The 72089-nt window shown below is 38.3% G+C and overlaps 1 protein-coding gene across 2 annotated transcripts; it reads right to left on the reverse strand.

Annotated features, from left to right (window-relative positions):
• Positions 1 to 27590: 27590 nt before the first annotated feature.
• Positions 27591 to 41165, reverse strand: LOC110885651 (O-acyltransferase WSD1). 2 transcript variants are annotated; one of them, XM_035978902.1, is made up of 8 exons: positions 41073 to 41165; positions 40373 to 40498; positions 36822 to 37587; positions 29289 to 29361; positions 29132 to 29199; positions 28411 to 28623; positions 28192 to 28329; positions 27591 to 27878 (listed from the first exon to the last, which is right to left on the reverse strand). In XM_035978902.1, the coding sequence occupies exons 2-8, from the start codon at positions 40390 to 40392 to the stop codon at positions 27699 to 27701; spliced, it is 1458 nt and encodes a 485-aa protein (XP_035834795.1). In that variant the 5' UTR covers positions 40393 to 40498; positions 41073 to 41165; the 3' UTR covers positions 27591 to 27698. The 2 variants fall into 2 exon arrangements, with proteins under 2 accessions (XP_035834795.1, XP_021989044.2); XM_022133352.2 differs by lacking the exon at positions 41073 to 41165 and having other exon boundaries at positions 40373 to 40535.
• Positions 41166 to 72089: the final 30924 nt, after the last annotated feature.

Raw genomic sequence — 72089 nt, forward strand, 5'->3', positions numbered from 1 at the left:
GCATTGGAGGAGGAGGGGGTTGATCAGAATCACGAGCGTTCACAGCTCTCCTAGGTGATCACACTTCTTGGAGAATATGGAACCTACGTTAGTGGGAGTGTGAGGAGGTGTAGAGACATGAACAGGAGAAGATGGCGCAACAGACATAGCGTCATCGTCACCATTAGTCGGGTAAACTCTCAGCCCAGCAGCAAAAAAGGCCGAAGATATCACTGAACGAAGGAATCGGCATCAGACTCAAGGTCAGAATCGGAATGAATACCGATAACGAACATAACAGGAGAGGCCACACTATTATCCAGGTTATCAATGAAAGGCCAGCCCTCGTCAGGGATGGCGGCAAAAGGAATAGCATGAATGGGAATAGGCTCAACGAGGTGCTCACCATCGGGATGTCCGATGATAAGCTGGCCATGGAAGGGTAAAGGCGAAGCTAAGACATCGTCGAGATCATCATCATTGGTTTGATCTCAGGGTCGGTCTCGAAGTTAGATGTGAAAATCTCCGGAGTTGATGCTACCTCGTTGTAAGAGACAGTCGTCATCGGGTCACGTTCTTCAGATAGGTCGCTGCTTTCAGACGAAGACATGTGTCCCTGCAATATTTTATTCATGGTATATGTATATATCAATTATTATTACTTAATTAATATACAAATAATTATACACATTGTTGCAAGTAATTCCTAGTCAAAGACAAGTGCTACTTCAGTGCACCCTATGTCTCGTAGTGTCCTTACTTGACTCTTTGAAAACAGTTTCAGGTAGTGGAAGTCGCGGAAAGTTTTATGCAATGAAAACTTTTTGAAAAATTATTTTCGTGGGAAGATCCTAAAGATTGTAGTCTAGACTCGAGAAGGAATCATGGTTCACTACAATCGTAGCTCTGATACCAATCTGTCACACCCCTTTCTAAGGCGGAAGCACGAGGTGTGATCCTGAAAGGTTCTCATTGCATACAAGTGATAAACATACTACATGATCATAAAATAACTCCAAGATGCCATTGACATTATATATTCAAAACGTAAGTTAAGTTTAGTGTTTACATCACAAGATAAAATATTGTCTGAAAAAGTTTACAACTTATTCCAAAGACAACCGTCAAAGTTTTGATCCTTATATCACCACACGGGATGGGATATAACAACCAAATCCCACAAAATAGGCATAGGAGTCTTGACACAACATAGCTAAAAACATAAACGACATTATGGAGCAAGAGTAAGACCGCACGTACATCCACTTTAGTTACCTGAAATACATGTAAGTTTTGTAAAATTGTCAACATAATGTTGGTGTGAATTCATGCAGTTTTGTGTAAACATTTAAGCATTCGTTGTAGAAAACACGGTATGTAATTGTACTGAAATAAGTACTTCTGTAATGTAAGGAAATCGAGATCGCTAGTGGTTTGCAAGGCCATTAACATGTGTAACGACATAGGAAGCATCCAAACCATAGGCTTTTTTACTTGTCGATTCACGACTAGAGACACAAAAGCACTCTCGGTAAAAGTGTGGCCAAGAGTGTGTTTGCCTGAAACCCATTAGATCTAACCTTTTGTTCCGCGATCTAAGTATATAGTTTGATTAATGGTGCTTATGGCACCCTATTCGTGACATGATCTATAGTATCATTCCTTAGTTTTGTATTCAACATACCATAATACATGTATTTTCCCCAAGTTTAGAAAACAAGTAAAAGTTTAAAAGTGGGGACATGAACTCACAATTTTGCGTATCATGCGTCGTAAACTTCACCAGTTGGTTTTGTAGCGTCGTGACCTATACGTGTTCTATTAATGTTAGTCACTAGACTTGTATCACACAAGTACAAGTCACCATCTTTTGTTTATGTATATGTTCTTTGTACGTTCATTCTTTGTGAGGGTCGTGCCCTTGTTCGTCGGGTCTTGCCCGTTTGTCATGTCTTTACACTTTGAGTACCAGTTTATCCTCAACGTCTAATCAAATCAAAATTTTAGAAAAAGGTTTAAACATGAAAATAAAAACTAAAAATGCCGAAAATAAAAATAAAAATAAAAATAAAAACAAAAACAAAAACAGATAGACAAGATGAATCACTTGGATCCGACTCGCCTTTAGTGTAACCTTTGATTATTTCCGCACTTTTGCACTTTTTAAGAGATTATCTTAGTTATAGTAGTAGGCCCCTCTTTTGAAGGTGACGTTACCCTCAACCCAGTAGTTTGAGTCAGCAAGGATACAATCCTAAAGGGTTGGATTACTGAAAGATAATTAATTAAGTTATTAATGCGTAATACGGTAGGCCCCTCTATTGAAGGTGACGTTACCCTCGGCTAAGTAGTTTGAGTCAGCAGGGATACAATCCTACGTAGCCGGGTTAATGTTTTAATAGTAGTTTACATATGAGGGGGTCAAGAAATTCGAACCCCCGCCATCCAATACTAGTGGGTATTGAAGGAGGTCCTACTAAGCTTGACCCAGGTCCTTGCAGGATCTATACACTAAACAAGGCAAGACGCTTACCAAACCATTCCCTTAACCCCCGACCAGGTAGCCAACATATCTCCATATAGACCGTGGAGATATGAATGGTGTAAATCTTTTATTTTATATAGACAGTAAAATAACGCCAAGACACAACGGACAAATGATAAGGAAGTTTCACCTTCAACATAAGAAACTAGCTATTAAAGTCATTAATACATAACCAAATAACAAGTGCAAAAAGATTAAAAACAAAAAGTATTACACTAAATGCTTGTCTTCACCAAGTGATGTAAGAGACTTAGGCAAACATGGCCTTTGATTGTCAAGAACTCTTACTATCAATCTTGGATCCCGACACTACTACACACACTCTATGATGGATGATGGATGATGGTGGTGGATGTGGGTTGTGATGGTGGTGGTGGGTGGGTGAAGTGTGAGAGAGGTGGTTTGCCAAGGGATGCGTTTGAAGTGAACCAAGCACCTTTATTTATAGACTGCACAGAAGCCCGGACACGGCCCCGTGTCCAATGGGCACGGCCCCGTGTCCATCCATCTTCTCTTTCTTCATTCAATGCAGCTTGTCTACATTAGTTAACCACGCCCCCGCGTCTGCTGGGCATGGCCCCGTGTGCAGAAGCGTATCTGTATTATCAAGATTTGCTTGGATTCTGCGAATCTTAGCGTTGACCACGGCCCCGTGTCCGCTGGACACGCCCCCGTGTTGGGTGATAGAAGCTTCTACAACTTTGTCTTTTCTGTAGACACTTAGGCACGCCCCCATGTTCATTGAGCACGAGGCGTGTTCAGCCTTCTGTTCTCTTATTTTTGTTTGGGAAGATGCTGTCGAGGGGTCAGGCATGCCACGTTTATCCCTTTTCTTGTATTATTGTTAGATTTGCCTACATTTTTGCTTTTTTTGTTCATTTAAGCTCTTTTATTCCTGAAAATACAAAAGGAAGACAAAAACACACTTTTTCCAACATTAGTACTAAACAAGGGTTAGTTTTATGCCTCATTTGATGTAATTTATATGTTGCATTTTACACACATCAAATACCCCCACACTTGAATCTTTGCTTGTACTCAAGCAAAACTCCTTATAATGTGGCTTACACACCCAAATGGAATGGGTAGAAGAGAAGGTTTTTGGGCTTGTCTTGAGTGTCGGCATTCCAAGATCTTTATTAGGTTTTATTTTTATTTTATTTACAATCCTATTCGTTATGATTTATTTAGAACATTACATAAGATAAATTACTTATTTGGTTATAACATGCCTCTTTAAAATTCTATTTATATACAAGTTCACATACCTCACGGGATATCACTCAACACTCGGCCGAAGATGTATTTTTGTGAAACACTCGGGACCGGCATGGAACTTACTTCTACCATATGATTGCCAAGTAATCAATCCTCCTCCTTTCTAACTCTATACCTTTGTAAATATCAAGAGGACTTTGGGGAAGGGTTAGGCTTGGGTTAAAGGTAGGTGGTTTTGGGTTAGTGGTTAGTGGAAAAGGGCGAAAAGCGTAAAAATCGTCGGTTTTTGTAAGACTTATTTTTGTGACTTTTTTTTATTTTATGAAGCATTTTTCAATCAAGGTTCTTTTTGATGAACTTGTTTGTTTATTGCTTGACTTCATCATTTTTTTTTTTTTTTTTTGATAAGAAATGTCATATGAAAAAATGAGCTTTTTACTAAAATAAAGGGTTTAAAATGAAAAAGGGTTTTGGTGGGTAAAGGGTGTTTGTTTTGTGGGTTTAGAAATGAAAAGGTTTAGGCTCAAAGGGGTTAACTAGGGGGATTTTGGGTAGGTGGTAAAAAAAAAAAGAAAAATAATGGTGTAGAAAGAAAAAGGGTTAGTCATAATGCCTCCACCATTTACATACTTAGGTTTAAATTGGTAATGACCGGGAATGTATCGTCATGGCAAATTCTAGAGTTGTAAGAAACCAAGCGGCTATTCACACAAGAAACGAAAAATGAGCATTTAGTTTAAAGATGTGTATTTGTATGCTCAATAAAGGCTCAAAACTCACTTTTTATGGGAATGGGTTTTTATGTGATCAAGTATATATAATCAAATTTTAACTAGATTTGTCATGTCGTTTGATAACTTTCCCTTATGTTGGTTCTTTTTATCACGACGCTATCGGTTGTAAATTTGTAAAAATATAACCTTTTTAGAACTTGTTATTACCAAATTAAACCAAGATAAGTAAAAAAAATGAAAAGTTATTTGAAAAAAATTGGGATGTTTAGCGGTTCCAATAGAGTTTTGTGTAAGGCTTGTAATTAGGACTTGCAAAATTCAAGGTTTTAGCATCCCCCCACACTTAAATTACACATTGTCCTCAATGTGTCCAAAAAATAAGTTTTTAGGTTGATTGAATGTGTAAAAGGTGTGTTAAAAACAAAATTTAATGTTACTAGGCATCTGGACACGGGCCCGTGGTGTCCGGGCACAGCCCCGTGTTCAGGTTGCCAGTAACAAAAAGCATCAGAAAGTAACAGAAGTCTGGGCACGGGGGCGTGTTCAGCGAACACGCCCCATGTCCAGTTACCTGAACTGGGCGATTTTCTGCAGACCTTTCAGCACAGGGCCGTGTTGGCTGGGCACGGCCCGTGCTGAACTTGCTGTAATGAAGAAAAATTGTCGGGAGGCTCTGTGTTTGTGCATGGGGTGTTGGTTCAAGTTTCCCTTAGTATCCTTCACCATCCCGAGTGTGTTTTACCCATTACAACATCATCCAAACACCGAACAATTTTTAAAACCATCATTCATTAAATACAGAGAGTTACATAATGTTCCTAAAAAAACTAACACTTTAGATAAATAGGTCAGAAAACACAAGAAGTCTAAACCTAGAAAGAAGTTCTAGCCTATAGTTTATTCTAATAGCAAAATTTCCGAAAAGATACTTTTCTCGGTTGGATGCGGCTTGAAGAACTTCTTCCTCCGGATATGGGTCCCTCACACGTCGGCGAGCCATTCTTCTATCTCCCTAGGGAGAAGAAAGGAGGGCTCATTGGCATCATCATTTTGAGGGGGTGTAACCTCCACCGGGACTTCTTGCAAGTTGTCAAGAGGAGGTTCCGCGGGGATGTCATCCCACCCGGTGGGATTATTGACTCCAAGTACTAGGTTCCAATCCTCTTGGGGGAGGATTGGTTCCATGGGAGGTGTCACAAGAATGTTCAACCTCTGGTGCAAGAGGTTAATTTCTTGAAAACTATTTTCCAACCCACCGTAAGATAATTTATATGGTCTATCAGGACCTCCTCCACCGATGTCATCTCATCGAGAGCTTCACGCAATGCTATCACATAGCGTACGAGAGTTGGAAGGTCTTCGTTCTCTTCGACTGTTTTGGGAATGTGCTGAAGAAGTTCCACTGTTTTGGCTTGACAACTTACAAAAATAAACTGAAAACAGTTCATTTTAATGAAACAGTAATCTCAGACATGGCCCCGTACGCAATGAGCACGGCCCCGTGTTCACCTTTCTGCAGATTTTTAGAACAAGGAATCTTGGAGTTTCAGATTATTTTTCTAACTTTTGAGGTATCTTTAAGCAGAACTAACTTAAAACAATGTTGTAAAACTTATTTTTAGCAAGATTCCATGAATAAAAATCTATCAAACATCTCAATAAGGCTTGAAACCATGGTGATTTCAAGCTTTAATGGAGGTGTTTTGAGGTAAAAATGAAGAAGAAGGTAATAGACAAAAGTGGAAAAGACAAGATGGTTGTTGGGAACCTTCTTTAGAATATACCTAGGATGGTGTGTGTGAAGATCCACCAAATCTCTGTCTTTTGGAGTGGTCCAAATGTGCAGGAATCTTGGCAGCATTTATAGAAAACGACAGCAAGCTGCACACGGCCCCGTATCGGCTGGACACGACCCCATGTGCAGACAAAATCCTGACACATTTTGTCCGTATTCTGACCAAAAGTCATACGGGAATCTTTTGGTGGACACGGGGGCGTGCTGACCTGGACACGGCCCCGTGTCTAGAGGCTGTTTATGAAGTTTTGTCTATTTTTTAGGAATTTTTCCGCATCGGGTGGTTCCTTACTGGACGGAACAACACCGAAGTGCCTGAGATACTGATGTGTGTAAAATGCAACATATAAATTACATCAATTGAGGCATAAAACTAACCCTTTTTAAGTACTAATGTTGGAAAAAGAGTGTTTTTGTCTTCCTTTTGTATTTTCAGGATAAAATGAGCTCAAATTCACAAAAGAAGCAGAAAGACAGCTAAATCTAACATAAATACAAGAAAAGGAACAAAAGTAGATTGCCCGACCCCTCAACGGCATCTTCCCAAGCAGAAAAGAGAAGTCAGAAGACTGAACACGCCCCGTGCTCAGCCAGCACGGGGCCGTGCCCAAGAAGCAGCAGAAAAGATAAACCTATAGAAGCTTCTATTGCCCACCACGGGGCCATGTCCAGTGAGCACGGGGGCGTGGCGAAAGTACAGCAGGCGCATTAATTGTAATTGCGAATTACAATTAATGAAGAGAGATAGTGTCAGATAGGCACGGGGGCGTGTCCAGCGGACACGGGGCCGTGCCCAGCCTTCTGTTCAGCCTATAAATAGGAGTGCTTGGTTTCATTTCAACTTATCCCTTGGCACACCACCTCTCTCACACTTCATCCACCACCCACCACCATCACAACACCATCATCCACCACCATCATCCATTGTCCATCATAGAGTGTGTGAGTCGTCTCGGGATCCAAGATTGATCGTAAGAGTTCTTGACAATCAAGGTCATGTTTGCCTAAGTCTCTTACATCACTTGGTGAAGACAAGTGTTTAGTATAATACTTTTTATTTTTAATCTTTTGCACTTTTTATTTGGTTTTGTATTAATGACTTTAATAATTAGTTGCTTATGTTGAAGGTGATCTTTCCTTATCGTTTGTCCGTGGTGTCTTGGCATTATTTTACTGTCTATATAAAATAAAAGATTTTCACCATTCATATCTCCACGGTCTATATGGAGGTATGTTGGCTACCTGGTCGGGGGTTAAGGGAACGGTTTGGTAAGGGTCTTGCCCTTGATCAGCGTTTAGAGGTCCTGCAAGGGACCTGGGTCAAATTTAGTAGGATCTCCTTCAATGCCCATAGGTATTGGATTGCGGGGATCCAAACTCTTTGACCCCCCTCATAAGTTAACTACTATTAATACTATAACCCGGTTATTTAGGACTGTATCCCTGCTGACTCAGACTACTTAGCCGAGGGTAACGTCACCGCCAAAAGCGGGGCCTACCATAATTTGCATTAATAACTTAATTCATTATCTTTCAATAATCCAACCCTTTAGGATTGTATCCTTGCTGACTCAAACTACTGGGTTGAGGGTAACGTCGCCTTCAAAAGAGGGGCCTACTACAATAACTAAGATAATCTCTTAAACAAGTGCAAAAGTGCGAAAATAATCAAAGGTTATACTAATACACGAGTCGGATCCAAGTGATTCATCTTGTCTATCTTTTTTTTATTTTATTTTAATTTTCAGCATTTAGTTAGTTTTTATTTTCTTAGTTTAAAAATCTTTTATAACCTCTTTTTGATTTGATTAGACGTTGAGGATAAACCGGTACTAAAAGCTCTTGTGTCCTTGGACGACCTCGGTATCTTACCAACACTATACTCCGTCCACGATGGGTGCACTTGCCCATATGTGTGTTTAGTGTTAGTAAATATCGTGTTTTATAAATTTAAAACTTGGCTAAAAGTGTAAAAAGGGCTTAAAATATACATCAAAAATATATTACACTACACGCACATCAAGTTTTTGGCGCCACTGCCGGGGACACAAGGATTTTAAGAAAGTTAGGAATCAACGGCCTAATAATATTTTTATCTTTCTTTTTATTTTTTTTAGTATCTTTCTTAGTTTTTCAGCTTCTGCAGAGCTCAGCACGGGTCGTGCCCGCTGAACACGCCCCCGTGCTCAATCATTGGAACTGGCAATCCTGTTTTAAGTCAGATAGTAAGCTGAACACGGGGCCGTGCTCACTCAACAAGCCCCCGTGCCCAAGATTCACTTATTGAAAACAGAACCGTTAGATCCTGGCGGTTGGTAATTTCTGACATAAACATGAGTGATAGTAATTCTTTTTACTTTCGGCACTTTTATGGAACGTGGTGTCAATTATGTGGAGGCGAACATAAAGAATTAAAATGTTACTTTCTAAATTATAGGCCCCACTACATAGACCCACCAATTCCTTATAACCTTAAGAGGGGCGAAAGTAAAAATAAGCACTATCTCTCCCTCGAATGCGCCCAGCCAGATATTCTAGGGGAAATGCTACTTGACGAGTTATTTCAACTAGAAGAGCTAATTCTAAATTGGTCAAAAGAACTTAGGAAGGATTTTATCGATCCGTCCCAAGAAGATGACCATGAAGAAATGTTGGAACCGCATTCCGACAACCTCGTTGCTCCCAAAAATACCTTCATACCTAGCGAAGACTTGGACGATAGTCGTCCCTGTGCCGATTGTGCCGTGAAGGACTCTCCATCGACTTCGTTCGGTGCATACATAGACCTGAGCGATTCGGCATACACCTTCTTTAACGAGAGCCCGGGAAAGGGTTGGACTTGTCCACCTAGAATGAAAATAGGAATTACCCTCACCGACAACCTCTTGCGTTCTCACCTTAGTCTAGGACAATTAAGGTATCTTAGGCACTTTGGGGTTGTTCCAACCAGTAAGGAACCACCCGATATCAACGAGATCCTTAGAAGCAACAAAACTCCATAAGACAGCCTCCAGACACGGGGCCGTGTCCAGGTCAACACGCCCCCGTGCTCACCTAAAAGATTCTCTGCTGATTTTGTCAGAATACGGACAAAATGTGTCAGGATTTCCTCTGCACACGAGGCCGTGTCCAGCGAACACGGGGCCGTGTCCAGTGCGCTGTCGTTTTCTTTAAATGTAGCCTGATTCCTGCTCATTTTTTGACCACTTCAATAGACAGAGATTCCTGGGATCTTCACTCATACCATCCTAGGTAAGTGCTAAAAGAAGGTTCCCAAGGACCATCTTGTCCCTTCCACTTTTATTCATTTCCTCTTCTTTCAAAATTTTTCAACATTTCCTCCATGGAAGCTTGGAAACTCCATGATTCCAACCCTCTATGTGAAGTTTGTAAGATTATTTGCTAAGGATTCTTGTTTAAAGTTAGTTGTATAACTTTGTTTTAAATTATCTAAGCTTAAAACACAGTTAAAAATCATGAAAATAATTTAAAACTCTAAGACTCCTTAGCCTAAAATCCTGCAGACAAATGGACACGGGGCCGTGCTCAACGAGCACGGGGCCGTGTCCGAGGCACTGTTTTGTGAAAATTTAGCTTTCTTCGGTTTCTTTCACAGAAAATGGCAAGCAGATCATCTTCAAGAAGTAACCGACAAGGGAGGAGATCATCAACAGCAGAAGACTCTCTTGTAAACTATGTTTACGCCCTAAGGGAGGCTATTGATGAAATGACGGGAGTGGAGGAAGCGTTGGTGGACCGTATCAACCATCTGACGGTGGGACTGGAGGGTTGTCTCCGAGAGGTGAACCTCTTGCACCAGAGGTTAAACCTTCTCGCCTCCCCGCCCTTGGTGCCTGTGATAACCCAAAGGGCGTGGAACGTGGTGCCCGAAGTCATCATTCTGGCCGAATGGTACGCCATGCACCCTGAGCCTCCGCAAAGGGTGGTGCAAGGAGTCCCAGTGAATGTTCCCCCTCAGCCACAAGTTGCTGAGGAAAATGAAGCCGCCTTCTTCCTTCCAAGGGAGATAGAAGAATGGCTTTAAACGACATCTAGGGAACCATCAGCCAAGGTCCTACTATATCGGGAGACTATTCTCGAAATTTTCTTAAAAAGTGGAACCCTTTATGATAACCTCGTGTACCTTTTGACCTAGTTAGTTAAGTTTTAATTTTATTTTATTTAGGAATTATATGTATTTCTCTATTGATTAAATGGAACGATGGTTTTAAGGATTGGATGGTTCATAATAAATAAAACACACTCATGGTGGTAAAGGATGAAAAGGGGAACGAGAAAAATGGCCCCATGCACAAGAACAAGGCAACCCGACACAAATTTCTCCATTACAGAAGGTTCAACACGGGCCGTGTCGAACCAACACGGCCCCGTGCTGAACCCCTGCAGAAAAATGCCCAGTTCAGGTAACTGGACACGGGTCGTGTTCACCAGACACGCCCCCGTGTCCAGGCTTCTGTCTCTTTTCTTTAATTTTTGTTACTGGCACCTGAACACGGGGCCGTGTCCGGTCCCCACGGGCCCGTGTCCAGATTGCAAGTAACATAAATCTTTGCTTTTTAACACCACATTACACATCCAATCAACCTAAAAATTTATTTTTGGGACACATTGAGGACAATGTGTAATTTAAGTGTGGGGGGAAGCTAAAACTTTGAAATTTTGCAAGTCCTATTAACAAGCCTTACACAAAACTCGTGATAAAAAGAACCAACATAAGAAAATTACAACCGATAGCGTCGTGATAAAAAGAACCAACATAAGAAAATTATGAAACGGCATGACAAGCTTGGTTAAAATTCGATTATATATACTTGATCACATAAAAACCCATTCCCACAAAAGTGAGTTTTGAGCCTTTATTGAGCATACAAATTTACATCTTTAGACTAAATGCTTATTTTTCGTTTCTTGTGTGAATAACCGCTTGGTTCTTACGACTCTAGAACTTGCCACGACGATTCATTCCCGGTCCTTACCAACTTAAACCCAAGTAAGTAAATGATGGAGGCATTAGGACTAACCATTTTTATTTCTACACCATTATTTTTCAAATTTTTTTACCACCTACCCAAAATCCCCCTAGTTAACCCCTTTGAGCCTAAACCTTTCATTTCTTTACCATAAAACCTTTTCACCCACAAAAAACCCTTTTTATTTTCACTCTTTATTTTAGTAACAAGCTCGGTTTTTCGTGTGACTAAAAAAAAATAAAAAAAATATAAAAAAATGATGAAGTTAGAAATAAACAAACAAAGCTATTAAAACAAAAGCTTGTTTGGAGAAATACTTCGAAATAAAAAGTCACTAAAACAAAGTGTTTTACGAAAACCGACGCTTTTTACGCTTTTCGCCATTTTCTACTAACCCATTCACCCACCTTTAGCCCAAGCCTATACCCAAAAAGTCCTCTGGATATTTACAAAGGTAACAAGTTAAAAAGGAGGAGGATTGATTGCTTGGCAAGCTTATGATAGGAATAAGTTCCACGCCGCTCTCGAGTAATTCACTAAAAATACACCTTCGGCCGAGTGTGAGTGATTTCTCCCGTGAGATATGTGAACTTGTATATAAATGGAATTTTAAAAAAAGGCATGTTATGCCTAAATTAGTAATTTCTCCTATGAAACTTTCTAAACAAATCATAACGAATAGGATTGTAAATAAATAAAAATAAAAACCAAAAAGATCTTGGATTCCCGACACTCTATGACAAGCCAAAAACCTTCTCTTCTACCCATTCCATTTGGGAGTGTGAGCCACATATTAAAGAGTTTTGCTTGAGGACAAGCAAAAGTTCAAGTGTGGGGGTATTTGATGTGTGTAAAATGCAACATATAAATTACATCAATTGAGGCATAAAACTAACCCTTTTTAAGTACTAATGTTGGAAAAAGAGTGTTTTTGTCTTCCTTTTGTATTTTCAGGATAAAATGAGCTCAAATTCACAAAAGAAGCAGAAAGACAGCTAAATCTAACATAAATACAAGAAAAGGAACAAAAGTAGATTGCCCGACCCCTCAACGGCATCTTCCCAAGCAGAAAAGAGAAGTCAGAAGACTGAACACGCCCCGTGCTCAGCCAGCACGGGGCCGTGCCCAAGAAGCAGCAGAAAAGACAAACCTACAGAAGCTTCTATTGCCCACCACGGGGCCGTGTCCAGTGAGCACGGGGGCGTGGCGAAAGTACAGCAGGCGCATTAATTGTAATTGCGAATTACAATTAATGAAGAGAGATAGTGTCAGACAGGCACGGGGGCGTGTCCAGCGGACACGGGGCCGTGCCCAGCCTTCTGTTCAGCCTATAAATAGGAGTGCTTGGTTTCATTTCAACTCATCCCTTGGCACACCACCTCTCTCACACTTCATCCACCACCCACCACCATCACAACACCATCATCCACCACCATCATCCATTGTCCATCATAGAGTGTGTGAGTCGTCTCGGGATCCGAGATTGATTGTAAGAGTTCTTGACAATCAAGGCCATGTTTGCCTAAGTCTCTTACATCACTTGGTGAAGACAAGTGTTTAGTATAATACTTTTTATTTTTAATCTTTTGCACTTTTTATTTGGTTTTGTATTAATGACTTTAATAATTAGTTACTTATGTTGAAGGTGATCTTTCCTTATCGTTGTCCATGGTGTCTTGGCATTATTTTACTGTCTATATAAAATAAAAGATTTTCACCATTCATATCTCCACGGTCTATATGGAGGTATGTTGGCTACCTGGTCGGGGGTTAAGGGAACGGTTTGGTAAGGGTCTTGCCCTTGTTCAGCGTTTAGAGGTCCTGCAAGGGACCTGAGTCAAATTTAGTAGGATCTCCTTCAATGCCCATAGGTATTGGATGGCGGGGATCCAAACTCTTTGACCCCCTCATAAGTTAACTACTATTAATACTATAACCCGGTTATTTAGGACTGTATCCCTGCTGACTCAGACTACTTAGCCGAGGGTAACGTCACCGCCAAAAGCGGGGCCTACCATAATTTGCATTAATAACTTAATTCATTATCTTCCAATAATCCAACCCTTTAGGATTGTATCCTTGCTGACTCAAACTACTGGGTTGAGGGTAACGTCGCCTTCAAAAGAGGGGCCTACTACAATAACTAAGATAATCTCTTAAACAAGTGCAAAAGTGCGAAAATAATCAAAGGTTATACTAATACACGAGTCGGATCCAAGTGATTCATCTTGTCTATCTTTTTTTTATTTTAATTTAATTTTCAGCATTTAGTTAGTTTTTATTTTCTTAGTTTAAAAATCTTTTATAACTTCTTTTTGATTTGATTAGACGTTGAGGATAAACCGGTACTAAAAGCTCTTGTGTCTTTGGACGACCTCGGTATCTTACCAACACTATACTACGTCCACGATGGGTGCACTTGCCCATATGTGTGTTTAGTGTTAGTAAATATCGCGTTTTATAAATTTAAAACTTGGCTAAAAGTGTAAAAAGGGCTTAAAATATACATCAAAAATATATTACACTACACGCACATCAGATACCTTAATTGCTCTAGATTTAGACGAGAACGCAAGAGGTTACCGGTGAGGGTGAATCCTTTGCTAAATGTAGGTGGACAAGTCCAACCCTTTCCCGGGCTCTTGTTAAAGAAGGTGTATGTCGAATTGCTCAGGTCTATGTATGCATCGGCGGAAGTCGATGGGGAGTCCTTCACGGCACAATCGACACAGGGACGACTATCGCTGAAGTCTTCGCCAGAGTTAGAGGTGATATTGGGAACAACGAAGTTGTTTTTATCCGAATGCGATCTCAATAATTCTACTTGGGTATCGTCTTGAGATGAATTAATGATATCCATCTCAAGTCCTTTTACCCAGTTAAGAATTAGATCTTCCATTTAAAATAATTCATCAAGAAGTATTTCTCCTAGAAGGGATGATTGAGAGCATTCGAGGGAGAGATAGGGATTATTTTTACTTTCGCCCCTCTTAAGGCTACAGGAAAACAATGGGTCTATATAGTGGGGCTTATAATTTAAAAAAATAACATTTTAAATCTTCATGATTTCCGCCACATATTTGACACCACGTATCATAAGAGGGCCGGAAGTAAAAAATATCAGTATCACTCATGGTTGTGTCAGAAATTACCAACCGCCGAGATCTTACGGTTCTGTTTTCAGTATCTGATACTTGGGCACGGGGCGTGTTGATTGGGCACGGCCCCGTGTTCAGCTACTGTCTAACTTAAAACAGGATTGCCAGTACCAAAGATTGGGCACGGGGGCGTGTTCAGCGGGCACGGCCCGTGCTGAGCTCTGCAGAAGCTGAAAATTTACGAAAAAATCCTAAAAAACAGAAAAATAAGAAAAAAATGATTAGGCCGTTGATTCCTAACTTTATTAAAATCCTTGTGTCCCCAGCAATGGCGCCAAAAACTTGATGCGTGTGTTGTACCGTTGTTTTGACCCGAAAAGTCAGCCGAGACAGTTCATCTTCACGTATAAAGGCGGAATCAGTATATGCGAAGTTACAACAGCTATTCCTTTCTAATTTCTTCTCTTTTATTGCTTTCTGATTACAATTTGACAGAGTTCCGTTCCACAAGCAATGGTCTAGATCCGCTCAAATGACCAACAACATCAGGTATATATAGGGGTGAGTGGTTCGCTCATATGGACTGCCATATGAGCGGACCTACTACAATGCCACATAAGCGAACCATCCTGATGCACGCATAAGCGAACCTACCTTAGACCCTATGAGCGGACCTTCAACTATCATGTACATAAAAGCGAACCTATCAACATACTACCTAGATTTGACATTCTAAACCCTATGTTGACCTATATTGACCTAAGACTTGATGTAGACGAAGTCAACAGACATTCCGTGCACTAACAGACTCCCCCTTGGATGTTGACGTAGTCTTCAGCAGTTTTCAGCTCCTGAGTCTTCGGTCTTAGTCTTTTCTTCAACTCTCTGTCTTCACATCATTCAATCTTTCTTCATAGGTTTTAGGATCATTACCTGACTCTGACTTCCATCTTCCCTTTGACTGTTGATCCAGACTCCCCCTTTCATTTACTCCCCTCTCAATATGCTAGAATCTGAGATATCTGGTTCAAGCATTGACAGTTAGCTTCCGTTGGGACTAATGAAGTTCAAACCTGTTTAACCTGCACATTCTCTACCTCAACATAAGTTTCACAAATTTATGACAATTGAATTTAGTAAACTCACTGGTAGACATCATTTTCAACAAACACATTAGTTACATCAAGTTCAAATAAATGACCTTGATTAACTAGTCACACAATCTTTCAAACCATTTATATATGTCATTCAAAGAATTTTCAACAAAATTTCCCAATCCTGTTCATCATGTTTAGCACTCGAATTTTGAATATCAGCTCTTCAACATCAGTTGGTCGAAAATCTTTTTGGATTTTTGTTTATGAATGAAATGCAGTAAACAAATATATACAGATAATATTTTTGTGAGTTCGTGCAAGAGGATCATATCAGCTATCGACTAGACACTAGCACCGTAAAGCTGTTATTTCATTTTAAGATTTTAAACAGTTCATTTTGATTGTCGATATATTGATCCACTTAAATTCTCACAAAATGTTTAACCTGTTCGGGATACAGATTTAGTGTTTTAGAACTTAAACATCTACATGTGTCCCACCTCAGTATATACTCCCGTATCCAGACCCCAGTATTCAGTCTTACAGGTGAGTATACCACAGCTGATATCTGTTAAGGGGTTATGTGCGAGGGCCGTGAGAGCTCAGGTCGATACTTCTGTATACGCAGAGAGATGACGGCTTCGACTTTAAGTGGGTCCCCTTTAGAGGATCTTTTGTTACAACAGCAAAGATTATCAATTTTATTGTTTAATCAAATTGCTGAGGGCGAGCTTGTATTTCAAAGCTTTTTGCAGAAAGTATTATCCGGGGACTAGGTCAGTACTTCCATACAGCAGAAGTCCCGGGATAATACCCTAGATATCACTGAGCATAAAGACCTAGTATCTCAGAATACGGGACCCTTCAAACAGGATTTCAGGGGTTACCTATATATCCTGGAGGTGTTCCCCACGTAGACGCAAGTGAAATTTATGTTTATATCCCAAACTGATCTACTAATTCTGTGAAAACCTATCGACACATCTTTAGCGAGACTGCTTAATTGCATTTATACATTACAACTCTTTAGCGTACTATGCCAGTCTAGCTGATGTACTATCATTTCCTCTTTTATCAACAAAACTTATTTTTAATTTTTTTCAATGTTTTTTACGAATGTTTTTTACGTTTTCAAATTTTCTATTTTTTAAAATTTTTCTCCCCATAAAATCAAAATATGTTTCAATTTTGATTTTCAAGGAAAATTTGAAAACTGTACAAATAAAATGACAAACTGATATCGAATCACTTCAATTCGCCATTCATTGGGCATAAACAATCAGAACTCCCCCTGACAACAAACTATTTTCCCATTATGATTTCAAAACACTTAAGTTTGTTTTAATCAAAATGGTTTTTCCAGAAAATTAGTTTTGTGTGTCATTTCACAAATTCGGGGTTCTTTCATCACATTGTTTTTCTTTAATCACTATTCGAATTTAACAATTTCAATTTTAAATCTCAAACATTACTTGTAGAAAATCAAGTACAACTTAATGTCCCTGATTTACCACATGTAAGACGAAAAATCACCAAAGTGAAATTTCTCAAGAAATATGCCGATTCATGTTCCACACTTACCAACCTGGGAACTCCGGCAAGTCAGGGTTTTTCATTTAAAAAGATCCACCCAAGCCTGACCAGCCTTGGGTTTGACGGTTTTTACCTCAACAAAAGGCTCTTCTGGTTTTGACACACCAGAATCATTGCCTGAGTGTGGCTTGTCTGACTTTGACCTGTCAGATTCATCGCCGACACTTTTCTTTTTCTCCTTTTTCTCTTTTGTCCTCAAATTTGTATCTGATGAAACCGTCTTGCTTGACTTTGCAATCGAGTGAATCGTTTCATCAGAACTTTTATTTGAACCAACTAGTGAACCTGAGGACAAAATCCTTTCCAGATATTCTCTGGCCTTCTTCCTCTTCTTTCGCAGTCTGTCTTTGCCCCTGAGAAAGTTTTACTTTTGTTTCCTGAACTTTAGGTTCTTGAACCTTCCGTTCTTTGGGCTTGACGTTGACTGATTTCTTTGCTGTTCTTTGAGATTCAACCCTCGATCTTCCCATCGATCTCCTTGGGCAATCTCTAGCAATATGTCCTTTGATTTGACAGTTAAAGCATCTTCTCGTTTCATAATTCCATCTTTGGCAGTTAACAGCGATGTGTCCTTGATAACCACAGTTGTAACACACTCTGTTATCATACAATTCACTTCTATCAGTCCAAACCTTCAGATCATAACATTGTTTGGCTTGGTTATACTCATTTCTCCTCTTCAATGCTGGATTTATCTTTTGAGCACTGTGGTCAAACCTGCACCACTTATTACCAACACTTTGTGAGTTTTCATTTTTAAATTTTTGTGTTTTTTCATAACGATTGGATGACTTATCTGATGAGCTTTTATTTTCATTTTTAGATTTTTTCAAATTTTTATCTTTTTGTTTCTGTTCTGCACTCTTCTTAACAGGTTTTTGCTTCAAGCATTCACCTACTTCAGTAGATTGCAAAACAGTCTTTTGAAATTTTTCTTGTAAATCTAAAAATATTTTTCTTTTCTTCTCTTTTTCATCATCAGATATTTCATCACAATCTTCAATTTTGACTTTGTCAAAATTTGTGACCTTGTCACTTATTGGAACAGAGTTGATTGGTTTTGGACAGGGAAAATTCAACCTATCTGATGAAGTCACAAAACCTTTCAACTTCTTTTCAAGTTCATCAATCTTGATTCTTGAATTCTCAGCTTCATTTTCAAGCTGAGATATTCTTTCAAGATGAGACTTGATTGATTTTTCATTTTCAATTTTAAGATTTTCAAGAACAGATTTTTCATTTTCCAAGACTTTTAACTGTTCTTGAAATCTTGTTTCATTCTCTTTTAGATTTTTGTTTTCCAGTTTAATCCAGAAATCTTCATCTTCTGAAGATTTTCTTTTACTTTCAAAATCTTTTTCATTTTCTTTCAAAATTTTGTTTTCTGATGATAAACTTTCAACAATCTTTAAAAGTTTGTCATTATCAGATCTCAATTTTTCGCAGTTCAGGCGCAAACTCAAATCTGTTCATCATCAGCTTTTTTCTCGATCTTCAGAGTATCGTTTTCCAATGTCAAACTCTCCACCTCCTTCAAGAGTTTCACACTAGCTTCTTCAGATTTTTCGCATTCCGAGCATTTTCCTTTCATCTTTTCACCTTCAGCTTCTTTCTTTGTTTCCATTTTGTATGTACCTGCACAAAAAATTTTAACAAAATCAAGAGGATTCGAACTTTCATCAATATAACAACCCCTCTTAATATCGTATCTCATATTATTTTTTGCTGCAAGACACACATCAATTCGTTTTCTCATTTCAATGATTACATTCAAATCTATCTTTCCTGATTCTTCTTTTATCTCATCCAATAATTTCCTTTTATTTGAATTATCATGAAGCCTATGAATTGTTATTGTATTGATGAAACTTCTTAAATCATAGCGTGATAAACTAGAATCCCTTTTCAGTCCATTCACGAATTTATCCCATTCCAAAGGTAAAGCATCAACAAATTTTAAAATTCGTTCATCATTTGAATGCCAAACCTTATGTTTTTCTAATTTGATGATTAACTCATAAAACTTTTCTTTCAACATCTCCATCGATTCATTCTTCATACACAAGAAATTTTCGTATCTTTTTACATAAACATCCTTACCATATTTCATCTCATACCAAGCTTCCTTAGTCCAGTTATTCAAATTTTCAAGATTTTTGTTTTCTTGTTCGTCAAACATTTTTGCCAAGTTTTGTACAATCAAACAAGATCACTTAAAAGAACAATCACAATGAACACTCGAGCGAAATCAAAACTATCAGCAATTGTGACAAATAAGCGGACCAGATTATGTCCAAATAGGCGGACCTGGTATCAGTTCGAGCGAACCTACACTTGTTCAAATGAGCGAATCAGGTTATGTTCGAATGAGTGGACTTATCAATTTGTCCGGATGAGCGAAGCTGACTTTGTCCGGATGAGCGAACCTGTATATAATCAAATAAGCGGACCTACAATGTCCGTTCGAGCGGATCTACAATGTTCGTTCGAGCGGACCTAGGTATTATGAGCGAACCTAATGAGTAATTTCGAGCGAACCTAGCGATGTCCGTAAAAGCGGACCTAAGTTTTTACCCAATTTTTACCATTTTTAAGCCGAGTTTTAATCTGAAACTTTCTAGGGTTTGTTATTACAATGTTTCGCATGATATACTCAAAAATCAGACAATTTCAACCGTAGGAACCACTTCAAATTGAAAAAGTATGAGAGAAAGTGAGTAGAAAAGTGAGATTTCTGCAGATTCAAGCTGTAGTAGTATGAACTCCTCGTCCTGAGCTCTGATACCACTTGTTGGACCGTTGTTTTGACCCGAAAAGTCAGCCGAGACAGTTCATCTTCACGTATAAAGGCGGAATCTGTATATGTGAAGTTACAACAGCTATTCCTTTCTAATTTCTTCTCTTTTATTGCTTTCTGATTACAATTTGACAGAGTTCCGTTCCACAAGCAATGGTCTAGATCCGCTCAAATGGCCAACAACATCAGGTATATATAGGGGTGAGTGGTTCGCTCATATGGACTGCCATATGAGCGGACCTACTACAATGCCACATAAGCGAACCATCCTGATGCACGCATAAGCGAACCTACCTTAGACCCTATGAGCGGACCTTCAACTATCATGTACATAAAAGCGAACCTATCAACATAATACCTAGATTTGGCATTCTAAACCCTATGTTGACCTATATTGACCTAAGACTTGATGTAGACGAAGTCAACAGACATTCCGTGCACTAACAGCGTGTGTAGTGTTATAGATTTTTTTATGTATATTTTTAGCCTTTTTTACACTTTAGTCAAGTTTTAAATTTATAAAACACGATATTTTGCTAACACTAAACACACATATGGGCAAGTGCACCCATCGTGAGCGTAGTATAGCGCTGGTAAGATACCGAGGTCATCCAAGGACACAAGAGCTTTTAGTACCGGTTTATCCTCAACGTCTAATCAAATCAAAATTTTAGAAAAAGGTTTAAACATGAAAATAAAAACTAAAAATGTTGAAAATAAAAATAAAAACAAAAACAGATAGACAAGATGAATCACTTGGATCCGACTCGCCTTTAGTGTAACCTTTGATTATTTCCGCACTTTTGCACTTTTTAAGAGATTATCTTAGTTATAGTAGTAGGCCCCTCTTTTGAAGGTGACGTTACCCTCAACCCAGTAGTTTGAGTCAGCAAGGATACAATCCTAAAGGGTTGGATTATTGAAAGATAATTAATTAACTTATTAATGCGTAATGCGGTAGGCCCCTCTTTTGAAGGTGACGTTACCCTCGGCTAAGTAGTTTGAGTCAGCAGGGATACAATCCTAAGTAGCCGGGTAAATGTTTTAATAGTAGTTTACATATGAGGGGGTCAAGAAATTCGAACCCCCGCCATCCAATACCAGTGGGTATTGAAGGAGGTCCTACTAAGCTTGACCCAGGTCCTTGCAGGATCTATACACTGAACAAGGCAAGACGCTTACCAAACCATTCCTTAACCCTCGAGCAGGTAGCCAACATATCTCCATATAGACCGTGGAGATATGAATGGTGTAAATCTTTTATTTTATATAGACAGTAAAATAACGCCAAGACACCACGGACAAATGATAAGGAAGTTTCACCTTCAACATAAGAAACCAGTTATTAAAGTCATTAATACATAACCAAATAAAAAATGCGAAAAGATTAAAAACAAAAAGTATTACACTAAATGTTTGTCTTCACCAAGTGATTAAGAGACTTAGTCAAACATAGCCTTTGATTATCAAGAACTCTTACTATCAATCTTGGATCCCGAGACTACTACACACACTCTATGATGGATGATGGATGATGGTGGTGGATGTGGGTTGTGATGGTGGTGGTGGGTGGGTGAAGTGTGAGAGAGGTGGTTTGCCAAGGGATGCCTTTGAAGTGAACCAAGCACCTCTATTTATAGCTTGCACAGAAGCCCGGACACGGCCTGGTGTCCATTGGGCACGGCCCCGTGTCCATCCATCTTCTCTTTCTTCATTAAATGCAGTTTGTCTGCATTAGTTGACCACACCCCCGTGTCTGCTGGGCACGACCCCGTGTGTAGAAGCGTATCTGTACTATCAAGATTTGCTTGGATTATGCGAATCTTAGTGTTGACCACAGCCCCGTGTCCGCTGGACACGCCCCCGTGTTGGGTGATAGAAGCTTCTACAACTTTGTCTTTTCTACAGACACTTAGGCACGCCCCCGTGTTCATTGAGCACGAGGCGTGTTCAGGCTTCTGTTCTCTTGTTTTTGTTTGGGAAGATGCTGTCGAGGGGTCAGGCATGCCACGTTTATCCCTTTTCTTGTATTATTGTTAGATTTGGCTGCATTTTTGCTTCTTTTGTTCATTTAAGCTCTTTTATTCCTGAAAATACAAAAGGAAGACAAAAACACACTTTTTCCAACATTAGTACTAAAAAAGGGTTAGTTTTATGCCTCATTTGATGTAATTTATATGTTGTATTTTACACACATCAGTGTCAAAATTTTATAAAAATTTTGATATAGTTTCCCCTAAAAATGGAGGTTTCCCATGTTTTCAAAACATGTGTTTATTTTCTTTTCAACACCAAAAACAATTTTCAACAATAATCATCAACAATATACACTAACTTCTCCATATGAAACATCATGGTGAACTTGATTCTTGTTAAAAATGTGTAGTCTTTTAGATCTTTACTTAACATATGATGATCTTTCCAAAAATAAGTGTTCTTGAGTATTTTAAACAAACTTTTATGAAACTTTAATTTGCTAACTCAATCATCCATGAGTTTCGTGGTCTCAAACTTTGTAAACCATGTTTCTAAAACCACTTTTATGTTCATTAGAAAGATCACTTTATTCAACATCATGTTTCACCATGGATCTTTCAAGATCCATGCATAATATCTTTAGATCTTTCATAAACAAACTTTATGTTAAACTTTTAACAAACTTTTCATGGATTTTAGTTTCAAAAATTAGTTTTACATACACTTTATTACTTCAAGATTACAAGTTTATGCATAAAAATTTATATTTCAAGTTCACATAATGCTTCATATGTTCATCTTCAAGTTTAAGCATAGATCTTTCAAGATCCATGCTTAGACTTGTTAGATCTAAGCTTCTAACAAGCTTAGCATACTTGATCTAAAAATAAACACAAGATATAACATCAACAACTTCATTACATACACTAAAAATTAATATAATCACTTGTTTTCTTCATGAATATGTTAGATCTTCTCATTTTTAACTTTAAAAGTTTAGTTGTTTAGATGGTGAGACTTGTACAAAACATAAACATGAACTATCATAGTGATCAGGAAGCTTACTACTAGCTCTAATGGCTAGGGAAGTGGCACAAGAATGATGAAGATGAATATGGAAGAAATCAAGTGGTTAAAAGCTCCAAAGTGAGGTCCTTCAAGTTCTAGCACTCCAAACCTCCTTAGATAGCCTCCATACACCTTCTAGTGACCTTGGATTATGAGTTTGAAGCTTGAAAATGGTGGTGTGTCTGTGTGAGAAGTGAGCCGAGAGCAAGAGGAAGAAAGATGAAGGAGATGGTGATTTTTATGAGATGTAGGACAATGTATACTTCTTATGGTTCTTATAAAAGAAACTTCCAACATGGTGATCTTTATTAGGATTTTTGGCACCATATCAAGGGGACAAAGAAAATAAAATAATCCAAAAGGTATGTGGGGTCCATGGGGCCGGTTGCAACATGAGGGGGGCGGGGGGTAAAGTGTAATTTCTTGGAAGTTGAGGGTTTAAAGTGCAGACGAGAAGGTTTAAGTTAGTTTAAGTGTGTTTAGGTGTTTTTTATGATTTTTAAGGTGTTCTAGAACCAATACTAGCTTAATATCACAAAAACATCACTTCTAGTCAAATTTTGATGTTCCGGGTAGTGTCTGGTTGTTCGTTTCGTTACGGTTCGTTAAAGTGTTAAATTGCGCAGTTTCACTAAGTATGAAGCACCTTTTGTGGCAGGTTCAATTCCCGACACTTTGTTAGTTATTCTGGACAATAAAACATAAATTATGCATGATATTTCAGTGTTAAAAAGCTGTTTATAGCTGAATTATAGCTGATTTATGCAGAATTCTGCATTTAAAGTGAGTTTCGGGTGTCTTTTAGTGCATAGTTTAGCTTCCAGAAAGTTTATATGTTAACCCTTGTATCCATACTTGGGTTTTAATGTATTTTAGATGTTGGACCTACTCCTAGGCCCTAATTCTATTGTCTGGCTGCTTTCTGTAGAAATGCTGACACAGTGTGTCTTACCGGTGAGTTTACTACTCTTTCTGACGCAACGCTTAAAGTAATGCACAAAGCAAAATTTGAAGTATAAAACATGCATGAATTCACATGTATAGCATGTAATCAGACAATGTTGACATTTAAGCACATAATTGCAGATAATAAATAATATTAAAATAGTACGAAAATTACCGGTTTTGTGCCAGTTGTCACAGCTGGTGTTTTTGTTTCACCATCAGCTGCTGGTGTTGGTGAAGAAGAAGAAGAAGAAGAGAGGTTGGGTTTCTTGAAGGAACCATCTTTTATCACCGGTTGAAAGAATCGCTTCAAACCTTAAAATCAGATCTGATGAATCCAAATCCAGAATAATGAAGATCATAAACCTTAAAAAACACATATGTAGGGTTTGGATTTACCTTTATCAGATCGCTCAGAAAACCGATTAGGGTTTTCGACAAACCCACGAGTATCATACGATAACCAATTGAAAGAAGTTGAAAGTTACCTAAAATCGAGTTCGATTGCAAGTTACCTTGAAGCTGTCTTTAATTGATAATAGGATTAGGGTTTTCGAATTCATCAAATCGAATCGGAAGTCGTGTTCAATGTTGTTTCATCATCAATCAGCAGCAAGATTGTTTCATTAGAGGCGTCTCTATTATGGTTTCAAAGAGAATATGGAAATGTGAAGAAAGAATGTGTGAATAAAACAAATAAACAGGTCTGATTTCGGGAAATATTGAATTTGAATTTTGAATGAGAAAAGTTGTTTGAGGAAAGGTGGAATGATAGAGAGAGGTTCTGAGTCTGAATCAGATGAGCTGAATTGAGAAGGGTTTGACTTTAGGTTTTCTAAAAAAATCTGAGAAAATTATACATAGGATAAAAAAAAAAGAAAAAATCTGAGAAAATGACACATAAGAGAGAGATAAGGGGGTGGCTTGTGGTGTTGACACCTCAGATTTGCAAACATTGTTTTATTATATATGAAGATTAGGTTTTTGTCTGTATTCAATTCAATTCAGAGTGTTTTAGAGAGAGAAAATTTATAGAGAGAGAAATTATGGGTTTAGGCTTTTGTAACCAGATTGTCTTGGTGGCAAGATGTGTACTCTTTCAGTTGTAATCTGGGATGAATATAATGATAGAGTTCATTTACATCTTGTTTACTGTTTTCGTCTCAATCAAGTGCAATGTTCATTGTGTTTGTCATTGATCCTGGGGACTTTCAAAATCCATTGCAATGTACTTAACTTACCAAGATACGAGAATGTGTGAAGACTAACAACATGTTTAAATTAATGTTAAGAAGGTACATTTTGTTAAAAAGGTCTTATCTTTTGGTAAGTGGAGAACATGGTAAGATCGAGCACATCTACAATAATAAAATAGATTATGAAGTGTAGTTTGAGAGTGAGCATAACCCAGTCTCACCATGTAAGCTACCGAACCACTCACTCTCATAATTTAGTAAGTTAAAAACATATGATATGAACATCAAGCAAATGATAATCATAAATCATTCATGAGGGTTAAAAGACACAATCCTCCTAATATGACCCCCACAACACTAAATTATGTATGATTTTGTTCTTTGTAACCATGAATGTGCGTCCTAAATGTACCATGTACCCATCTTTATCCAGTTTACTAACAAACAAAGCAATCCGTGAGATAGTTGATACATGAAGAACATCTTTCAAAACTATAGTGTGGTCGTTGAACAACAGAGTTCTTCTAAGCCGACAACAACCATTATCCTATAACCATCAAGAACCAGAGATTTCTCTCAATGGGTTGATAGTTCATTAAATCCAACCAATCACCACAAGCATAAGTATCTGATCCACATATACGAACTAACCAAAAGCAACGGCTAATTTCATTATTTGAAAGACCTAAGATATTGATTTAGAGACCTCCATGTTTTGTTCACTGGTCCCACTAACAAACCTTATGGGCATTACGATCCCTCTCAATGTTGCCTTTATATAGTAAATGCATGTTTTACTAATACACATCTTTATGTTCGAGTATCACATAAATATGTTTGATATCTTAAAGTATCTTATTTTCATTTCATTTCTGACAATGATAGGCACCAAATATGGCTAAGGTTAACTTCGAGATTTACCTATTGTACCCCAAGTATCAAGAAGCGAGTTAAACTCAAAGAGTTGCTAAGGAAACCTCTATATATTTAGGATGGCGGGGACGCCAATGAAGTCAAGGTCCGGGCTCAAGCGGGTGGCCAGGGAACATTGCCATAACCACTAAGGGTTCACCATCCGACTTCACTTCTGGGTTCATAAACCCGTGCGTGATGTGTGGTTGAACTTGGTGGATATGCTTATTAGATGGTGATTTGGCACAATATTATTGGATGGTGGGTTGAAATGGGTAGTAGATTTAACTAGATGGCTGCCCCCTTCGTTTAGGGTTGATTTGGGTTAAATTTGGTTAAAATGAGGTGGCATTATCTTATTGGTTGGGTTAGTTGTTGGAAATTTAGATATTATGAATGGATATTAATTTAGTGAAATTATAATTTAATGAAATTATAATTATTTACTAGACTATTCATATGAAACATAAACTCTTGAGAAGAGTTTTTATGTCAATTTATTAGTGTTTATTAGAGTTCATGTCTCTAATAAATCTCTAATCAAGTACTAGACTTTTCATATGTAACATAAACTCTTAAATAGAGTTTTTATGTCAATTTATTAGTGTTCATATGTAACATAAACTCTTAAGTAGAGTTTTTATGTCAATTTATTAGTGTTTATTAGAGTTTATGTCTCTAATAAATCTCTAATTAAGTACTAGACTTTTCATATGTAACATAAACTCTTAAGTAGAGTTTTTATGTCAACTTATTAGTTTTTATTAGAGTTTATGTCTCTAATAAATCTCTAATTAAGTGTGACTTGTCTCTACCCATGTCTTTTGTATTAATAGTAGGCTATGTGTCTAACTTGATGAGTTTAAAGAGATAAACTACAAGAGTAAGAATACAAGAAGGAGACATAAAGATATGCATGAAGAGTCCTTGAAGAAGAAGTACTTGATGACCCATATGTTGGGAACATATAGAGATAAGTTTCTCTACATGATTCAACTACATTTCTATTCTTAATTTCCAAAAGGTCTAACACTATGTTTTTATCCGGTGTAACCTCGGGCGCGTGGCCTTCTCCGGCAGTACAAACTGCTTTGGCAGTTGTACCCTGGGAGACAGACGCGTCGTCTTTAGTAGAGACGCGAAATCTGTTTTAAGGGAAGCGTGTTGAACACGTGCCTCAGCCACAACCGTCAACATTTGTTTGTTATTTTTGTAGGAAATTATTGTACAAGAAGACGTGGTTCAAGACCTCGTTGAAGCCTACACAATGGACTGAAAACGCAACGAACCATACAAGTAGACGCGGTTAAAGATCAAGTTGAAGACTTTATCTTTTGAAGATATTGGTTTGAATCAATTGTTTTATAAAATATGTTGTAGTTCATATTTATTTTCGTTTGAATTTGTACACGGTTCATGTACTACAATTTCCCAAATGTTTAAAGAGAGTATCTTTATTTTTTTTATTAGTTTTATTAATAAAATTGTGACCCATTTCCTACATTAATGGGTTCCAACTTCCAAGATGGTTCCGTGAAGGGAAGATGGGAAACAACAAGATTACAAGAAGAAGCTCTTGGTTTTTGCTGCGTACAAGATTTAGTAAGAAACATAGATGTACTTTGTGTATCTAATCATTCCGGGCTTTGATACTTCAAATGATATTTTCTTAAAACTATCAATGTTATTAGAAACCAAGATTCGAACATGCACCCTTACACATACGAATTAGGTTATATTTTACATCTTAATTTTACCCAGAATTTTGTGGGCATTTGGCGGGTAGTTTCGCTGCTAATGCTGCTTCTTTCATTTCAAGAAGTGCATCTTCAAAATATTTTGCTAATATTTCTGGGTGAGGTATGATGTCCTTAGCAACAAGAATTTGCATGTCAGCCTTTCCTGCATAACTCACCATATGCATAGTAATTGCCTGCATAAACAACACACATCATCATGCATAATTACAAATTATTTTTTGTAATTTTTTTTAATTCATTTTAAGGTGTTATCGACCATTACAATAAGCTGAATATCTCAACAAAACAATTTACAATGTTGCATCTACTAATATAGACTTCAGGCTACTTTCAACCATTTAGCACCTGTTTGACTCGTTCCACCTTAGTTAAGCTATATTATTTGAATGTGACCAATTAAAGATAAAAACCGAGGACAAATCAATCCTTAAACGAGTTGAAATTGTCACCTTTAGTCATAGGTATGTAAAGTTTATACATTCTTACATGTGCTAAGCTTGAACTCGTTGCTCTTATGTAGGTAACTGGGATCCCTGCAATCATGATCCTCTCTTTCGGGCCAACAAGATTCGAAATTGTGAAAGTAGTGTTACAAATTATCCTGTAATTAAGCAAGCTAGCAAACTGCAAACCCAAACCGTTAGCGCACCTTTAATGTCATTCATATATTATAAGCTATCAAATTATCTAGCGAAGAAAACTCACCCTTGCTCCTAAGCATTTCATAATAAAGTAGCCAATTTTGTAAGAAAGAAAAGCCTCTAAAGAAAGCTTTTTATTATCAATCATAATCTTGGCTCTCTTTACATACTGAAGAGGATCTGACCCCCTTGCATGGTAGTAAACTGGTAAGAGCATCATACCAAATTTGTTTCCCCACCTTGATCCTGAATTTTTATTCATTAGTTCTGTGGTTTCCTGCTCAAATTATCATTCATCTTAGATCTCATAAGTTGGATTATTAGAAATATAATACATGTGCATAATGTGGGGTGTGTTCAAATCAGAACAAATAAATATGTTGGGAACTACGAAAAACAAATAATAAAGTGGATCTTTTAATGTGATACACAAGACAAATACGTACGCCACATTTACACTCTCCCATTACCTAGATTATCTCCAATGCATTATGCCATTATGTACAAGTGAATGATGTGGTCCTTGCAGTTCGTAACATATTGTTGAATATGAAAAGAATGCATCCCTATATGTGTGTGTTTGTGTATATATATACACACACGTATCATTATTTTTACCTTAGTTAAATAATTTATAGACTCTAATAATTTTCTAGATTTCATTATCTCTTTGTATACAGAGATCTATGAGTTATAAACCACAAAAAATATATACATATTCAACATCAATATTGTATTCTGTTGATATGGTGAGTAATTTTAACTGATAGAGAATGGGAAGTAACCTGCAGTCCTGATGATTTTCTGAGATTAACCATGGCTGCACCAGTGATTTGAAGCCCTTCTCGAAGAGCTGAAGAGATAGTAAACTTAAATCTTGTTGGCAATTGCAAATATAAAGTTTTGAAAAAAAAGAGACTAAAATAGAGGGAGTTTATTTACGTTTTGTTGAATGATTTTCCAAATATCTTGATAGCCCAGATGATATTACACCAAAAAGGATGTCGTTGATCGTCTAGTTAATTCGTCAGAAAAAAAAAAAGAAAAAACAATTACAATCGTTAATCAATATTGTAAAAGAAATATGACCCTATAAAAATAAAAATAAGAAGAAAACTAAAATATTGAAAGAATTATGATTTATATTTCTATATTTATCTCAGTAATAAAATGAATTGGTACAATTTGTTTCTAGTGTTTAACTAGAACATGTTAGGTACAATATATTAAAAAGACGAGTGCCACTCAAATGTTTGTAGCAACAATACGCGTATAAAGAGATACATACACGCATATGCATATACAAACAAACATTATGAATTCTATTCATGTTTGTCAATAGATTCTAAAGATGAGTGATATTGAATGTTACTAAAGTATGGTATGGTGGTCAATTCATTTGTCTTGTGAATTATAATAATGGCCAAAAGTGAGTAAATAAAGTTTCACAAAAATGAGGGGAAATGTCGAAATGGGAAATTTGTGTAAAAAGAGGAAAGAGACCAAAATGGCATTTTGATTTACAATGAGGGACCATTGAGTGGATTAAGAAAGCATACAACAAACGTACATGGTGGGTGCATCTGGGGATCAAAGTTTTCAAGTTGAATTACTCTCCTATTGTATAATATACGTAAGGCACAAATCTTCATGTATGAAGTATGAACTCTTTTTACTACAAAGAGGATCAACATGAAAGTTATAATCCCTACACATCCTTAAAGTACAAGGGTTTATTAGTTATTAGTATAAAGTTAGTTATGTGGCGGTTAAAAGGTAGTTATATGGCGGTTACAAAATTCAGGGACCGAAGGTGTAAAACTGAAAGATTATAACCGCTTCACTAAAGGAAAAGACATGTCTCCTTAGAGACATACCTGTTCGATTTTGGCAGCCATACACAAAGGAGGAGATGCGACTTTTGGTTTATGGACACACCTCTTCAAGATTCATTCTCATCCACATATTCTAAAGACGCACCCGTTCGTGAAGAGACACGTCTATTGGATCGCACCCATTAGAAACTATAAATAGGGTTGTAGATTTCAATTGTAATTCCATTCATGTATTCAAATTCTCAGTTTATATATTCAAGTTATTCAATTGTCTAGAGATCAAGATCCATTTTGGGGCCAACAATTGGTATCAGAGCATCAGGCTCTAGGCGTGGGAATCGTAAGGCATCGCAGGGAATTCGCGATCAGGTTTCAATTTTCGTTTTCAGAATTTTTTGATTTCGGTTCTAGGGTAATCGGTTGAACCGAAGGGTTGGTTAGGAATCTAGGGTTTGTTTGATTCCGGGGTTTAGTGCGAATTAGATTATTTGGTTGTTTGATTGTTACACGATTCGGGTAATCGTGGGTTTGTGAGATCTATTGAAACCAAGAAAGTAAAAGTTTAGTAGAAGTGAAGATTGTTCGGCAGGAAGACATATCAGGAACATCCGGACAAAATCCAATAATAATACAGAAAGATGGAAACTCTCTTTCCCAGTTTCAGTGTCCAATTCTGAAACCAACAAACTATACGGTTTGGGCTATTCGTATCAAGACGATCCTTGAAGCGAATGGTTTGTGGGAAACGATCGAACCGGCAGAAAATGCAACGGTAGACACTAAGAAAGATAAGTCTGCAATTGCATATTTGTTTCAAGCAATACCAGAAGATGTTGTATTGCAAGTTGCAAGTTGTAAGACTGCAAAGGAAATTTGGGATAATCTAAAGATTAGACACGTTGGTGTTGATCGGGTACAAAAGGCGCGTATACACACGCTATTATCAGAATTTGAATTGTTGCAAATGAAGGATGACGACACTATTGATTCGTTTACCGCAAAGATTAATAGTATCGTTACCCGGGCAACTGAAGTAGGAACGACATTGAGTCAACCGACTCTAGTACGCAAACTCCTAAATGACGTACCGGATAAGTTTACTCAAATCGTTGCCTCCATGGAACAATACTCCGATCTAGAAACTATGACGCTAGAAGAAGCGGTCGGAAGATTAAAAACGTATGAAGAAAGGTTAAAGTTGAAGGAAAAGGAAAGCCCCGTGAACAATCTAGAAGAACTCCTGTATGCGGGTCATGGACAACATGTTGGAAATCATGGACGAGGGAGATTCCGTCCGTCACGAGGCCGAGGGAGAGGAAATTATCAACATAGGGGTGAAGGGCACACCTCTTACGAGTCGGAAGGAACCGACAAACCACAAAGTGATGATAGCAAGCAAGAGACACCGACTATGAGAGATAAGTCGAAAATCACTTGCTACAGATGTGAGAAACTTGGGCACTATGCCTATGAATGCCCAACCAAGAAAACCAAAGAAAGTGAGACACTATTGGTCGAAATAGAAGAAGATGATGATGAACCGGCACTTCTGATGTGCCTAGACGCTGAAGAGAAATAGAAACGTGAAACTTGGTCGTGTGATACGATCAAGGGGAAGAACCGTGTGATGCGGAGGAAGATAACCTGTGAAAGGTACAACAAAACAATCCAGTGAGTGGATCAGGAAAAAGCGAAGAATCCGTGAGGGAAGCAATCAATAATGAAGAACTCGTTGTGAGAGACAACCGTGAAGAAGATAAATCAAGGAGAAGACGCGCGTATCCTGTGACTGGGTCAGAAGAAGGATTGTTGTGTGATACAACCGCAAGAAAAATCTAAGTGAGTTAGATTATCCAAAATCTATGCGAGATGGATGCAAGTCATGTGATATGATAGTGGGAAAGTTAATCAAGACCGGGTGGAGTTCGTGTTGAGACAACTACACAAGAAAAGGTTCGTGTGATACAAATCAAGTACGGTCAAGACAAGTGTGAAAAAAATATCTGTGTGAAGCAAGTTCGTTTGAAGCGAGTTCAAGTAAAACAAGGTTCGTGAGGAGCAAGGTTGGTGAATAAGAAGATCCGTGTGAAACGTCGGATACCGAGGAGTTTTAAGAAAAATGGAATTGATCAAAGTTCAAGATCTACAACTCAAGGATGTTCGTGATTAGGGGGTGAATGAAAGTTATAATCCCTACACATCCTTAAAGTACAAGGGTTTATTAGTTATTAGTATAAAGTTAGTTATGTGGCGGTTAAAAGGTAGTTATATGGCAGTTACAAAATTCAGGGACTGAAGGTGTAAAACTGAAAGATTATAACCGCTTCACTAAAGGAAAAGACATGTCTCCTTAGAGACATACCTGTTCGATTTTGGCAGCCATACACAAAGGAGGAGATGCGACTTTTGGTTTATGGACACACCTCTTCAAGATTCATTCTCATCCACATATTCTAAAGACGCACCCGTTCGTGAAGAGACACGTCTATTGGATCGCACCCATTAGAAACTATAAATAGGGTTGTAGATTTTAATTGTAATTCCATTCATGTATTCAAATTCTCAGTTTATACATTCAAGTTATTCAATTGTCTAGAGATCAAGATCCATTTTGGGGCCAACACAACAATGGTGGGTGCTAGTGGCGGACCCAGAAATTTTTTGTTGAGGGTGCAGATGAGGTGTTCAACCATATTTTTAAGGGGTGCGGTCGGGTTTTTTGCCTAAAATATACACTAATTTTTTTTCAAGGGGTGCAGCCGCCCACCCTGGCTAAAGGCTAGGTCCGCCCATGGTGGGTGCGTTCACAATTACAAACTGCCAACTCAGCATGTCATATCAGATTTCAAATTAACATCTAAAAATCTTTATTTTTCCTCCAACAACAAACAACTACAAACCACCACCCAAGCATCCTAACAATCTGTAATATATAATCCGGACGAGTCCGCCCACAAGGACCTTGCCTGACCCAACGGTGCACTCCAATGATGGTGATGGTTTGTGGCTTGGGTCCGAAAACTCGGACATGTGCCACATCCTTCAATTAGAGGCGCTTTAATGGTCTCACACACATCTTTAGATGTTAGGAGGCAAAAATAATTTACTATAAATACCTCCCCACTTTTCATTATCTGCTTATGCTTACGTGCGTGCACACACATATGTACATATATTCACACACGTCATATATTATTTGTTTTAAGTTAGAATTAAGTGGCAAAAAATATGGAAATACATTTTGCGGATGTGTATTTTCTACTATATGGAGTGTTTACATTGATCGAAGGGTTAGCAAATTTTATTAGAAAAAAAAAACAGGCTAGTCAAGTACGTAACTTTAGATATATTTAGTTACTAGATCCATAAGGACGGAATCATCCTAATAAATATGAACTTTCAAAAGATGCTTTACCCAACTTGAGGCGTGCAAATAAAATATAAACATTAGTATAGTATGAAGTGTGAATTTTATTTGTGCATCTACTTATCTAAATCAATATTGTGAATAAAAGTTAGTTTTCAAAAAAAAAAAAAAAAAAAACTTACCTAATCAATAATATACATGAGACAATTTATTGTTTTGACAGGTATTTAAATTAAAGCATGCTTATGTTTGGTTATAACATTAATGTCATCGATCGAGCATACATGTCTTTTTTGTAGCTACTTGGTACGTTGGTCCACCTTGAATAAGACGGAAGAGACCATTGACCGGGTAAAAAGTAATGAAATAAATGAATCCTGAATTTGACAACTTTCACCTCTTATTTTTTAACAAAAAATTTGGACCACTTTAGTATCGAATCGAACCCAGAATCTAATGATCCTTAAGACTTATCCCAGCACAAGATGTAACTAGGCTATAATACCATCTCTTATTAATATTCAGATAAGAATTGATATGGACCCTTGTGAAATATGTTTGGTACGTGTAAGGTTGAAATCACAACACATAATAGGTTTCCCCATTTAAGACGTGAATTTTAGACCCCGGGTGTCTCGAATTCATAATTTTACACACATTAGATGACTCTTATGTATGGGTGGTTTTTTCTTATCATAAACGGTGATACAAGCAAATAAAAGGTTTTTAGAATTAAATATCATTTGTTGCAGTTGTTTCACAACATCTATTATGCGAATAGTTTTGTGCAATATTCTGAAGTAAGGAGGTGAGAGCACGGTGTCGCATTGTAGTTACATGTATTTTTGACAAGTAGCGAAAGAGAATGGGGTTAATACTCATTTTATGAGGGTGAGTCTTCTTGTCTTTTAGACCACTCCCACCATAAATTAGGTTGCCACTTGTCAAGTTAATATTAGTTTCATTAAAATAAATAAAATGAAAAAAGAAAATAGAAGTTGCAACCGGGTCGTTCAAACGACCTAGGTCATGACCCAATTTTCCAAATTTTGCTTAATTCTTTTGCCACTTGTCTAACTTTGGTTGGTCCATATTTTTTATTTCTTTTTTCATTTATCATCTAAACTACTTCTTCCCCTAGTTAATAAATTACTCAAATAACTTGTCTTATTTAAACTTAAAAATAAAACTAAATGCACTGTATTTCTTAATTTTTTTTTTTTTTGTGAACATGCCGGTATAAATTTTATTGAAAACAGAGTTCGTTTAAAAAAATGTTTATTTAATATAAATATGATCTAAATACATTTTATAAATATAAATAATTTAAATACACTTTATTTTTATTCTTAAAATAAATACCTTTTAAAATTTTGAAATAAAAATAATTACTGTTAATATTATTATTTTTAATACAATAAAATATCATAATATATACATTTATTTTATTAAAACTTAGGTTTGGTTAGGTTGTGAATGTGTGTTAAAAAATTAAGTTGGGTTGGGTTGTGTAGGTGGAAGAGAGAGAAATTAGTTTTATATTAAAGGTTGGGTTGTGTTGGGTTGTGAATGAGGCTAGTTTTAATGACTTGAAAACTACATTATCTGTATATTGTGACATTATTAACTTAAATGTTACTAGGTAATGACAATTAAATCCATGACACCATTGTAAATGGTTGTTTGTCTAGCCCTTGTGAATGGCTTACCAACTATATCATACGAAGAGAGAAGTGATCATGGGACTAGTGGCCAAATGTTTTCCCCAAATCTTACTTTATCATCACGATGAAAAAACTCCAATCTAAGCATCATATATTTATAATAATTTGTTTATTTTTAATATTATATAACATGTTGATGTTCATGTGTTCTCTCCTTCCAAGTTGAGAATGTCTATACTTGTTTACGCCTTTATATTAGCGACCGATGTTAACAATATAGTATAATATTGGTAGCCTACAACGCTTTTCTCATATAGAAATCTCGATGGAGAAGACCGAAAATGATCATTTAATAGCAGTTATAACTTGTTATATAGGCTAATACAAACACCTAGTAAGTTGCTTACTTCATGTCTTTAACCTTTAAGTCACTTTCTCTCAGGAAAACATGTAAAGTCAGGATGTTTGATGGTAAGCAATTTGTTCAATATCAAATGTTGTCAATTTCTGCTAATAAAGTTTGCCTATGATGGAAAAAGATGCTATGTGATCATATCCCTCGAGATAACGTATTTTTTAGAATTAATTATTGGAGACATGCTATCTTAATTTAACTTAATTTTTTATAATAATTATATTAAATAAATATATGATCACTTTACGTTAAAACTATCTGATGGGTTATTATTATTATCATCATCATCTCAATTCAAATAGACAAATTCATTCATAATTATGTTTTTGTTTCTGGTGTATAATATGTTATGGTTAAAATTAAAGTTTCATACATTGTTTTGATTGATTAACTAGTTATTGCTATTTTAACACAATAACTTATAGAACCATTTAAGATGCAAAACTAAGAGATATAGACAGTAGATAAACATGAAAAGAATATATAACACCAGATATGGACATGCAATTTATAAGATGAAAATAGACATGTGGTTCTTGAGCTAGATATATAACAACAAAAGTAGATAGGTGGTTCTAGAGTCAGATATATAACTACATGGATCTAACTACTAGATAACTTAATGAAACAACGCATAATATGGATAATCATACAACAACCCATAATTATTAATAGGTGACGTATGCTTTATTTGTTCCTACACTTGATCACATCCTTTAAAGCTTCAAATTAAAACCAGATGCAAATAAGCAATGTCTAAAAGACCAAAACTAAACTAATCATATATAAATCTCATTAATAGCAAAGATAAGATAGGATTTAAGAGAGGTAAAATGTAGACAACCTTCCCTCTATCCCATAGGAACAGAGAGGCTGCTTCCGGTAAGACCCCCGGCTCGATAGTAGTTTTGTATCAAGCCTTGAACATGAGGCACATAACACTCAGCAATCGAGACAAAGGCCGATTTGTACATGTACCCCTTGTTTTTTTGGCTATCAACGCCACCACATGATACATTGCATGATTAGTCGTCCGTAGCTTTTAACGTTATTTTCACAAGATTAGTAAAATAACGTTAAAATTAGTGTAATTTCACTTTTACCCCTTGAGAGTTCACACATATACACATATTATACGCGTAAACCGAAACCAAAACCAAAACTAAGTGAAAAACAACAAAAGTTAAAACTGACCGCATTGACGACAGCACTCTTAACCGTTTTCATATCATCAAGGCTAAACTTAGCAGTCGCCAGTTTCCTCGGCCACAGCTCCACCCCTGCTCCGCCTCTCACCACCGTCTCCTTATCCCGAACCCACAAACACGTCATACAAAACTCCACCATATAAACCAACGTCAACCACATCATTTTCAACCATCCACATATTCCAGCACCCTCTCTACTGTTCCTCACAGCCGACGAAGTCGTTTCGACTGTCGGTACCTTCTCACCATCACTAACTCTCCTACACGTCGTCAACAACAACGATAGAAGCGAAACGCCATCACCGAGCGCGTGATGGAACCGTATCACCACACACTTGTGTGCATCTAAAACATGCATCTCCCATAACGGCTTGTCCGTGCTCAACGGACAAGACACGGTTAAATTCGCTAGGTAGTCGTTGACTGCCACTTCATCGTCATCATCGCTGTTGTCGTCGTTGACAGGGTCAGGGACGAAGATGATGTGGCGGTCGAGTTCTATGTCTACTCTTTTCCACCGTTCACGACCGTGTTTGTCCGTGACCAACAGGCTGGTGAACCTAGGATGTTTTACAATGAGAGAATTGGATACTACTGAATGTACGGTTTCTAGACCAACTGATTGGTCGATTCCGAGGACACAGTTGATGACTAGTTCGGTGGCTGGTTGTACGAACAACCGGCCAGCGGGTGTTAAGGGTTCGTTTGACTCCATACCCATTTTTTGGGAGGGTTGCATAGCAGTTGCTGTCCTGTTTTATAAAAAATAATGTTAGGTACACAGTATTTAATGATAGGGGTAAGCAAAACTCAATTCTAAGTGGTGCAACTCATCATAAGTTCCAAGTTATGTTTGTTTAGCTTTCTAGTCGTATTCTTCAATTCTTGTAGAATCTTTTAATATCAATTATTGGCTGGTTTAATTATTTTCTGAAAAGGAAGTTACTGAAAATAGCGTTAAGTTTATCTTTATATCTTTTTAGTCATAACAATTTATTTTTTTAAATGGTCACTTTCATTACTAAACTAGCAAGGCGCTAGAACCGTACAAAACGAAAGACAATTACAGAGTTACAAAGGCGAACACTACCAAGACTTCCAAGCAAGTGAATTACTAGACAAACTGTTTTTAATCCACAAGTAGTTCAGCGCCTTTATGTCTCTAAGCAACTTTGATTTCACCACCTCTGTCGATGAAAAAACAGTGTTCCGCTATCTATAGCACCCAACAAGCCGTAAGAAGAATGCCTTGCAAAACAGTCTTCTTTCGCTGATCAATGTTGCTAAAATCGTAACATATTAACATCCATGAAATTATTTTGGGTTTCACAGTTGTATTATTAGAAATGTTGTTGAAATATACAAGATTGATCAGTACTTCAAAAGAATTAAAAAAAAAAATCAAACAAATTACATCATAAAATTAAACATTGTTTTTATCCTTTTTCAAATTTGACCCCCGTCCATTTGATATAGTATACTTTAGATAGTTGAGGATATAAGACCCCCGTCCATTTGATATAGTTTACTTTAGATAGTTGAGGATATAAGATAATGCTTCTATCAAAGGATATTGAAAGGGTATATTATATAGTTTACTTTAGATAGTTGAGGATATAAGAAAATGCTTCTATCAAGGATATTGAAAGGGTATATTTAATAAGATTACGTATTAATCATATCGGGTCTCGATTATGGTTTAGTGGTGCACAAAAAACCCAAACCCGAAAATAAAACCTGGAATCGGGTATTATAAAATCCGGGCTTTTTATACCCGAACCCGACCCTACCCATAGGGTAGGGGTTGGGTATGCATTTCTGTTATAAAACCCGAACCCGGAACCGGTTTTTTTATACCCGTTTTCAACCCGGGTTTTACGAGTACCCGGTTTCAACCCGGAACCGGGTTTTTTCAATACCCGGTCCGGGTTTCCCAATACCCTGTTCAGGTTTTTTGGTTTTTTTTTTTTTGTGTTTTTTCGAGTTTTGTACCTTGGTAACGGCTATATAGCCGTTAGAAAGTGTATTATGATCATTGTTCGGTTTACATTGTATCTCTATACCCTATAAAAGGGGTTTTTTTATGACGAACAATAAACGAAGACGATCAAGTTATTCGAAGCTATCTATGTTCATCATCTTATTCGATCCGGTTCAATGATTATTTAGGTGTCATGTATTTCTATGTTTTATAAAATAAAAAGGTTTTGTATTTTATATTTCTATGATTTATCCAAAAAAAATTAATACCCGAGGCATACCCAAACCAAACCGAACCCAACCCGATCCATACCCGACCCTACCCGAACCCGAAAATTGGGTATTATAATACCCGGGTATTAGAAAACCCGACCCGAACCCTACCCGAACCCGGGTATATAGGGTATACATTTTTATATAAAACCCGGACCCGGACCCCACCCGAGTATTGTAAATACCCGATTTTGTAGAACCCGATCGTACCCGAACCCGGTTCCATACCCGGAACCGGGTATTCAGAAAACCCGATTTGTGCACCACTATTAGGGTTGTAAACGAATAGTTATCATAAAGGTTTAATGGTGTTTGGGCTTGTAAATGGGATGGGCTAGGCCATGAGCAAGTTCACAATGGGCTTTGCTAGTTCGAAACCCATATAGTATATAAACAATGTGATAGGTTCATTCGTAGGTTAGTAGCCTTACTTAGTCCTTGCACTAGAAGTTTTGCTTTAAAAACTAATAGAACGTGTTCAAGGTTAAAGTGATTCTTGTGTTCATCTTATAATTCCTTAATCACTGCATGTTTGAATTCCGCACAAACACGTATTTCGTTGATATCATTGAAAGATATACAAATTTTGAGACTTAGAATTGTAATTAGAGCATGTAAAGTTGTTCAAGGCTCATTCAATATCAACGATTCAAGACAAAAAGGTATTGTTTACAGTTTTGAGATTTGTTGTTACTAATATATTTGTTTTGGTGAAGAACATATTTGATTGGTGTTTGATAGTTCTTGATAAATTAATATCGACCTGTCGAATATCTTAGACCATACGGTGTGGGAGGGCATGAAAAATGAGCGTCAAACGTCATGTGTTAACCAAATCAGCATTATGGCGTGGAGAAAAAAGCATGGGGTGGAAGGGAAAAAAAATTAAATAACATCAACCAATCAAAACATACTTAAACTACACCCACCAATCAAAAGTCTTTAACTCACACACACATTTGCCCCCACGCCGGTGGAAATCCTCAAGCCCCACCCTCAACGCCGCCGGCCTTCCAGGCCCACACCCAGTGGCGGATCCAGGATTTTTTTCCTATGGGTTCACTTTTTTTCGGAAGTCAAATTTTTCACAACTAAAAGTTAGAGTTTTCGGGTCGGGTCAGGTCGGGGGAACATACTAAACGTCCGTTCCAGTAGCCCTAAAATTCATGTTTTAATAAAACTAAATAACAAATTTTAAATTCATATTCATATAAAACAAGTATTCAAATATGATATTCAAGTATTCACTAAAAAGGGGGAAGGCCGAAGTAATTGAAAAGTTACCTAAAATCGTGATTACACATTTACACTCCTCCGTTCTCTACGATGCTCGCACCGGCGATGAAGTTTTATGGCATTCCGACTTGCAAATGGGGCAGTGAATAGCGTTGTTTCCTCTCACAAAATAATCTGCATCACACTTAACGAATTAGGGGATTATTTTGTGTTTAATGAAGAGACTTATTATACCTCAAATTGCATTCCCTTCCTAAACCATGAACGGTTCCTGTAAGGCTGTAAGTCAATATATGTATAGTCATAATAAACGTGGATGACCACCAATTGCTTTAAGAAGTTGATTGATGCCATCAGGCATGATTTATGTGGATCATTGTTATCCCATGTTGATCAATTTGGCATATGGTGTGCTTAAAACAAGATTCAAAATCAAAATTCTCCATTGCACAATGTCTTTTACATTTCCATAAGTTATATTTCAAAATTCTATATCATCTAATAAAGAATCTCAATTTAATTCACAATTCTAATAGGCATTAGCATTTAGCAAACCATAGAAATTAAAAGTTTACCTAATTCACAAATCACAATCCAATTAGCAAATTAAGAAATTAGAAACTAATTAATAAAAAAATTTCAATGTAATTCACAATTCCATTAAGAAATTAGCATGTATATATAACAAACACAGATGGTTAAGTGATTAACCGAACAAATTAAATGATGAAAATCGTATAAACCTTACCTTAATCGTTGATGTCTGATGATAATACTGAAGGTTGTCGGCGGAGCCGCCGCCGCGGCGGAGGAGGAAAGGACGGCCGACAATCGGCAATCGGCGGAGGTGGGTGGAGGCGCCTATGGTTCACTGTTCTCCATTCACTTCAATACAGGGGCTGTGCTCAGTGCTCATGTTCAATACTTCTTCTCTGAGGCGATCGGCGTTGTTTTGTTAAAACCCTAAATGGGTTATACATTAAAGGAAAAAAAAGAGAAATAAAAAAAAACGGAACAAAAAGCTTCAGGGATGCCTTAAACGGGATTCGAACCTGGGTATGTCAGGGAGATTAAGGCGGACCTAACCAGTGGAGAACCAAGGCTTTTTGTTTATGGGTTCCTTTTATATTTTACTTATGGGTTCCTTTTCAGTTTGTTATATATATTTACACTAAAAATTAAAAATCGAATGGGTTCCTGGGAACCCGTTCTTTGTTAATAGGTCCGCCTCTGTCCCGCCCTCCCTCTCTTGGGCCGTCTCCTGCCAGCGATCATCGAACACAACAACATCCACAACAGCACGTCATCAGCAGCCGCAAACCACCGCCGTCCGACGCCAAAGGGTAACAAAAGTCTTAAATAGGTTTGAAATTTCATGTGTTTTGACGTTGTTTATGGTTGTTTAGATGATTTTTAGGGTGATTATGTTGTTTAGATGATTTTTAGGGTGATTACACACGATTTCTAGGGTTGAAAATTAAAATTGAAACATTATGTTATGGAGCGATAAACTTATGGATCAATTTGTTTGTGATAGGAACCATGAGTAGGGACGTTATGGCGCGATTTCTTTTGTTTTACATGACCCGACCCGAACCGACCCGATACGAACCGATTTTTTTACTTATATACCTAGGGGCCTAAAATTTTTAAAAATGTTCCGCACCCCCATGGAAAAATTCCTGGGTCCGCCACTGATGTCTTGCATCTTCTTTCTCTATATCATTACTCGGACTCGTTTTATTTCTAAACAATGTTTGTGAGCTAAAAGTCCAACAAAGCGTAGTCACTCGTCAAGTCGCCTAAAGAAAAGTAGCATGTATTTAAAAACTAACAAAATTTATCATCTCGGATCTAAGCTAAATCAACAAAGTTTGTTTTTATAACTTGAGATTTAACCTAGACTTCTTAGAAACAACACCTCTCTGCTAATGTGGAAAACATTAAGAATGCTTAAACTAAAATGGGAACTAATTAACAATATACCTTTGATGTATCAAAAGAAGCTAATCCGATTTGACAAGCAATGTCATTTGGCCTTTTTGCTGAAATCTTTATGAGGTCACTTTATTCAAATACAAACTAAATGGGTCAAGACGACCCATAGACATTTTATGTGGTTTTAATAATCAAAATACAACTTAAATCGGTCAAGACGACTCATAGACAATTTATGTGGTTACAATAATCAAAATACAACTTAAATGGGTCAAAACGACCCGTACACTATGAGATTACAATATTGAATACAAATTAAAATTAAATGGGTCTAAACAACCCGTACACATGCGATTTTAATAATCGAATTAAAATTTAAATGAGTCAAAACCACCCCACTCTAATAAGCAGTCAAATTTGGTAACAAAAAATCACATACCAATAGCCAGAACCTTAAATTCAATGAATCAAAACCACAACAATTAAGCAAAATATATGAACAAATTATAGGAACAAAGAAATGATACCATTTGGTTATTAGGGCAGCCCCTTGGACCCAGCCAGGGGCTCTGCCCCTTGGACCCCGCTAGGGGCTGTCGCCCCTTGGACCCCGCTTCTCTCGGGGGCGCTGCCCCCAAACCCCCGCCAAGGGGGCGCTGCCCCCTTGGATCCCCCGTTAGTCCCGATGACATTCAAATAAGTGTCCTATTCTTCCTTTCCGCCACACCATTTTGTTCCGGTGTGTAAGGAGCTGTGGTATGGTGTATTATTCCAGTTGATTGGAAATACACCGGATCAAAATACTCACCACCTCTATCGGTATGTAGAGTTTTGATCAATCCACTTTGATGAAGCTCTACTTCTTGTTTATAGATTTTAAACTTTTCCAGAGCTTCGTCTTTTGCATGTAACAAGTAAACATAACAAAATCTAGTAGCATCATCTATAAAGGTTACAACATACTTCTTGTTACCTAATGATGGTGTACCATGAAAATCACATAAATCACTATGTATCAAATCTAACAGTTTACTTTCTCTAGTAACATGTTGCATAAAGGGTTTTCTAGTTATTTTGTTCAACTTGCAGATATGGCATTTTTCATTTGTTAAATTTACTGCCGGAATTAAGCTCATTTTAGACATTTCCATAATGCGTTTATAGTGTACATGTCCTAATCTAGCATGCCATAATTCAGATTTAGACGAATTTACACTAGATACAGAATCAATCATACAAACAGAATCATCACTAAACGGCACTTCTAGATTTAACATAATCATACCATTACATAAGTAACCAAATCCGATAAAAGAACCATGTTTTGACAAGATATACTTGTCACATTCTAACACTTGTTTGTACCCGCAATTATTTAATACAATACCGGATAACAAGTTTTTCCGAATGCCAGGTACATACAATACATTACTTAAACTTAGAGTTTTTCCAGAAGTAAATACTAGTACTACACTTCCAATTCCGTGGATTGGCTCGGTTGCAACATTTCCCATCTTTAAAACAGATCCATCTTCAATTAATGTAAGGTCCTTGAACCATCTTCGATCCTTACATACGTGACTTGTTGCTCCCGAGTCATACCACCAAGCAACAGAATCATTCTGCACATAAAATGCTTCAGAAATTAGTGAAACATAATTCACATCCGAATTATAATTAAAGTTTAATTTCTGACCTTGTTGCTTTGGATCCTTAGAGGATCCACTAGTACCAGTTTCGTTCTTGGCTTTACCAACACGACAATCTTTCTTGAAGTGTCCTGGTTTACCACACTTCCAACAGCCCTCATCCTTAGTCTGTTTTGAATGTTTCACAGCCTTGTTCTTCTTGTTAGACCCACTTTGAAACTTCCTTTTGTTGTTTCCCTTGTTAGAATTTTTAGAACTAGGACCACTTTCTTCCACCATGTTAACAGAAGACCCACCAACATGTTTATCTTTGTTAACCTTTTCCATGGCCCGACAAGACTCCTCAATTCGAAAACAACTTCCAAGTTCAACCAGATTCATTTCCTCCTTCTTATGTTTTAAAGTATGTTTAAAATCTTTCCAAGAAGGAGGAAGTTTATCAATGATAGATGGAACAGAAATTGCTTCATCCATCTTTAAACCATGTTGTTCGAATTGACCCAGAATTCTTAGACATTCATTATATTGTTCCATGACGGATCTATCATCAACCATTTTATAATTCATAAAATCACTGACTAAGAATTTCTTACTGGATGTGTCTTCAGCCATGTATTTGGCCTCTAGTAATTCCCACAGTTCTTTTGCAGATTCAACATTTTGATATATATCAAAAAGAGAGTCACACATACCATTCAGAATATGCCCACGACAGATGTAATCATCATTCAGCCACTTTCCACGCTTCCTAGTTAGTTCCAGCGGTTCATTCGTCACTTCTTCGGGCATCGGGGTACTCAGAACGTACACCACTTTCAAAGTCGTCAACAGGAAATGCATCTTCTTTTGCCAGCGACGAAAGTCTTGCCCTTCAAACTTGTCCAATTTCGCAAATTTGTTCGTCATAGCCTTCGCAGATTCACCACCGCTTGTCATCTTCACTGAATTGTTTGATCTTTGTTGGAAAATTTCGAAATTGTTTGGATAAATCTGAAGTCGTGTAATCACTTTCAGATCAAACAATTGGAGTGGCTACCAATATTTGATCGGATAAAATCAGATTTGATTCTAGATTTCTGTATGAGAATTTGATTGAGAGAATTTTGAGGGATTTGACGAACTGCTAATTCGTCTAGGGTATGGAAAAACGTTTGAGAGAGCGTATTTACAGTTTTCCATAACTGCCTGCAGCTCGACCCCAGCCAGGGGCTCTGCCCCTTGGACCCCGCTTCTCTCGGGGGCGCTGCCCCCGAACCCCCGCCAAGGGGGCGCTGCCCCCTTGGATCCCCCGTTAGTCCCGATGACATTCAAATAAGCGTGCACTCTTATTTGTATGTCACGCGCAATCTCAAATTACACTAAAATATCCAACATTAGCATGTATGTATAACAAACACAGATGGTTAAAGTGATTAACTGAACAAATGAAATGATGAAAATCGTATAAACCTTACCTTAATCGCTGATGTCTGATGATAACGCTGAAGGTTGTCGGCGGAGGAGGAAAGGACGGCCGACAATCGGCAATCGGCGGAGGTGGGTGGAGGCGCCTATGGTTCACTGTTCTCCATTCACTTCAATACAGGGGCTGTGCTCAATGCTCATGTTCAATACTTCTTCTCTGAGGCGAGGGGCGTTGTTTTGTTAAAACCCTAAATGGGTTATACATTAAAGGAAAAAAAAGAGAAATAAAAAAAAACGAAACAAAAAGCTTCAGGGATGCCTTAAACGGGATTCGAACCTGGGTATGTCGGGGAGATTAAGGCGGACCTAACCAGTGGAGAACCAAGGCTTTTTGTTTATGGGTTCCTTTTATATTTTACTTATGGGTTCCTTTTCAGTTTGTTATATATATTTACACTAAAAATTAAAAATCGAATGGGTTCCTGGAACCCGTTCTTTGTTAATAGGTCCGCCCACACCGTATGGTGTTATAGAATTGAAAACATAGATCAATTGAAGAGAAAGAAGTCAGCGACAATTAAAAAGGAATTTGAGGATTCAGGGATTTTGGTTATTGTTAGCGGAATTTTTTCGTGTTTTGTTGATTTGACATCACCAAGACACAAGCACTTAGGTGAATTAATTGTTAAAGCATCCAAGCAAGCTACACCTCCATTAGTTTAAGGTTGATAGTTCTCGGCAAAATAAATAGGAGAAAAAGAATCAAAACAACCAAGTTAGCACCTCAGGCACATCAACTAGCATGTCACAAAGTCAAATCATATTTCGTGAATTTGTTAAGCATGCACTCAAGCACATGAACTAATTAAACAAGATAACATGTAGGTGAAACTTAACACGTCAAGATTTAGAAGAAGTTTTTGCTGATTTTTGGTGCTTTCGGATCCAGCCTATTCAGAAGGGTTTTTTTCGTGTTCGTGTTAAATATTTGTAGGATTTCAAGTATTATTTGGTGTTTTTGGATGGTCTTTTGAAGAAAAATTAAAGATTTCGAAGATCTTCAAAGTGTTATTTGAGTTTTTGGATTGGTGTTCAACAAGTATCCTGAAAAACGCTATAATTAGCTTCGTGATGTCGTAACAAGGTGTTCAGACATAATCTTTTGATATTTCAAAAGATTTGGATATAAACATAGCAATTGAAAAGATTTGGGAGAATCCCACATTAGGGAAATTGGTTTACTGCTAAGAAGAATTATCCAAACCATTTTATACAAACCAGAATGAATAAGATTCAGATTCAGATTCAGATTCATAGACTAGAGAAGACACAAACGGATGACGGTTAGTCGAAGATTGATGATGACCGATTAGATGATGACCCATTACACCATTCCACAGTCAGATATATATTCATACGCTCCTCACGCTTTTCTTTTTATGAACTGCTCCAATCCGAGCCCACGTCATTAGATATAGCCAAGTCCAATAAGCCTTTATTCCAATTGCTACAAGCCCAACGATACTCCAACAGCCCACAACATAATAAGCAGCCCAACACATGAAAGTGAAACCACAAGCAATAAGAAAACATGTAATACCAAGGAAAAAAGGAGTTAAGGAGTTCTCAAGAGAACTTGTTTATAAGACATCTTGCTTAAGGAGTTTAAGAGATCTCGTTAGAACAAATTTAATTTGTTTTGTTTTATTTTGTTTTGTTTTCGGAGAACAAAATTTACAAGGATAAGTTTTAAAGAGATGTTTTTAAGAGTTTTCTCTGGAACTAGTGGCTTGGTGGTTTGGGTATGCATCCAACTCTGACCGTTATAAAGGATGGGATACATTTGCTCGATTGAGGACATCCCAAGATGCTTGCCTATTTGGTGATTTAGTTGGTCGTTCAAAAAAAAAAAAAAAAAGGAGAGAGAGAACAAATCTTTGAGTAAATAGAACTTTGAGAGAACCACATTTTGAGAACAAGATTTTTTTTTTTTTTAAGATTACAAGTTTTAAGTGAACCATTTTTCTAGAGAACTAGTGTTTGAGAGAACTAGTTTTTGGGAGAAAAAGACTTTTAGAGAATCATTTTCTGGAACAAGGTTATAACAGAACAAAGCTTCTAGGAGAACAGGTGTTTGGGAGAACAAGACTTTAAAAGAACCAAGCTTTTGGAGAACAAGTTTTTTTTTTTTTCTCTAAAAACCACTTTTCAGAAAACTCGAGTTCACAAGTTCAGTTTTTTGTGATCTTAGACTGCGGGTATGGGGCGGGGGTTTGGGCGTGGGTGGGCTGAAAACGCCCAAGCCACCACCCCGGGTGGGCATGGGTTTGGGCGTGGCCCCTTTTTCGTGGGTTTGAAGCCGGGCGTGGGGCGGTCTGGCCAAGCTGACATGGCGGGCTCTAATTGGACAAACCAAAGAAGCCGTTGGGCTAGCCGTTGATTTAACTATCAATGGCTCAGATCTAGCGAAGCCCACCAAACTCACGCCCCCAACCCCGCCCCATCATACCCTGTTTAAATGTGGGTCGCCCCATGTCTGCCACCCCAAGCCACTTGTCAACAAATGCCCCAACCCAAGCCCAACCCCCGCCCCACCATACCCCGCAGTCTTAGTCAGTTCCTGGGATTTGGTGTTCTCGGCCTTTCGTAGTTCACAACTGAAAAAAAACTGAATTCACTTATTTGTCATATATTCTCGAACACGTGAATGTTTTTTAATTAGTCTGTTAAGTTGTACAGGATTGGACAAAGTCATATTAGATAATGATAAGTCATTTTGTGTAGAGACATGCTAAAGATGACTAAACCAATTTTGCGCCTTAATGGGCATATATTGCCACGTATTAGTAGGTTAGTTTAGGTTACACAAAACCACGATACGTTATATCAAGTCATTTTGTGGTTAGTACATGTGTATTATTAACAGTACACATTTGGATCTTAACAAGCGTTGTAATGTGTTAGTGGGTTGGTTTTGGTTGCACATAGTCACATTAGGTCATGACAAGTAATTTTAGAATTAAAGACGTGTGTGATGACTAGACCAATTATGGATCTTCTTGAGCATTGCCATAGTTAGTGGGTTAGTTTAGGTTACACGATGCCATAATACGTGATGACGTATTGGTTACACAAGCCATTTTTGTGTTAAATATATGAGAATGAATAATGATACACTTTTAGACCTTAAGAGGCCAAGTAATGTGTTAATGGGTTGGTTTTGGTTACAATTAGGTCATGATAGGTAATTTTAGTGTTATAGACCGTGTATGATGAATTATTTTCTCTTAGATCTTAACGGGCATTATCTTGTGTTAGTGGGTTAGGTGTTGTACACATTCGGTCATCACAATTCTTAATCTTACTGACAAACCACGTTACCTTGACATGTGCACACAAGGGATTACTAACTACTTAGATCGACAAACCCAACCATTACTATCTGTACTATGATGTATTTTCACCATAGATATACGACATATATTATCTTTATCTACTATAACAAAAATCAAAGGCGGCAACAGTGCTTTCTTTTGGTTGGTTGAGTTGGGCGGCCACCTGCCACCCTAATTTTTTTTTTTTTTTTTTTTTTGCTAAATTACAATTTTTTTCCGTTTATATTTATAGTCATGCATGACACTCTCCTATTGGCCCAACAAATTTATGATTTTATCCCCTATAGTCATGCAGCCAAGTTACGATTTTGCCCTCAACCCCATTGGTCCATTTAATTTATAATTTTATCCCTGAAACAAAATTATGATTTCCCCCTCAGTTTAAAGTTACGTTTTCCCCATCGCTTTAATTTTTCTAGCAAAACTATAAAAGCCTTTTGTTTTAATTGGTTGACTCGATTTAATTTTTTTTTCGTCTAAAGGAGCTGCCTAACTCGCGCTCATTAGTCCTGAAAAATTACAGTTTTGCCCTGAGCTCAAAATTACAGTCTTATCATTGTTTTTGTTTTTTCCTAGCAAAATTATAGCAGCGTTTTTTTAATTGATTGAGAACTATTCGGCCATCGCCTCGTAACGCGGGCGGGGCATCAACTAGTTATCATACATTACAGATCAAGACAAATCGTGTTAAATAAATATATATCTTTACATATGTGCCCATGGAGAACATGCACGTATGAAAACCAACTCTTGGTACAAATATATTCCAAGACTAGTTTAAGAATCCGCGAGTTTCGCGGATGGCTTAACACAAACATATAATATCTATTGCATTGAGATGAACTTTGTAATAAAAAAACTTTTCAATATAAACGTATAAAAATGATACGGAACTAAAAATTATAGATAAATGAGTACATAAAAATCAGAAATCACTAAATACTTCTTTATAAACTACATTTGTCGTTTTATTAGTAGGTTTGTCATCGTTGTCCAAAAGAATACAATGATTATAAGAAATAAAATATAAAAGAGTTAACTGTCATTTTCGTCCCTATGGTTTGGTGGAAAATGTCACTTCAGTACAAAAAAAAATTGCGCCAGTTCCGTCCTCAACATTTTTGAAACGTGTCACTTCAGTCTAAAAAGATAACGCGCCGTTAAAAACGTTCAGGATGGAACTGGCGCAAAACGATATCTTTTTGAACTGAAGTGGCACGTTTTGATAAATATCTACAAATTTAGTTTCTCCTCAGTTATGTAAAATCTTAAATGATATTTGTAAAAGGTTAACAAATAAGTTTAGCTCAGAATTAGGGTTGGCTCTAGTACTTGTTTATGGCCATTACACAGTAACCCAGCTAAGAAATAATTGTCATAGCCACAAATGTTGCCACATTAGGTTAAAAACAACAGAGGTTAACACTAAGAAGAGAGAAAAACCGCAAATGACAAAAGTCACCATCATCCAACCAACATAAACCGACTGCAATAGTCATTCAATGCGATACAAAATCAGCACCTTCAAGAACAACAACCATCATCAAACCATAACGTGGTCACAAAGAGGCAACGACCTGTGGTTTACATTTAAGAACAGCAACGGTCTTCATCGCCGCCGCCAAAGAGGGCCAGAAGGCCTCCGACAACAGCAAGTTTCCGGCCAAACGGCCACGTGTAAGATGAGCCATTTGGCACGCTTCCTATATAAATAAATAGTTTAAGTACCCGTGTGTCACACGGGTTACTTAAAGTAAATTATATAATATTTAATGGTATATTAAACCACAACATATTACCGAATTCAAAATAAAAGTTTAATGTAATAAACAAATAAAAGCAAAATGGGGCCCTTTTTCAACTGAATGGTAATATTGACCAACTTAGTAAAGATGATAATCTTGACCCATGTATAAATATGTACTCATCACCCCACTTACTAAGAATAATGATTTGACTGGGTTACTAAAAATGGTAGTTTTACCCGTTTATAAAATGGTAAATTTAATTTACCCATTTATTAAAAGTGGTAGCGCTGACCCATTTACCGATAAAAATGGCATTGACCCGTTAAATAAAAAATGGCATTGCTTACAATCACATCATCTCAAATTTTTCAGTTTATAACAAGTGGCATCTAATAAAAGATTTATAACTTGATTTACTTATATCATATGGTACAAATGTTGAAGTATGGCAGATGCAATAAGTATATTATGCAAATAATCACTGGCGGAGCTTAGAGTAAAGTGGGGGGTGCACCCGTCCCTCGAATGTTTCAGTTAGAAGTGTAAAATTTCTTATTTTTCTTCCGAAATTTTAAAATTATATAGGATTCCCCCCCCCCCAATTATTTTGACTAAATACTTATACAATATATAAATTGGGTCTCATGACTTTCCGCCCCCTCAGAACTTTTGGTCAAGTTCCGCCACTGCAAATAATCCCTTGTACCTTGCAACAAACATTATGACGCAACTATTTCGTCTTATTTATCACTAATGCAATGGTAAAAAAAAGTGCAGGTAGGATGAACTCAAATTAGCAATTTCTTTAATTCTTATGAAGTATGGTTTTTTGAACATCCATGATCTATTAAATATAGAACCAAACACCAGTAAGGAGTAAGGAGTAAGGAGTAAGGAGTAAGGAGTAAGGAGTTGGGTAAAGTTACAATTTACAACAGACTACATACATTAAATTAAAAACCTATAAATTAGCAACATAACTATGCATAAGGTTGTTGTACTTTTAGCTTTGGGAGTTTTTCAAAAAAAAAATGGAAATTTTCCTTTTTAACCCTAAAGTTTCAATTTTTGACAATTTAAGTTTAAAGTTTTAATCTTTGGTAATTTAACCCCTTTGATTAGTTTGATTTTTCATTTCTAATTCAAAAGTTTCCATCTTATACAATTTAACCCCTTTGATTAATTTGATTTTTCACTTCTAACTCAAAAGTTTCCATCATTTGCGATTTAACCACTTTGATATTTTTTTACTTTTAACCCAAAGCTTTTCATCTTTTGCAACTTTGGTCTCTTATACTTTTCATATATCGCGAAGTGTTGTAATCTTGGCTTTGGGGGTTTTTCAAAGAAAAAATGGTTATGCATATGGTTGTTGTAACCTTGGCTTTGGCGGTTTTTTTAAAAAAAATTGATTTTTTTACTTTTTCACTCAAAACTATTTCATAAATTACTTTTAACCAAAAACTATGTGTTTTACTTTTAACCCAAAACCTTTTATCTTTTGCGATATATTCTCACAACTTTTTTACTTTCAACTTTGTTCCTTTATTGTTTTCATTTTCTGCAAATTTTACGCTTTATGCTTCGTTCTAAATTTTGTGACTTAACACATCGCAACGTGCGTCTCTGGTTTAACGTTTTTACGTTTCGTTCTAAATTTTCCGAGTTAACACGACGCAACGTGCGTGTGTGGGTGAACGTTTTTACATCGTCTATTTTTTTCCCGTTTGACAGGTTCAACATAACGTGCGGGTCCTAAATCGACTTAGTTATAATTAAAGAATCCCCGCCGCATTGCGGCGGGTCGTGATACTAGTTAAAATCAATTTGCATCTTTCAACTCAAGAAACAAACCTAGATCTATTCTTAATCCAAAAGAAAGCATCCCCCTTAATAAACTCGACCATTTTAGGGGCAGCAATATTGTTATATTGTTTAACAGTGTTGACATAAATTTTAATGAAAAAAAAAACGTTCCATTAGTAAATATTAAATTACAATGAATTGAAAAAAATGAATACGAAAAAAACCACAAATCGTTAAAGATTTCTTTATACACCACGTGTGTCTTATCCACATGTCTTGCATGGGCGGACTTACCCCTAGCCCAAGGTGGGCGGGCGCACCCCCGGGAAAAAAGAAATTTTAGTGCTATTTTCCGTTGAAAATCCCGTCCGCACCCCTTGGATTTTTTCGTCCGCACCCCTTGAATCTTTTCATTCGCACCCCTTGGAATTTTTCGTCCACACACCTTAGGTAAAAAATGTTATCGATTTATATTTTAATTTTTTTTAGTAAACTCTAATTAAAAAAACTACCTAAATTATATAAACTTATACTACCCAACTTAACCAAAATACCCAATACCTTAACCCACTATTTCATTAAACATAATTAGCCCATTAATTACTAGCCCATTAACCTAACTCAACCTAAGTTCAATCTATAATAATTAAAATAAGCCTAATAGTCCCTTAGAGTTCCTCCCGCCCCAGTGGCGGATCCAGGATTTTTTTCCTATGGGTTCACTTTTTTTCGGAAGTCAAATTTTTCACAACTAAAAGTTAGAGTTTTCGAGTCGGGTCGGGTCGGGTCGGGGGAACATACTAAACGTCCGTTCCAGTAGCCCTAAAATTCATGTTTTAATAAAACTAAATAACAAATTTTAAATTCATATTCATATAAAACAAGTATTCAAATATGATATTCAAGTATTCACTAAAAAGGGGGAAGGCCGAAGTAATTGAAAAGTTACCTAAAATCGTGATTACACATTTACACTCCTCCGTTCTCTACGATGCTCGCACCGGCGATGAAGTTTTATGGCATTTCGACTTGCAAATGGGGCAGTGAATAGCGTTGTTTCCTCTCACAAAATAATCTACATCACACTTAACGAATTAGGGGATTATTTTGTGTTTAATGAAGAGACTTATTATACCTCAAATTGCATTCCCTTCCTAAACCATGAACGGTTCCTGTAAGGCTGTAAGTCAATATATGTATAGTCATAATAAACGTGGATGACCACCAATTGCTTTAAGAAGTTGATTGATGCCATCAGGCATGATTTATGTGGATCATTGTTATCCCATGTTGATCAATTTGGCATATGGTGTGCTTAAAACAAGATTCAAAATCAAAATTCTCCATTGCACAATGTCTTTTACATTTCCATAAGTTATATTTCAAAATTCTATATCATCTAATAAAGAATCTCAATTTAATTCACAATTCTAATAGGCATTAGCATTTAACAAACCATAGAAATTGAAAGTTTACCTAATTCACAAATCACAATCCAATTAGCAAATTAAGAAATTAGAAACTAATTAATAAAAAAATTTCAATGTAATTCACAATTCCATTAAGAAATTAGCATGTATGTATAACAAACACAGATGGGTAAGTGATTAACCGAACAAATGAAATGATGAAAATCGTATAAACCTTACCTTAATCGCTGATGTCTGATGATAATGCTGAAGGTTGTCGGCGGAGCCGCCGCCGCGGCGGAGGAGGAAAGGACGGCCGACAATCGGCAATCGGCGGAGGTGGGTGGAGGCGCCTATGGTTCACTGTTCTCCATTCACTTCAGTACAGGGGCTGCTCAGTGCTCATGTTCAATACTTCTTCTCTGAGGCGAGGGGCGTTGTTTTGTTAAACCCCTAAATGGGTTATACATTAAAGGAAAAAAAAGAGAAATAAAAAAAAAACGGAACAAAAAGCATCAGGGATGCCTTAACGGGATTCGAACCTAGGTATGTCAGGGAGATTAAGGCGGACCTAACCAGTGGAGAACCAAGGCTTTTTGTTTATGGGTTCCTTTTATATTTTACTTATGGGTTCCTTTTCAGTTTGTTATATATATTTACACTAAAAATTAAAAATCGAATGGGTTCCTGGGAACCCGTTCTTTGTTTATAGGTCCGCCTCTGTCCCGCCCTCCCTCTCTTGGGTCGTCTCCTGCCAGCGATCATCGAACACAACAACAACCACAACAGCACGTCATCAGCAGCCGCAAACCACCGCCGTCCGACGCCAAAGGGTAACAAAAGTCTTAAATAGGTTTGAAATTTCATGTGTTTTGACGTTGTTTATGGTTGTTTAGATGATTTTTAGGGTGATTATGTTGTTTAGATGATTTTTAGGGTGATTACACACGATTTCTAGGGTTGAAAATTAAAATTGAAACATTATGTTATGGAGCGATAAACTTATGGATCAATTTGTTTGTGATAGGAACCATGAGTAGGGACGTTATGGCGCGATTTCTTTTGTTTTACATGACCCGACCCGAACCGAACCGACCCGATACGAACCGATTTTTTTACTTATATACCTAGGGGCCTAAAATTTTTAAAAATGTTCCGCACCCCCATGGAAAAATTCCTGGGTCCGCCACTGATGTCTTGCATCTTCTTTCTCTATATCATTACTCGGACTCGTTTTATTTCTAAACAATGTTTGTGAGCTAAAAGTCCAACAAAGCGTAGTCACTCGTCAAGTCGCCTAAAGAAAAGTAGCATGTATTTAAAAACTAACAAAATTTATCATCTCGGATCTAAGCTAAATCAACAAAGTTTATTTTTATAACTTGAGATTTAACCTAGACTTCTTAGAAACAACACCTCTCTGCTAATGTGGAAAACATTAAGAATGCTTAAACTAAAATGGGAACTAATTAACAATATACCTTTGATGTATCAAAAGAAGCTAATCCGATTTGGCAAGCAATGTCATTTGGCCTTTTTGCTGAAATCTTTATGAGGTCACTTTATTCAAATACAAACTAAATGGGTCAAGACGACCCATAGACATTTTATGTGGTTTTAATAATCAAAATACAACTTAAATCGGTCAAGACGACTCATAGACAATTTATGTGGTTACAATAATCAAAATACAACTTAAATGGGTCAAAACGACCCGTACACTATGAGATTACAATATTGAATACAAATTAAAATTAAATGGGTCAAAACAACCCGTACACATGCGATTTTAATAATCGAATTAAAATTTAAATGAGTCAAAACCACCCAACTCTAATAAGCAGTCAAATTTGGTAACAAAAAATCACATACCAATAGCCAGAACCTTAAATTCAATGAATCAAAACCACAACAATTAAGCAAAATATATGAACAAATTATAGGAACAAAGAAATGATACCATTTGGTTATTAGGGCAGCTTTCAACCCACAGTTGAGCTCAGTGCACTGTGATCATTTGTTGATGTGAGTTTTCCTTTTTGATGCAGGACATAATGCTTTTTGATCAAGTGAAAAATTCTAATTTACAATGCATGATGACATAATTCCCTCAAAAGACAATGTAGACACTCCCAAATGACTTTCGATTAAGCGTGATGACAGTTTTTGTGAGTGATTATTAAATCTGAAAATTACCTTAAAGTCATCAAAACCCGTTTTCCAACATGCATGTATGTCTAAGTTCATGACATGTCATAACTTCCAATGCTTAAAATTTTACTAAATGAACCTTCATATACATAGATAAGCCCAAAAGAACATTATTCTACATCTGAGTTAGCTGGATTATCATTTACATGGTATTTTTACTTGTACCTGCAAGCTAACAGAACATTATTTCAGTCGAAGGACGTGTTACCTGCAAGCTAACAGAAGCAACGCTCTGACCCAAAAAGTCACATGGAAGCTGCCAAAAATTTTAATCAACATGACCTATTAGCGACCCCTTACAAAATGAAAAAATGTTATCAGATGCTAATTGCAATAAAAACGCAATATAAAATATAAACTATTACTATAATTGCCAACAAAATAGAAGCACAAAAAGTTGTAATTTTTCATGTTTCTAATTTTTTTAAAGTTTTCAGACTATCATGCTTGAACTTTAATTGTACAACATATAAGAAGTTGGCATATATGTATAAATTAGTTTGAAATAAAATTATATGAATGATCCAAACATAAATTAGTTTGAAACCAATAACAGGCTATCCTTTTAGTTTTCATTTATTAGAAAGAAAAGCTGTTAAATGGGATAGAACCAAGTTTCGTAGTAAACTTTTTTCGAATGTAAATGAAGCAAAAAAAGAATTATAAAGAAGAAGTAGGTTTGTATTCGTTTACGGTCCGATTTGGGATAATATCGAATCATACTAAGCAGAGCTAGACTGGTCTGGTTCCTGAGTCCAACCTTTTTTTTCAGTTCAGATTTAATCATGGCTTGATCGATTTTGGTCTTGTCAAGATTCACAACTTTATATATCACCACAATTGATTTTTTTTTAAATTACCCTTGGAAGGTGATGTATGAAGAGAGCCGTTTGCTCCATATTCTATTCTGAAATGTGATCTATTAGCGGAGACACCGCTAAGATACTTGGTTTTAAAAAGCACGAAGGGCGCAAAAGCGACAAATTTAATTTTAAGCATACTTCGTTTTTAAGCATAAAGGTTTAATTTTATCTCCCGTACATGGATCGCTCACTTCTCGCTTCACCTTTCTACACTCTCTGGTTAAATTTATGTAATCAATCTAATTGTGCACTCAATAACCAAAAAAAAGTTACTTACGTGGTTAAAAACATAAGAAATGACACGAATACATCTAAAATAGCATATTAACTGGATTCAACTTTAATTGGCTACCATCCTACATAAATCCAAATAAGTTTTACCATTTAACTAACACTAAAACTAACTATTAACATATACTACAAACAGATTAAAAAGAATTAGTAATGAGAACTTAAGTACCTCAACTCAGCTGAAATCTGTAATCCACGCTATCATCGGTAATGTAGAATTCTAACAATTAACTCTACAATTATTATTATTATTAACTGAAGATATAGACCAAAATACTTAAAAGTTCCATATAGACACAAAGCTGATGGTTTCAAAAGATGCTCGATGCTAATCTTCAGATTTGATTTCTCCTTAAAAGCCCATATACCTGGTGTGAACTCAAACAAAACAAAAACTCAAACGTAAACCCTAAAACTCTGACAACAAATCCATCTCTACAACCAATAATTGTAATTAACTTTTATAGTACACTGAAACGATCTTCTAACTTATATCACATTTAGTTATACATCTAAACTTGTTTATAAAAATTTCAATCACAACAGCCCCAAACTTCATTAAAAGTCATGTTTTAGTTTAATAATCATCAATACCTTATAAAATCACTTTTGTAAAACCATTTATCAAAAGAGTATGTGAACAGCCCCAAAACCCATTAAAAATACCATAATGGGGGCGTATAAAACTCACCTTTGATGTTCCCTAGGAATACTTTTCGAACTCACGGTTTGTACATATGATTCAGCCCAGAACCACTTAAGCATGCCGCCTTATTTATGATATGTATTTGCAGCCATGAACCACTCGAGCATGTCGCCTTAACTTAATATATGCTTTTGAAGCCATGGATCAAACCAACGTGACTTAAGCATTCAAACAACCACATAACCACTTTACCGTATGCAATAACATGCTGAATTAGGAAGAGAATCTATACATATACCTCATCGTTACTACTAACCTTCCTCATGTCCTTTAACTCAACAATGAATCTCCCCTATAAACGAATAATGTACAGATGACTAATTAAAACAAAAAAAATGACAATTAATGTATAACTACTCAAAAAGTATTCTTACCTTTCTCTTCTTATACGTTGAAGATGCCGGCCTCTTACTCTTCTTACTAATCCATCAATAATAACACAAAAAAGCAAACCACATACCTTTGGTTATGTAACATCAAGCAAAAAACTAAATGCATTTGAAAGAATGAAAAAAATGAAATAAGTACCTTCTCTTGCCGCTGAACTATATTGAAAAGAACCACAACCTCTTCTTCTTATTGACTAAAGAGAAACACATCCTCTTCTTCTTGTTCATCGGAGATATGCACAACCACTTCTCGTTGTTGTGACTATCCTAAAAATTATGATGCCTAAATCCACAAATCACAAGTAAAACCATAAAATTTAACTAAATTAACACCACAAAAAAAATTCCATCTAGTGGCATGCAAAAAGTGCCACAGAAAAACAAGAAAGTGCCACTAAAGAACCTTGTAAGAATGGGCGGCACACAAAAAAGTGCCACAAAAGAAGCGCTGACGCTAAAGCCTTTTAGTGGCACTTTTTCAATTTGTCGCACAAAGTTTTTAGGCTTTTAGTGGCACTTTTTTATCTGCCAGTACAAAATTTTGAGCTTTTAATGGCACATATTTTTTGCCACAAAATCACATCAAATTAAATGCCATTGACGTATCATATTAATTTAATTAATTACAATTATCATTTATTTACATTAAAAAATAAAAACAAAATCATAAAATGTAGAAATCATAAAATAATCACTTCAATTAAAAGTTCAATCAATCTTCCAAAGATTCCAAATGTCTAATAAGTGTCGATCTAAGTCTAATGATCAAACATATAACCCAAATAAACTAACAAGTGTATGAATAAAAACTCAAAACTTCATTGTGTTCTTGAATCTCTTTCACAATCTTCATGCGAGTTAAATAATCATCGTGTTAACGTTTTCTTAGTAGTGTGCCACTAGATGGCTTTTTTTGTAGTGTAATATCCAAAAAACACACCAATCTAAAACACAATTCATCATTTTTGATTTAAAAGTGACATTAGGAAACATAAAAGTACTAATCTCAAACAAATATCGCAGATCAACAAATAAAATCAAAAGAATATCTAGATCTAACATTACTCATATGAGATTATTCAAAAACATTTGAGTGTTTGGATGTGCTTATCCTGGCAAGCTCCTAAACCCTAACAGTCGTCGGCCAAATTAGGAAGAACATCTGCCGCTGCTACTAATAGAGCAGAACCCTAGCCGCCATCATCTGGCTTCTCGGCCAACACCAATCCAGCCATCACCAACCTTTACCTAAATCAGTCTATAGAAACCACAAAATATATCACTATACTGCAATGCATATAATTAGCTAAATAGCAATTATGCAATATAAAAGGCTTGCCGGAAACTTGCAGAAGTTGATCAGAACCCATCTTAGTTTGCCTAAAATAAAAATGAAATGTTTAAATCATCGTACGTGTACAATCATTTTTATTTATTATAAATTATAAACTAGACTAGATTTAGGAAACCTATAATAATACTTGTAACATTCATACTCCCAATGATTTAACACCATTTCTCCACTCTAATGAGCTTTTTAATCCTTACTTATGATTCTTACACCAACTAGCTTTTCCAATCTTTTTTTCTACCAGCATAGGAATTGTAACTAATCAATAAAATTACATTGTAATTAGTTAGAAAAATAAGAATTATTTGATAAATAAATTATGAAGATGTCTTTATATGTTCCTATTTATATAGCACTAGTCTAAGTACCCGTGTGTTACATAGGTGGCTAAACAGGAAAACTAAGTCCTTTAAAATTGTGAAGTAAAAATTATAATTTTATATACGTTGAGATATTAACGAAAATGTTAGAGTGTACACGAAATAATTGAAATATATGAATAGACCAAAAAAATCACAACTCATTGAAGATCTCTTTATAAATAACGTTAGTTGTTTTATTAGTAGGTTTACCGTCATTGTAAAGTATTAGTAGCTTTACTTCATCCTGTGTTTTAACCCTTGATAAAGAAATAAAGCAAATTTTAACCGACAATAATATCAAAACCATTTTCGTATCGTCTTAAGAAAAGAATACCTTAAATCACTCCGGTGTGTTTAGAATCCACTATATAATATACATATTTTACATATTTATATTCCTAAATCTCAATGAACTTCTGATCTTCTACCTTCTTAATTGCATATTACATTAAAAAGAAATTGCAATATGCGTCAAAGACTTGACCCAAGCAATGTGCACCTAAGATGGCATCTTGATTTTCACCTTTACTGGACTTCTGGTCTTCTACCTTCTATAATATCTCATTTGGCATGATCCTATATGTAGAAAAGAAATAAAAAAAATATACAATGTGTAAAAAAGAACCGGATAGCATATGTTTATTAGTTAACATTGAGAAAATTAATAAACATAATATGTTCGAAATGGATCTAACATACACAAATATAAGCAACAATTACTGTGAAAATGGATCACTGTTCCCATCTTAACCAAAAGCATCAGTTTCCCGTCTTAACCTTTTCAGATTTCATGTTCAGTTGTTTATAAATGGATCTAAGAAATATAAATAACAACAATACTATAGAAAACTATCGTTGATGCTCAAACTACTAAAAAGTGTAAGCATTTGGTGTTTTAGCCAATATTTCTTCAGTTTTGAAGAGCACCTTTCATTCATTTAGAAGGATCTAAATATAACACATGTGGTAATTGACATTAGGTAGAAAAGAACTGCACCTGATCCTTCCACAACGGTACAGGCCTGGATTGATAATTGACTTCCAAATTCATCATCAGTATCCCCAAACAAATTCACTTCATTCCTATCTTCAGAAGTTAAACAAAACAATTGCTTGATGTCTTTGCGACAAAGACGCTTCAATCTCATCTTCAATTCTCAAACTGATCCCTACGTTTGTGAATGGGGTTAGACATGCTAACTCCTACGCTTATAATTATTTTAGCCATGTTAACAGGCTACCATTGCTTGTTAAAAAAAACATGCTAATTAGCACCAGCATGCTCTTGTTAATTAAGCGAGGCACTCATGACTATGTTGTTGCTATCTTAGCCATGATAATTAGCACAATCTTCATAACTCAAGGATAAATGTCATTTTAAAAAAACATGGAATTTAGTATGAAAAAAATGAAACATGTTGAAATTTAAATAAAAATCAACTTCAATAATCTCAATTGCTTGTTCACAAAAGAAACCACCAGTTCCTTTCTGTCACACCCCAACCGATGGCGGAATCATCGGGGCATGGCACTGAGCGAACAGATTGTCCAGAAGTTCCCATAACAATTATCATCACTATTCAGTTTAAATAACACGTCCCATACCGTGTCCCAAATAACAAACAAATTATTACAGATAACAACTAGTCAAATATTCTGTTCCAACAACTCAGATTTAAATAAAACAAATAAATATTGTTCAAATGCTCCTAAAGACCCAGCCTGACAAGATCTACAGACAAATATGCTCTAGTTGCTTTCTCCTGACAGACAACTATTTGTTGGGGGCCTCTAGAGCTTTATTCTAGCATCGCTTTCCTAGCAAGCAAACATCTTAAACACCTGTCACATACGTTAAAATAAAGTCAATACATAAAATGTAAAGGTAACCATACAAGTTTGATAATAGCATATAGAGTTCGAATAGTTTATGCATAACCAGCACGTACACAGAGGAAAACGAAGCATGTTAATTATCGACATGGACCTATCGATACCAGTGACTGCGGGTTGACTGTCCGAGACAGTTCGCAATACATGATTACCACCGTAATCCATGCAAGTAATTGTCCTTAACAACCCCCATGTGAACGGGTGCTGAGTCCAAACTATAGTACTACGTCGTTAAGGCAGGTAGACAGCATTCCACGTGTAAACACAATCAACAAGCATTCATTTAGTCACGTAATACATGCGTATTGGTTAGTGAAGAAACACTGACCTTAACAACTCCGAAAGCTTCAACGATTAATGACTCGAACGTGTGGCTGCAAAACAGAAACACCGTTAGGACTCGTTACAGGAATGGGGTTATTCCTGTAACCACCCTCCGGCGTGAGAATAAGTATTCGTTTTTGGGAGAAGTATGTGAAAAGAAAAGTGTATGGGAAATTAGATGATCATACCTTACGTATTTGTCTATATTTATAGGTTCTCCATTAGGGTTTCCCTTATTTTAGGATGTGCTCCGATAAAGTGGAGATTTACACGATCTTCCCGAAAAGTGGGAGATTTAGTTATGCACCTTCCTTATAGATATGGAAGGTTCTAGAATAATTCTTGGTATTTATGTTAATATAAAAGGTTGTAACCGGGTCGGGTGACCGACGCGGGTCACACCTCGTCATGTCCCCCCAGTCCGAGCTCATGGAGGGAGTCCATTAGGTCGGACTAAGAGAAAAAGAAAAAAGGTGAACTCGTAATGATTTGTGTGACGACCTTTGGAAATGACGGCGAAAATATTGGATGTGACAGTTGGGTCATCTTGTCAATGACAGCTGTCTTTTCCCGTGGTTGACACGTGCGTCGATTCGTACACATTTTTGAATTTGAAAAGTTTTTGTAGCTTATAAAGGACGATGCCTTAAACGGAGTTTCAAGAAATCTCCCCCAAATTACTCCGTCATCATCCTCTCTATTCCATGGCTTCGAAAATGACCGAATCGTCTTCCGCCGCTACCGCCTCCACGGACGTACTACTTTGCAAATGGGGCGTGATGTCTTTCAACAATTTGGTCCATGATTATGGCATTAGGGTTGAATGGAATCCTGTGTTGCCGTCAAAAACCGACACCGCCTTTCCTCTGAAAGCAGGTAAAATCACTTTGTTCAGTGATTTCTTCAAGTTTTGCAACTTCCGATTACCCATCACCAAGTTTTTGAAATTGGTGCTTGACTTCTATCGCATCCACATTTCTCAAATACATCCTCTTGGCCTTGTGAAACTTCGACAATTCGAGTATGCCTGCGTAGCTCTTGGTCACATCCCAGAACTGGTTGTCTTTAGGGCTTTCTTCGTACTTGTGTGGAAATCCCCTTTCTTTACTTTTGATCGGCGGGATACAGATGTATCGTGTCTGAGGGAGATCCCTACTAGTTCTAGAGACAAGGATTGGAAGAAAAAGTTCTTCTATCTGGATGCCAGTGCTATTCCCGGGGAAATGCATTGGCAAGATAAAGGACCGAAGGATAAAGTGAAGGATGATGCTCCCCCTGCAGATTTGTACGCGTCGAACGCGTTATATGTGAAATTGTGTGGCCGTCCCTTTGAGTGCACTATCATTCCAGAAGGGGCCCTAGTGATGGCCGGCATGAGCCTGTTATGGCCGGATATAAAGCGTTATCCCTCGTTCCAACGGGAAGATGGAGGTATGCTTACATCACCACACCTGGTTAACATATTTTTAACTCAGGTATTTATTATTATTTTTAATCACGTATTTTGCGCAGGGGAGTGGGGGATGTTTGACTTTATCGATCCACCACGTCATCTTGCGTTGAAACCCAACGACCGGGTGCTGGATGAAGGGGAACCGGATGTGTTGAAAGTGCATCTGGAACAGTTTCTTCTACCAACTATGCCAGCGGATCCCTTGGCGTATATCGCTCCCTTGTCGGGTATGGCGGCCGCTGTTACAGCATCGTCAGAGAAAAAACCTGTCCGGCTGAAGCTGTCTGGGAAAAAGCAAGCAGCAACTTCTGTCAATGTGCCCGCGATGGAAGAGACGCCCACCGCGAGTCGTGAAGTTTCCTTAGCCTCCGACCTGACCAGTCCTGTCCGTACTTCGAAAAAGAGGAAAATTTTTGTGGCACCTACGCTGAGCGCGTTTCAGGCGGTGCAAGCCGCGTGTGCCATTTCACCAGGTATTTCATTTTAAGTAACCATATGACATATTAGTGTCCCTGCTGATAGCGTCCATCTGGGCTTATGGTGTAGGTACCTTTGTGGGAATGTCATCCGGGGTTATGACATCCACTGTTGTTTCGACTGTGGCGGCTTCATGTACCGGTAATGTCAGCATGCCTGTGGGTCCACAAGTTTCAGCGTCATTTGCTCCCGCTGTGAGCTGCGTCATGCCCATTCCTAGTTCTACGGTATCCATAGCCGTAACTTCCGAGCCGCTGTCATTGCTTCGATCAGGTGGTGGTGACACAGTCCTTCCTGAATCGCCCAAGGACATGTTTGCTGGTTTTGACACAAATGCTGCTGCCACGTCGACCGCGCATGAGGCAACTAGCGCGGGTGGAGGTGACAATCGTGCGTCGAGCAGCGGTATTGCTGACGATGGTGCTCGTTTGATTGACGATTTGTTTATACCGACCGTTTGTTGGGATCCCCATGCCCAGGATAAGCGTTACCAGCCTCAATGGAAAATAGCTGAATCTTCCCGACTTATCTTTCCTCCAGTTGTCCAACATTGGGTTGAGAAGGCGTATCCCCCCGCCGAAGCGGCGTATGTTGAGGGATTAAACAATGAAGATTTGATGAATTCGTCTATATCGGACTCGGTGACCCTACCTCGCCGGTTGGTGGAAATACGGCGCCGGTGGGTGCGTGATAACGCTCAACTTCACGAGGCCCGAGCCATTATCCAAGAGCTGAGGGATGACAAGCATCGCCTCGAAAGTCAACTGCAGACCGCTGGATTGAAAGAGGCCCGATTTTTGTCAGAAAAGAATAAGGCCGAGGAGGATTTGCGAAGGGTAACTGAGCATCTTGCCGAGGAGAGGATCTTATGGGCCCGCGATATGGCGGAAAAAGATCGGGTCTTGGCTACGGCAAAAAATGTGCAAGAGGAGTTGGAACGTAAGGCTGTGGCGGAAGCTCAGAAGGTGAGACACGAGTTATCAGCCCAATTGGAAAATTTTCGTGTTGACACTGATTTTGTGTCCCAGGTGCAGGAGCGGTATCAAGATTTGACAGCTGAAGTTGAAGCTTGCCACACCAAGATCCGACTGATGCAAGGAGAGCTAGAGGAGCGCGAAGCAAAATTCAAAGAGATGCAGGATCATTGTGACTCCCTTGTTACTCAAAACAACAAGCTTGCCGCTTCGTCGTCTTCCAAATTAAAAGAAGTGGAGAATGCGCTGGTGCAGTCTCATGCAGAGGTTGATGATTTGACCAGTCAACTGGCGGCATTGCGGGGAGACAGGAATTGGTTGATAACTAACGGGCTAGTGGGGGCGTTCGAATACCTGCGTGAGTCATCTCATTTTACCGGCCTGATTGACCGCCTGTCCGCCGCGGCCTACCAATCCGGGCATCATGATGGAGTACTTAAAGGCTACATGGATTGTCAACAGGTGGAGAGAGTGTCGCCGGATTTCCAGGTTACCAAAAGTAAATTGCAGGCCGATATGGCGAGTGCTCTTGAGGCGGCGTATACCGAACCTTTACCGTGTTATGGCGATCTGATGGATAAGGTGAATGAGGATGGCATAGAGTCCCTTCGTCTGATGCTGGACCCTGCGGATGAATCTGAAGAAGACTGACTGTTCCTTTATTCATGTTGTTGCTTATTTTGTACTCTCGTTAACACTGTTTGAATTGGGTTTAGTGCCCACTTTCTGTTTTGATTTGACAGCTACGTTAATGCAAATGTCATGATTACTGACACCGCCGGCTTGTAAAGTATGACTTTGTAGCTTGTGATGATTACTTCTAATTAATATATCTGATGTCATCACTGTCAAAACTTTTTTAACTGCTACTATAAATTTACCCTTCGTTTCCACTTTTGGTTATGTTTTTGCAATGGAAAGAAAACGGTACAGGCAAAGATTTTCCGAAATTTTTCGGGTGCTTGATGCTGCCGATGGCCTGTTGATGCTACAGCAACCGGTGACGAGATCAATGCTTAGGGCCCGGAGACCTATCCCAAATGCTGCTCCGGTTCGTGCAAACCGAGCCTGTCAAAGTCTCGTTGTTCCGGATCCTCCACCGGAGGATCCCGGGGTACAACTATCAGCTGACATACTTACTGGCTTGATTCCGGTGGATCCTGAGCGACGATACCGTCTGACTTACCAACGTCAGTCCGGCAGTCGGAGGAGGCAGCAGGTGGATGGCACTGGTTTGGAACCCCAAATGGTTGGTTGTTCATCTGCCAACCCGGTGGTGGTGGTGGACGACAGTGATGGTGATGATGTGGGGGTGCCTACCCCTGCAGTGGTGATGGCACCCCATCTTTCTTAATGGGTGTTTGTGAACATGTTCTTTATTTTGGTTCCCTTATGTTTGGTTTTTGTAAAAACAGGGACAAGTACTTGGTTTGTGATTTTTTGAGATAGGTTATGTATATGTAACAATGCCTATCTATTTTTGGGGCGGTTTATGCATCTATTACCAAGATACCCGCCATAAGCGCTTGTAGTGGTTACCCTATGACTTATAATGGAAAATGTTTCGTGTTTAAGGGTTTTGTTTGTGTTTTTACCGGTTAATGCATTCATTGTGCGATGGTAACTTTTGTAGTAGATGAACTTGTAATCTTATTGAACTTGCATTAAGCAAAAAGGAAAAAAGTAGAAAATCCCTTAAAGGGTTACAAATGCAAACTGGAGAAGGTGATTAACTCTTGCTGTTAGGAGCAAGGCATTACAAATAGCATTTCTTCAGCTGTGCGATGTTCCAACTGCGCGGGACTGGCGTGCCATCTAGTCGGGACAGGCGATAGGCTCCTTTGCCCAAGTCTTCCTGGATGACATAGGGACCTTCCCAGTTGGGGCCTAGTTTTCCCGCTGGTTCCGCTCGACTTGCTTCGTTGTCGCGCATGACGTAATCGCCCACCTTGAAACTTAGTTTAGACACCCGCTTGTTGTAATACTTTTCCAGAGCTTTTTTGTAGCGTGCCTCGCTAATGGCGGCCGCCTCACGCCTCTCTTCCAACAAATCTAGGCCCTCTCTCAGCGATTGGTCATTGTTGTCTTTTACCTCGAGACGGCGTAACGACGGTAACCCTACCTCAGCAGGTATCATAGCCTCCATTCCATAGGTAAGGCTAAATGGTGTTTCATTGTTGCTGGTCTTGGGCATTGTTCGATGCGCCCAAAGGACATGTGGCAACTCCTCCACCCACGAGCTTCCCTCGTGTCCCAGCCGTTTTTTGATACCTTCAAGCAAGCTTCTGTTCGTCCGCTCCACCTGCCCATTACCCTGTGGGTGTGCTACCGATGTGAAGATCTGCTGAATGTGGAGATCGGCGCACCATTCTTGGAAAATTCTATCCGTGAACTGCGTCCCATTGTCACTTACCAGGTAGAGCGGTAGGCCAAACCTGCATACGATGTGTTCCCAGAGAAACTTTTTGGCGTTTTCTGCCGTTATCTTAGCCAAAGGTTTTGCTTCCACCCATTTGGTAAAGTAGTCCACCGCCACAATTAAGTATTTTAATTTCCCGGGAGCAGGCGGGAAAGGTCCCACAATATCTACAGCCCATTTCTGAAAAGGCCAAGCCGATGTCACCGGTACTAGACTATTTTTGGGCCGAATTGTTTGAGGGGCGAATTTCTGACAGCTGAGGCATCTTCGCAATTCTCTGACGGCGTCTTCATGCATCCCGGGCCAGTAATACCCCGCGCTATGAATTTTAGCGACCACTGCTCGAGGACCCGCGTGTATACCGCATATACCCTCATGTATTTCACTGATGAGGTATTTCGCTTCTACCGGGGAGACGCATCGTAGCAGCGGACCCAGGTAAGATTTTCGATACAGGACACCATCGCTGACTTCGTATTGCAGTGCTTTCGTTTGAATCTTTCGTGCCTCGCCCTTGGCGGGAGGCAGTTCGCCGGTTTTGAGAAAAAGTAGGATCGGGGTATACCAACAGGGTTCTTCCATTGTGACAGCGGAGACGCTACGCGGTTCAATTGAAGGTGTCTGTAATGTCTCAACTTTGACTTCCCTTTCCATGCCGGAGGTGGCGAGTTTGCTTAAAGCGTCTGCTATCTGATTCTTCCCTCTGTGCACGTGGTTAAGCGTGACTTTATCGAAAGAGTTCATGAGCTCTTTGGTTTTTGCCAGATATTTCGCCATTGCCTCGTCTTTTGCTTCATATGTTTCGTTGACTTGATTGTTGACCAGCAACGAGTCGACGTATGCGTCTACCCTGACTGCCCCCATGGATTTTGCCATTCGCAACCCTGCCAGTAGCGCCTCGTATTCCGCCTCGTTGTTAGAGCACTCGAAGTTAAAACGCAAGGCGTACATAAGCCTGATTTGGTCTGGACTTATCAGCATTAGGCCCGCCCCGGATCCCTTTCCGCTAGATGATCCGTCTGTGTACAGTTTCCAAGTCTCTCTCGCTGTGCTGGTCTCAGGCATGTCTTGGGTGATCGGGTCCGTAACTATCTCTCCTTCCGGTATTTCGGCTAAGAAGTCAGCAATTACCTGCCCCTTAACCGCCGTTCGTTTCTGGTATTCGATATCTAGGGCCCCCAGCTCGATAGCCCACTTGGCCAATCTGCCCGAGACCTCCGGTTTGTGCAGGATCTGCTGTAGCGGGTAGTTAGTTAAGATCTGTACACGATGTGCCTGGAAGTATCTTCTTAATCGCCCCGTCGCGTGTACCAATGCTAAGACCAGCTTTTCCAACGTAGGGTAGCGCGTTTCAGGTCCTGCTAATACCCGGCTTATATAGTATATTGGCGTTTGTTTTCCTTCCCGTTCAACAATGAGCACAGCACTTACTGCTGTGTGGGCCGCCGCAAGATACATTTTTAGCACTTCACCGTGTCTGGGCGCGGTTAGCGTGGGGAGCCTTTCTATGAAACGCTTCATTTCTTGCAGAGCTTGTTCCGCTTCTCCGGTCCATTTGAAATTCTTTTTGTCTAGACAATCTTTTAGCGTTTTTATGAATGGCAATGATTTTTCAGCGTGTCTTGCTAGGAACCTGTTGATTGCTACCAGTCGCCCGTTGAGGGCTTGAGCTTCCTTCAGCGTTCGGGGGGAAGGCATTCGCGATATGGCGGTTATCTTTTCTGGGTTAGCTTTAAAGCCATCGCGGGTAACTACTACCCCCAGAAATTTTCCCTCTTCCACCCCAAAAGAACACTTCTTTGGGTTTAACTTTATGTTGTACTCTCTGAGCCGCTGGAAAGTTTCCTCTATATCTGCCAGCATTTGCTTTTCTTCGCTGCTCTTTATTACCAAGTCGTCTACATAGACTTCCAGGTTTCGCCCGATCTGTGTCTCGAACACTTTGTCCATGAGCCTCTGGTAGGTGGCTCCTGCATTCCGTAGCCCAAATGGCATTTTGGTGTAACAAAAGATGCCAACGTCGGTGTGGAAAGCTGTTTTCTCTTCGTCTTCTTTGGACATTTTGATCTGGTGGTATCCCTTATATGCGTCCAAAAAACACTTGTATCGATACGGCACCAGAGAGTCAACCTTTAAGTCGATTTCGGGCAACGGGTATGCGTCTTTTGGACACGCTTTGTTCAAATCTTTGAAGTCGATGCACATCCGCCATGTGCCGTCTGGTTTCTTAACCATGACCGGGTTAGACACCCAAGTATGGTACTGTGTTTCTCTGAGGATTCCAGCTTCCACTAACTTGCGTACTTCCTTAACGACCGCTGCCCGGCGATCCGGGGCCATACTGCGTTTACCCTGGGCGACTGGCTTAATGCCTGGGAGCGTGGAGAGCTTATGTTCTGCTTTATCGCGAGGGACTCCGGTCATATCGGCGTGCTCGAAAGCGAATATGTCTGCGTTTCTTTTTAGCAATTGTTTCAAATCACTTTTTACTTCTGGGGACAGAGTATCGCCGATGGTGACCATTTGGTCCGGGTGGCGTGTGCTCAGTACCCACCTTTCTGGTCCTGTAACCCCCGCGGGGCCTTGGCGGCATCGTTTGGTATCCAATACTTCTCCAACTCTGTCTCGAAACACCGTGGCAATACCTTGCGGTGTCGGGAACTTCATAAAACCTCTTGCCGTGGAGACTATGGCATCTAACTTCCCCAAAGTGAACCTTCCGATGATCACATTATGATATGACTCGGCGCGGACCACGAGGAAAGTTAGTAGTATTGTTCTTTCCTTGGGTGCTTGCCCGAAGGTTACCGGGAAGGTGATTTGACCAATGGGATCCACCTTTTCCCCTGTGAAACCCTTAATGGGAGCATGTACTGATTCGAGCAGCTTTTTATCCTCCGGTTGCATTCTATCGAAACAGTGCTCGTATATGATATCCTCTGAGCTTCCGGTGTCAACCAAGATTCGCCTCATTCGGTAATCTCCTACTGCCGCGGAAATGATCAGGGCGTCCGTGGTAAGGTGCAAGTCTTCCATTCGTGGTTCGATGGTCATTGTTGCCAACATCCAAGGCTCGAGGGTGGAGAAACTCCGTTTAGCCCCTCTTCCTATACCAGCATGGACCATGTTTAACTCACGCGGCCTTTTTCCTGCCGCCTTGTCATTTTCCTCCTTGACCACCGGCGGACCCTGCTTGATATCTCGTACCAGATGTGCCAACTTTCCTGACTTTACGAAGTACTCGATCTGTTTTTTAAGCTGGAAACAATCGTTGGTGTCGTGTCCGCTTCCCTTGTGGTATTCGCAGTACTTGCTCGTATCCTTGTTCGGGTTGTCTTTCAGCGGCTTTGGTGGGTTGAGCCTGAGGTTTTCCGAGGCAAGAATTTCTGCCGGGGTCTTGCTTAGATTGGGATATTCAGAACGAGGTTTTGACGTTTCATTTCTTGAGTATGAGCTCCGATGTTTATCGTAACGCGAGTCTCTGTCGTTCCGCTGATATCGGTCTCCCCTGTGTTTACTTTTAGACCCCCGATTGTCTTTTTCTTCCTGGTTCTTCAGGGCTTCTTTCTTTCTGTTAGCCGCGTGGCTGGCTGCTACCGCTTTTTCCTGTATAACGTATACTTTGGCAATCCGCAGTATCTCGTCTATGGTCGGGGGTACCCCGTCCCTTCCATGCAACGTTCTTAGTAATTCGTCATCATTAACCCCTTGGAGGAAGGCTCCGCATGCCAAATCGTTAGTGACACCTGGTATCGCCAGGCTTTCTTTATTGAACCTGATGATAAAATTCTCTACCGTTTCGTTGTCTCGACGACGGATATGGAGTAATTCATTCCTATCTTTTGTATGTCGGCGCTGTTGACTGAACTGTAGGATGAACTTTGATTCCAGATCTTCAAAACTGTCTATCTCGCCCGTGGGTAAGCTGTCCCACCATACTCGCGCTGCTCCTACTAAGGTTTGTACGAACATTTTGCACCAAAGGGGCATGGGCCAACAAGCCACCTCACCCGCGCTCTTAAATAGATTAAGGTGATCATCCGGGTCGGTGAGGCCGTCGTACTTGCCGACTGTTTGGGGCATCTTTGGTTTTTCTTTAATAGGGGCTTCGGCGATACGGCGTGTAAATTTGGATCGGAATGTTGCATCTACTGGCTTGTACGGCTTGGTTAACTCGTCATCTTCTACGTTCACTGTTTGTGCCGGTGGGTTGTTTGCACCCAGGGCGGGACCTGTTCCTGGACCGGAGTTTTCTAAAGGAGTAAACCGGGGTCGGACCGCGTTTTCCCTGTCGTGTACGGGTTCAGTTGATGCTTGAGTATACATTGGTTGTGGACTCGGAAAGTTCCACCACGGCGGCATGTAAGCCGCGTAGGGCGACTGTGACATCCCTTGTGTCATTCCCTGAGGGGGATAGGCTGTTCCCCCGTATGAGGGTAAGTACCCGAAAGGGGGCGCGTAGCAATATCCCGGGAAATACATTTGATTGCCTGGCGTGACAGGGGCATTCATTACTCCAGTTGGCATGATGACCGGCTGATGAGGCGGGGTGGACAATGCCGCCGTGAGTGCGGCTGAATACAACGGTGGCATTGGACCGGAGCCCAACGGTTGGTAGTATTGAGGAGTGTTGGTTCCAGATGCTAAGATGCTGGGATTCGCCGAGGTGATGACTGGGGTGGAGTGAAGGCGTGAAGTCTGCG

The sequence above is a fragment of the Helianthus annuus genome, chromosome 10 (genome assembly GCF_002127325.2).
Source record: "Helianthus annuus cultivar XRQ/B chromosome 10, HanXRQr2.0-SUNRISE, whole genome shotgun sequence".
Lineage (NCBI taxonomy): Eukaryota > Viridiplantae > Streptophyta > Magnoliopsida > Asterales > Asteraceae > Helianthus > Helianthus annuus.

Coding starts and splice junctions, on each gene's coding strand:
- LOC110885651 (XM_035978902.1), bottom strand. CDS start 40,392: ATGTGTAATCACGATTTTAG. Junction 37,588..40,372: donor ATGTGTAATCACGATTTTAG/GTAACTTTTCAA, acceptor TTTATAAAACAG/GACAGCAACTGCTATGCAAC. Junction 28,330..28,410: donor TGAAATGCTTAGGAGCAAGG/GTGAGTTTTCTT, acceptor TTGGGTTTGCAG/TTTGCTAGCTTGCTTAATTA.